Source organism: Drosophila innubila, chromosome X, assembly GCF_004354385.1.
Source record: "Drosophila innubila isolate TH190305 chromosome X, UK_Dinn_1.0, whole genome shotgun sequence".
Lineage (NCBI taxonomy): Eukaryota > Metazoa > Arthropoda > Insecta > Diptera > Drosophilidae > Drosophila > Drosophila innubila.
In genome coordinates this window covers 24,807,349-24,879,437 of record NC_047626.1, presented here as the reverse complement: position 1 = coordinate 24,879,437, position 72,089 = coordinate 24,807,349, and the positions used below count along the sequence as shown (strand labels likewise).

The window sequence follows — 72,089 nt, the reverse complement described above, 5'->3', positions numbered from 1 at the left end:
CTAGTTTAGCGGGAAAACGCTACTTCCCGCTAAAATTTAATTGACATGTCCTATATATTGCTGGAAAGGTAATTTTAATGACTTTTAGGCGTACCTTTACCTAAAGTACTCAGGTAACGGGTTTACAGGTGAAAAATGGTTTTTTAGCTTTAACTATTTTCTACTTTTTTTCAATATGTGTTAATACATAAAATTTCGCGGATTTTGGTATATGATACATAAATATTTCCTGTTAACTGAATATATACATTTTTCGATCAGTCGAAAATCAAGAAAATTTATTCTTTTTTTTGAGATATCTTAATCAATCTGACAGATAATGCATTTAAGTCAGACTTATACATCCTGGCCAAAATTGGTTCAAATCGGTCCACTACATCATATATTTAGTAAGAAAAAAAATTTTGTGTTTTTTGAGATATCTCAATATAACAGAATATGCATTAAAGTTGGTCTTATGCATCCCGACCAAACTGTATGCTAATCGGCTGACTATGTTATATAGCTGTCATTGGAACAATCAGTCGAAAATTTAATGCCTCATGCTTCGGCGTGCCGAAATGCTTCTTAATGCCTGGGGACAGGGTATCCTGTTTTGAAGTAATTGTAAATTGATTTTTAAATTTTGAGTAATCATATTAATATCCTTCTTTTGTCAGAAGCATATGAAATTCAAAAACTTCTGATGTCTTCCAAAATAAATCTCCTTACGAGGTAAAAGTCTTTTAATTAAAGTTATTTAATTTATATATTTTTGCACAAAATAATTCTTTGGGATATAGACAGTTTTAAGCGTAGTCTAGACTTAATTTAAATTGATATGCCTCTTGCCCTCAAATCATTTTAAAGCTTTCAACAAATTGGAAGACGAGCTTATTCGTAGTATACAATTTTGTCTGTTTCACAAAATGTAATTCAATTCAGCAGCCACTTCGAAAAGTCATGTGTACATATACTATATACTGTAAGAATGGACTTTACACATATGCCCATATCTATCGCGAACTCAGTCGTGTAAAGCATAATGAGTATGTCGCCTCAATTATAACTTCAAACATTTGCGTAGTCTAATAGACAAGCCCGTCATAGAGCTGGGCACATAATCGAAAGCAATTTACTTAACTTCTCTCGCTTTTTTTTTAGATAGAAAACGACCAAAAAAAAAAGAAAGAATTGGAAGCAGAAAGTACAAGAGCAAATAACAAGTTAACGTTTTAAGCAGCTTGGCAAGCCTATGGCCTATGGCCTATGACCTTGTCCTTGCCATTGGCAAAATGGAAATTGCTGTACGGCGACCTCATTACAATTTAATGCGCTTTGTTTCGACTCTCGCTCGCATTGCAGGCTTAGTTAAGATTTAAATGAAATTACTTAAATGACATGTTGAAACTCGCATACTCCTCTTCTGCCACAAAGCCTCTCTTTCGCCCTCCCTCTCTTCTCATCTTTCATCTGCCTTTACTTCATCCTTTCCCGTTTGCTCTCTTTTTAAACAGTTGCCCCTTAAAACTCTTTTGGTTAATTAAAATGCCATCCGAGCTGACATCCATCTGTATGCGAGCTCATAAACTGGATTAGGTTTCTGAATAAATGGCGATGTAAAAAAAAAGGATTCACTTTAAAGCGGCTTAACCCTTCGACTGGCCTTCAATCATGTGCAAATGAATTGATTGAATGTTTGTACTGAATTTTTTCCATTGCATTAAACTTTATGCTAAACACTTCACCAATCCGCTGAGTGTGTGTGTGAATTAGAGTCACGAGTCAATTAACCGTAGTTACTGGCCATCAATCAACGGTTGGCGTTCAATCATTTTCAGTGGAATTAATGGAGTGTGCACTCTCTTTCTCTCTATCAATAGCTGAAAGCTTTGTCCAGTCAAATAATTGACCAAAGTAATTTTGCTGAAAAATTCTTCATTTAAATTTTTCTAGATTGATTGACTGCGTATTAAATAATCGCACCTCAATCATTTGTTGTTTTTAAACATAATTTTTTGAATCGTTTCAAAACTTATATTCACCTGCTTGAATAAGTGAATATAAGTAAATATTTAATAATTAGTTATCAATTGTTTTCACCTTTAATCGACACTCAAAACTTCTGAATTTTTTTTATACGTCAATTTATCTCTTTTGAGATTTCCACTATAAAATTTTATGCTATAAATTCGTATTTGATAATCAGCTGATACTAAGCAATTTCTGAACTTAAGGGTTTTCATCATATTATTTTAGACTATAAAATAAAGTATTTGAATTCAGAAATGTATATATTTTTGTAGTGCAAATTGAATTTTAATCAATTCGCATAACCACTGAATATTGTTTTCTTATATGAATAACTCTTGCACAATTCTATCTTCATCTATAACAAAAAAAAAAGAATGAATTATACTAAGAATTGATTGATAATAATTACTGATTCCTTAACATAGAGTAATTTTAAACGATAACGTTCAATGTAAGGGTTAACTCTTATTTCGATATCAACCAAAGCAACCGATTTTTCATTGCAATTTAACTTGAATAGCTAATGATTCCCAATAGCGAAGTTCTACTCGTATTGTGATTCAAACGCAGTTGTCAGCTTAGCAGTTAACACAACCTTTTTACCAAAATAGGTGAGCACAATTAGCCATTCGACGGAGATTGAAATGCAGAGAGAACAGAGAGCGGGAAAAGGTAAAAGCTGTGTTGGCTTTTCCACAACTTCATTGAGAGTGTTTGGCCAAGTTCAGTGACAGGCTATAAGCTCGCGCATTTTATCTCTGGACTGCACTTTACTCCACTTTTAACAGCATCATGAAACTTAACAAAGTGGCAAAGCGACTTGGGCGCCACCTGCCCAGGACAGACAGACGAGTTCTACACCTCACTTCACCACAATTCTCTCGCTCCTCCCCCTCTAACTGTCTCTCTCTCCCTCTCTTTTTGTGTGTCTGTCTTCAGGGCAGTCGGAAAGGTAATTTATGCATGACATAAAGAACCGCTGCACTTGGCAGCCATTTTCAAATGTAATCAGGGCGTTGCCCTTTCCCCAATGCTCCCTGTTATCCCTCGTTCGCCATCCTAGATAGCTTCTAGCAAAATGCACTTGCAGGTCAAATGTTAAGCATTCATCACTGTGTGCATGTGTGTGTGTGTAGTGAAATAAATCGCAATTTATATTATAAGTGAAAGCTCATACAATTTCTGTTTCGATTTGTCCGAGTCTCTAGGTCCGATGAATCCATCAGATACTCATATGATATACAAATAATTGATATGATAAATCGCTTTATAGTAAGTCTCCAAGAGCTTAAGTCAGTGAAGTATTTCCTGAACTCGACGCAAGTCGACATTTGATATTCAAATAAATGGAGGTGCTTCTGTCTGAAAAATACCTTGAATTCTGTTTTTATGAATTAATCAAATTGATTCCGCTTGTCAGAACTTAAAATGAAATGGATAAAAGTGCTCTAGATAGTCTTGTAATCTGAACTGATTGAACTGATAAGATTTCCTTTTATATTACGAAGATGTTCGCTCCTTTCATTCTGTGATCACATCTTCTTTAACTTCTTAATTGATAATAAATATTTAATAATACATTTAATATACCCAACCCACGATACGGGACATAGAGATAATTAATAATACATTTAATATACCCAACCGACGATACCGGACATAAAGATAACAAGGGTAATTTAGATTTAATGAGCATTTGATTTGATTACAATGGATGCATTTCAATCTCAATCAATATTATTGTTCAAACTGTTGTCACGTGCTCAATTAAATAATATTATTATGAGCAATATTCCATTTAATGAGCTGCAAAACAAAAGAATAATTTACATTTTCCAATGGGCATTATAAAAGTCAAAATTAACTCGCTCTCGGACGAAAAATGTGTTAAATTGACAATTTTCTTCTGTCTCTCTCTCTCTCTCTCTCGCTGTTGCTGTGTGTATGATAGTGTATGTGGGTGTGTGTACTGACAGCAAATTAAGCAGTTTTAATTACAATCAGGCTGTACACAAAAGTGGCAGCAACAACAACGAGCGTCCAGTCCGACGAAGCCGCTTAATAAACGTGTGTTCAACTTGCAACAATAAGTGGCACGAGCCCCTGCAGAGTGTGACGCATTAACCATTGATCAATGTACTTAATTTACATGAAAGACTATGTACATATACGCAATATGTTGTAAAACACAGCATCAGTGTTGTCAGGCTCGGAAAGTCTCTGACTTTTACAGCTATCTTTACATTTATAGCAATTTTGAGTTTAAAATAAATTTTCTTCCAACCAGGGAATCAAACCGAAATAAATATAGGTTCCGATTTCAGTGCTTGTACATCCCGAAAAAAGTATTTCGGTAAAAGGTCGTATTTAAGTTTTTTCTTTTCAGTTCAGATGTCAGTACCGTATGTACCGTTACAAGAAATAAATTTTTAAAATACTGTTTTAGTTGAATTAAGATTCTATTTGAGATTTAAAATTAAAAACACAGCGGGACAACCTTTGCATAAGTTTGAATACAGAACCATTAAAGAGGCCAAACGATAATCTAAATGAAGCTCCGCTTGAAAATCAGTTGAGTTTTGAAAATACATTTTTTTTTATGTTTGTACTTGTACTACCATCTGTTTATAGTCACAGGGTATTTAATGGTCCATCACTTCTTTGTTTAGCTTAAAAGTACTTGATTCATACTAAGGGCATCTGTTAATCGAGCACACCCCGTTTAAAAGTGTTGCTTATATGCTTTTATAGGTTTATTTATTAAAATTCCGCTGCATATTTGCTTAAACTTTAATTTTAATTTCCGCTGAAATGCCGTACCGTCAACAAGTGGAAGTGGTCAATAGACCAAAGTTTCGTTAATTGCAAATTTAAAGCTCATAAGGGAAGCTGCCGCAGTTGCAGCTGCCGTTGCTGTTCCATAGTTGCATAGTGGAAAGTTTTCAATCAATTTATCATGAAATCAAAAACAAGGGGCTCCGCCCCCTGCTCGCTTCGCTAGCGGTGAGGTGCTGCTACAGTCGAGCACGCTCGACAGTAGGATACCCTGAGCCCAGGTACTCTTTTATTCCACATAGAAAACATCTACACGAGTAAAAGTCTAGTGATGAAACATATTCCAGCCCCAAATTTCGAAAAAAATCAATTGTCATAAAACAAAACTAAACTTTCTGGTAACACTGCCTTTTTCTGAAACACAAAACAAAATTTTCTGGCAACACTGGTTATTTTTGTCGCGCAAAACCTGTCTGCTACATAGGTGTGCTGATATGTCACTCTATTGCTGTTGTCATCTTTGAACTCTTTGTAATACGTATATATACACTTAATCGGTAATATCTTGCCGAAACGAATTTTTACAGATAAGTGTGATAAAGATAAAGATGTCATGTGTCAATTTTTCAAAAATCGATAAAATGGAAGCTAAAAAGCCTAATTTCACCTGTAAAGTGTTACCTGAGTACTTTAGAAAGAAAGGTACGCATAAAAGCCCTCAAACCCACCAATGATATATAGAACATATCTGTAGCTTCAATGGTTTGGAAACTGTTGAGGTTTCAATTTTAGCGGGATTTAGCGCTTTCCCGCTAAACTAGCAGTTTTTTCATAAAGTCGTTGAACAAACATTTCTAAATTTTTGAAGGAAAATAAATCCCTATCATTAGATCCAAGCCTTTTAAGCGCATTGATACAAACAGACAGGCAAACAAACTGACTATTCATCTCATTTTGAGAAGTCTACTAAAAATTTCAAATTTAATTACCTTTTGAACTAGTTGTCGGATTTGGGTGATCAAGCTATCAATCAACGCGTATTTTTATTTCAATATTTAAAAAAAAATTTAACCAATAGGCCCCAACGGCCCCATTCGCTGCGATCGTTTAAATTTTGACCCTCACACTTACACCCCTGTATCTACACTAAAGCTTTCGATCGGTATGTAGCAAATTTTCCATATTAACGCGAACTGCCGTCCGCAGTGATAAAAGTTGATTTTCAACCAATTGTTTCTGTGGTCAAATCTGGTCAGAATGTACAAAACCAACATAAACGCATATTCTATCCACTTTTTCATACCAAAACTTGATTTTCTACCGATCGGTCTTATGACAGCTATATGATATAGTTCACCGAATTAAACGAAGTTTGGTCAGGATGTACAAAACTAAGTTAAATGCATATTCTATCAGTTTGGTTAAGATATCTCAATAAACAAAAAAAAAATGATAAGTCGCATTGAAATTGCTCGTAATCGATGTAGACTCTACATGTCAAGAGTAGCCCCAAACTACAATTTTAGTCTGTCTAAATTCTGGCAGCACAAATTTTCCTCTCTCACTCTCTCTTACGAAACAAATTAGAGCCTGCCAGAGGCTGCTGCATTGCGCACGCAATTTAAAATAAAATGCAAAGTCTAGTTTTATGCGGTTTTACAAGCGGAAAATGTTAAGTATCGTCTTACAATGATAACAAGCGGAAACTTAATGAATATATGTGTAAGGTATCGAAAATATTAATAATTTTAAATTATTATTTTGCAGCTTTCAATGCTCGGCAACGATGCATAAGTAGTGCTGCAAATGATCGCTAGTCCTCTCATGCAATTTCATGCATAGCAATCAGATTCTGTCCGACTTTATTGAAAAATGTGACGTAATAACGAATATTGCCATGCAAAAATACATAATTATATATCAACACAATTATATTTTAATCTAATTGTATATTGGTATGTACATAAATTATACATCAACATTTTCATAAATGATAACGATTACTTTTTTGTTTATCGCTCGATTTTTAGTAGGTACCCAAAAAAATTGGTACTTTATTATGCTGGGTACCCAAAAAAAATGGGTACTAGTTCGTACTCTCTTTGTGCGCCTTCGTTGCGCGCGGCTTGCATATAAACGTATATAAGCTGTCTCGCTCGCACGCTCCATTTGCCATGCAGATGTAATTATTGAATTAAAACTAATTCCGAAATATCTTCTCTGTTTATGGGTCAATCGCTTTGAAATTTTCAGGGTCGATTAATAGGTTTACTTCTCAACTGATTGTTCAGTTAGGGAGAGCTACCTTACAAATTGCGCCTGTAAATCCTTTTCAGCGATTTGTGGGCGAAGGGGGCGTGGCATCCAAAATTTGAAACAAACTTGCTCTGCGTATTGTATCCAGCGTCTCTAGCTCTTAAACTGAAAAAAAAAATTTCTAAAATCAAGATATTTGTCTCAGAACTAAGATTTTTGATCTAAAAATTGCATCGAGAACATAAAATTCTTAAATTAATAGAACAAATTTTGATTTTAAAAACATTTTAAATAAAACCAATTATTATTTTAAGAATAAATGTTCTTAAAATTAAAATCAAAAAATTAAAATAAATTAAAATTTTAGTAGTTTATAAATGTTAATTTAATTTGTTACGAGTGGGATTCGAACTGCCGCCTACTGCTTCACAACTGATGCGGCCTCTCTAACCAGAGCGCCACGGTGCCACCATTCGATTGATACGGAATAGTACCTATTTATACTTTCTTAACAATTTAAGATTTTTATTCTTATATTAAGAGTTTAAGGTTTTTTAGATTAATAATCTTAGTTTTAGTAATTTGGTCTTAAAATAATCTTATTTTAAGAACAAAATATTTAAGATGAATGTTCTTGATTTTAGAAGTTGGTCTTTATTTTTAGTGTATTTTCAGACGGGCTCAATCGACTCGGCTGTTGATCCTGATCAAGAATATATATACTTTGTGGGGTCTGTCACGCCCCCTTCAGCCTGTTACATACGTTCTGCGAAATACATAATACCCTTTTGGGCTTAGGGTATAAAAATAGCAATTTATTGATTTTGTGCACACGAAAATGCATTTGCTTGGCAACCCTAAACCTACTTATAATCCTACCATACACAATTTCAAATTGACTTAAAAGTTTAACAAAGGCGAACATATTTGGAGCAGTTGAGTAAAGTGGAGAGCTGGGGACGATGTGCCAATTAGGAACTCATCCACGTTGGCCACATCAATTTAATGGGCTCAAAGCAATCCAAGAGCCATTCGCCAGCACCATTAAAAGCCAGTGAAAACACACATTAAAGCGATTGCATATAAAGTTGCCCAAATTATAGTCGAAATAGTGTGCTTGCAACCATCGGTGGCACATAGAAATAAAAGCATACACATTCAATTAAATAGGCATTTGTGTAGCGCATTTGCAATTAAATCCACATCAAATAAACACCCGCAAAATAAAACAAGAAACCAAAACGTTATTATGAACATCAAATTCCCTAGACAACATTAGCATCTAATATCCAGTAATCCTCAGTAATTTACAAACACTAAACAACAAAAATATGTTATTTTTTTGAAGTAGATAAAATTGTCATTCCATCGTTCAACTCTTAAACAAACTTAGTGCTAAGTTTTATAAGACAGTTTGTATTAAGGTACGTTTAAATCCAAACTCTAAGTTCACAGAACTTTGTTTTACTTCGTTTAAACAAAATCTCTTTTACATAGAAAAATTAAGGGGTATCAACCAAAAAAATGTAAATATTTTTAAAACAGATAAATGATATTTTACATAAAACTAAAAATGTTTACTAAGTTCTCTTAAATTGTAAACAGTATATTCATTTTAAAGGCTTCTTGATTTAATTAAGTCAACCACCAAAACAAATTTCTGGCAGCAAAATTATATGTAAACTACAGGGTATGTCAACTTTGAAAAACTTAAACATATATTTTACATTTAAAGCAACTGTACCAAACTTAATGAAATGAGCTTAAAAACTTTTATTAAGATGAGTACATAATAAACTTACTATACATAACGTATGTAACTGCAGTAGTTGAATGCGTCTACTTGACTAACGGATACCCTGTTAAAAGGTTACTTTTATTCTTCAGGATCAACCTTCAGTGGATTAAGCATTTTAAGCATTTATGATCATTTACAGGGTATAATGAGAAGTACAAAAAATTGCCATTAAAGTGTGAAAGTGTGAAAGGCATTTGGCATTTAAGAAATCATTTAAATGACAGCGCTAATTGCTTATAGACAATGATATAATGGCCCAAAGTATATGCGTCAATTGACCGCCAGAACAGATGGATTCCATTCCAAAACCATTTCAAAAAAAAAACTGACTTGAAGACTATTCGATCGTTAAGATAATAAACAATATATTGATGGGCCGCCAGCTGTGTTTATCTGCCTAAATTGATCGCGGCCCAATTGTTATATCCATTAGCTGTGACGAATCAGTGGCTAGAGGTAAATTTTCACTTCGCTTAAGAAATGGAAATATCAGAAGATAACTTCAAGTGCAACTGGTCAGCTAAGAAATATCCTAAACTTTCTTGTATTATATAGAAATATGCAAATTTTATTAAATTAAGGAGTACACGTCGTTTCTTAGATGCATTGACGAGAATTCAAGCTCTTAAGTTAAAAGTCGTGTTTTCTTCAGCTTTGTTCTTTTATAAGAGCATATTTTCTTTATAGTTAAATTTTATAAGAATAATAATGTAGGTGGACTCTTAGCGCTAACAATTAATAAAGCATGAATTAACGACAAAATATGCCAAGGGGAAATTGTAATATCAATCAACGGTAAAATTTTTATTTGTTTTGTTGCGTCATCGAAAAAGCCTTTAAACTCTGTCTTTCATCATCAAAAAACTAATTAACAGGCACAGAAAACACTTTAAATCGGACTTAATAGTTTACTAATTACTAAAAAATTGATGTAACGCAATGTCTTGTAATATAACTTGTCAAACTAAGGCTAATTAAAATTAAATGGGAAGAGATTTTTAAATTCAAAAACATGGAAAACTAACTTACATAATTTAAAATGATATTAAAAAAATTTTTATGCAAAAAGTCTTGCCCATTTCGCTGAGTTTTGCGTTTTTCAATCCCATCTCAAAACCAGCTACCATTTTTACGAATGTTACGTAACGGGGCTGTGGAAATGCCCATATCCCAAAAAATATATTTGCGAAATTTTAAAATTGCTAGATTTTTAATAGTTTTTACAACAGTTCCAGTTCTTCCAATTAATTGCTCAAATTGGATTTTACATTTTATAAATAGTTGAAGAAAAAATTGTATCTGCCAGTATTCTAATTAGTTACTAATATTACAAAATCTTTAATATAAGAAAGACTTTTAAAATTTTTCTTACAATTTTTCAACGTAATATACGCTGTAATTGAAGCTCTGAATCTGCCAAAATATGAAGTCATTTGGGGTAAATAAAGCTCTTTGTTTCCAGCTCTTTGTTTCGAGCTCTTTGCTCCAATTAACTAATGCTGAGAAGCTTTGCGAATAATTTTGACCAAACATTTATACAGCTAGACACGTTTGAACCGCATTGGAATACGGAATTCAATTTGAATGCTTACAAGTTGGAACTAACAAAAGCAACAGCAGCAACAGAACTTCATCCTCTTGGCAGTTGGCCACAAAATTGTGTGCACTGCACATGCTAAAAATGCAATTCGCCGGCATTTCAACAGCTTCTGGTTGTTTAAGTACGAGTATGCAATGAACAAGTTTGCGAAATTGTAACGAAAGCGATAAACTGTTGAATTTCTCGTACTCTACGCAGTGGAAGTTTTCCATGGTAACGTGTACATTGCTCATTGCCCATTCAATGTGCTAACTTAATTTAGTTTACAGTCGACAGCATTGGCCACATCTCAGCCCCTGTTTTTAAACAGAAGAAGCGCCGAGTACCTTCGCTCTTCTCCTTCCATTACCCGTTCTAGATTCCTTTCAACTCGGAGTGCAGCCGCACCTTTCATTTGCTTCTGGTTCTGGTTATGGTTCTGGTTCTGGTTCTGGTTTTGGTGCTGGTTTTGATTGTGCTTCTGCTTCTTAGCCATGTTTTGCTCCATTTCTTTCAGCTGCCCCTTGCTGTGCACACACATCCTTTACCGCCAAAGGTATGTAGCACAAAAAGTTGCCACACAGTGCTTACTCTGGGGCAGGGGCAAAATGGGAAGCCAGCTGCAAATTTGTCGTAAATATTAAAATTTTTCATACGTTTATGCAAATTTACTTTTGACAACTTTACTTCCTGTCGCCGTTGCCGTTGCCGGTGTCCTCATTGTCCTACGTCTGAGTCTCAGTACCGCTTCTCTCTTTTCTGTTCTCCGTTTCACTGCTCCATCTCCAGCTTCATCTTCATCTTTAGAATCGTCTCCGTTTCCATTTCCAGCTCCGCCGTCGGCTTCCGTAATGAGGCTGTCCTTGCAGGTACCTCGACTGGTTTCTACGTTGTTTAAACACTTAACCAAATGTGTGTTCCGAGAGTGGATGTGTGTGTGTGTGTGTGTGTGCATGTCTTTTGGTATGAGAGCCGTGGCGCTTTATATAAGAATTTATTAAGTTGAAATTACATTACAAATAATTTTCATATTATTGTAATGCACGCAGACAGATATTTACACACAAACCATACACACACACACACAGACACACATGCACGCGCACACATGTAGCTACATATGTAACTAGACATTCTCCTATACAAATACATTGTAGGCGTGTCACAGAGGCGTTTAGTAATAGCCGTGTAATATTTATGTAAATATGTAACTGTTGCCTCTTCCACAACTCCATGTCCTTCTTCGTCCTGTGTGTCTCCATCATTCCGAGTATCTGACTGCTGTCAGTCAAAGTCTCTCTTTGGCACTTGCTTATTTATTCATTTGCATGAAATGTTTTTATAAAGATTTTGATTTCATTTATGCCATCAGCAAAAATAAAGCATGAAAAACAGCAAAAATTTAAGAAATAAACGAATCAAATGCGATTACTCCAGTCGGTAGTGTGTAATAAGTAGATACCCTGTAAGGTAGCAGCATAAAAAAGGATAGTCCTAGGGAATCTTGTCAAATTAAAATTAAATAATCTAATTGCAATATTACATAAGAATACGATAGTATTTAAATTGCTCAAGAATGTGAGAGAAACGGACGGAGGTGGAAAAAATTGGCTAGCATCTTAGACCAAGTTTAAGTAACTTGGCTATTGACAAATAAATATATGTTCTGTTTCTTTTTATCAGTTCGCTAGCTCAAAAGGGATTTACAATTTGCATTTTATTGCAGCTTGTCAGTTTTGGCTTTAATTACTCGCACGACAATGCACTTTTTACGCTGAGCACATATTAATTTGCAGTTTTAAGCAGCGGCGGTTTAAAGCCAAATATTTATTGGCCCTTTGGAATGCATATTAAATTCAACAAGGAAAATTGAATTTTTCCCTTTTGCCAATTCCTGTGTAATGCAATAATCAACAAGATGGAAAAATGTTGAAAAAGAAATACTCTTTAATTAATTACCATATATCTACCTTAATGGATCGACCAACATCTCATAGTTTGCAAAATTCTTCAACCAATGTTGGAAAAAATTATGAAAAATCAAAGGACTTTGTCTAAACTTAATCGTCAAGTATTTCAGATCTGTAAAAAAATATAAACAGGGCTATTGTAGTGAAAATTTAAATGTACGTTTTTTTTGGTCAAAAATTTATTTTTAGATAACCAAAACAGAAACAGAAATTAGGACTGAAATTCCGTCAACCTAGTAAATTAACATTTATATATATTCATATGTATATCGGATTGAAAACGCTTATGATATTCATCATACCCCTTCTGCATCCGAAAAAACACATAAAACGGAAAATCTGTTGCTGTTGTAGTTGTTGCTGGTTGCCGGTTGCATTTAAAATGTGCAGCATGATGCAATGGGGCAGAAAGTAAATGCAACACCAAAGCCAATGTTTACGTCCACGCCCACATTTTCCGGCCGCCGACGATTGGGTTTACATACAGTGTGCCCACATTGCGCATACGCAGCGTTACCCCTACAAGTTGCACTGCTTGTTGTTGCCCTTATTATTGTTGTTGTTGCTGTTGCTTTGTGTTTGTTTTCGGTTGCTGACACTGTTAAGGCAGCCGGACAAGTGTTGCATACTAAATGCGGCACGAAATCTGTGGGTAACATTCAGGAAGCAGCTGTCAGTCCATTTCGATTCACAGAGACACTCGTGGCACCATTGTCATAACAGGACTTGGTTTGGCATTTATCACACGAACCATTCCCTATTAACCACCTTACTATTGGCCACCCCCTTCCCTCCATATCTCTTCTTGCCTGGCAAAATAAACATTATTGCCACTTTTTGTCCAATTGTCATCGACAAAATTCTGTGGCACGACTCACGCTGTTGCTGTTGCAAGCTGAAATTTTTGTGGCTGTTTTTATTATGAATTCACAGAAAGTCATAGCTCTTAAGTCAGACAAATTATTCGGAAATGGTTTTCATTGAACAAAATATTGCATACTTTTGGGCTGCAATGAAAATTTTTCACAATAAGCTGAAAAAATAGATTAATTAAATGTTATTAATTGGTATGAGTAATTATATCACACATTAAGCAATGTTTAATTGATCTATCTGTACTCATATTCTTAGATTGGATGTGAACCAGGTGCTTTGAGATATTAATGTTATACACTTAGTTTAATTCTATAGAAATTTTTATATTATTGTTATATTTTATCTTCTAAAAAAACCACTTTACGGGGTAAAAGTGTGCCGAACAATATTCCATTTAATATATAAATTGAAAACAAAATACATAGATTACAAAAATAAATTACATTCGACACTCCGAAATTTTTTTAAGGAAATTAATAAACACTTGAATGCAGAATGAATTTAAACAAAATTTTAAAAAACTGTCCTAGAATACAAAGGCGAAATTTTTTTTAAGGATATTAGTACAAACTTGAATTCAGAATGAAATAAGAGACAAAACCATAATCAAAATGACATTCCGCTTGAAAATCGGTTCAGTCTTGACAAAGTTATACAAAGTTTAAAAAAACTGTCCTAGAAAACTGTCCTGAAAAACTGTCCTAGAAAACTGTCCTGGATACAGAGGCGGATTTTTTTTTTTTAGAAATTAATATAAACTTGAATGCAGAAAAAATTCAGAGGCAAAACCATAATCAAAATGACATTCCGCTTGAAAATCGTTTCAGTCTTGACAAAGTTATACCAAATTTTAATAAGCTGTCCTAGAAAACTGTCTTGGAAAACTGTCCTGGATACAGGGGCGAAATTTTTGTTAAGGAAATTAATAAAAACTTGAATGCAGAATGAATAAACGAGATTTATTCCCGATCTTTGAAAGCAGTTAATTTAATATGTTAGTTTATTATCTTAACTTAATAAAAATCAAATTTTATAGAGTATTTATTCTTCTTAACGATACAAATAAACTAGACTATTTTATTGAAATAAAAATTTTCGAATATTTTCTATAATTAACAGCGATGCTTTCGCACTGCTTTTACTGTCATTGGCATAATAACAATGTTTGGATTGCAACCATTTTGTTTTGTAATCTTTTTGCGAACATTTACTCTCCAGGTTGATCATCAATCATTGGGAATGGGTTCTGGCAGAGGCTTTGTTTTCTCCTCATCTCTTCTGTCTGTCACATACGCGAAGATAAGCACTTTGACTTTCCGTAGGGGATGAGAAAGGGGAGGGCAGCTTATGCATTGGCTTCGCCTGCCACAAAATTACTTGCACGCACGCAAGGGGACTCAACATCCCTTTGGCAGTCTGACAAAATTATTAAAAATAAAAGAGAGAAAGAAGAAAAGAAAATTATGGGGCGAGTTGAGAATTGTAAACATATATTGAATTTTAAGCTGTTGACGATAAAGGCGGATGGATTTGAGCCACCGCCCGTTGACTAACACGCCAAATCAGGCACCCAACACTACCTCCTCTTCTGGCCTGCTCTACCCTGCTTTTTCCGCTCCCTACCAATTTGATTGTCTGCCAGCGACACGCTCCTTTGCCATTAGCTCTTCACCTTGCCTGCTATTCTCACTTTTCGGCACTTCCAAAGTTTGCCAGTGCGTGTGCCAACATGTGCCAAAATTATTTCCGCTCAAAAATCCACTTCCTGCCACACTTTTGAGGCACACTCGTTCTTTCGACTCGACTTTGTCCGTTGCTTTCGCTTGACTCAATTTTTTATTTTTTGTTTTAAGAAAATTGAAAAAGTGCTCTTAGAGTAAATCACAGAATGCCAGATTGTATACAGATTTGAGCACAGTTGATGCCTGCTGATGACAATGAAGAGACCTAAAACATAAAACACTCAGCAACAACAACTAAAAACAACAATGACGGAAAAAGGGCAACAAATGCGACTGTTCCTGTCATATTGTCACTTGAATTAAATAAAGTTGTTGCTTTGAAATATGGCAAGCTCCCTCAAATGGTCTCTGTGTGTGTTTATACATATTTATATATATATATATTTGTGTGTGTATGTGTGCACACCTGTTGACTGGCTCAAAAGTAAAGTAACAAAAGCAACATCCGCAGTTAACCCAAAGGACGTACACCTGGCTAGGGCGAGTATACTTCCCAATGACTCTTAACCCCGCAACCTGACTCCATAAACTTAAATAAACGTCAACCCGGTCTTAACACTTCCCCTCTTCTCCCCGCTCTCCCATTTTACATCTCATGTTAATTAGTTGAAAATGAAAACAAAAAGATTGCAGCTTAGTTTATTTATATCTGCTCCATCAGCCTTTATGTGTGTGTGTGTTTCTAGTTTATTATTAAACAACACTTAGGGCATAGGCCATCTACCCCTTGGCAGCAGTCTTCAATGGTTCCCATTGGTCTTCTTTCATTAGGGGTAAAAACTGTTCCCACATGCCGCAACTGTACCCAGAATTCACTCTCTTAAACGCTCTCTTAACTCTGTATATGCTTGGGGAACGTTTTATTAAAGGATAATGCGCTACGACAATTTTCTGGGCATTTCCGCCAAAAGGTTCATCTTAACCAAAAACTTTAAGGGCCGTTTTTTTAATGCCTAGTTAAGGGTTTTGATAACTATAGTACTTAATGTCAAATTTTAAAATATATCTTTAATAAAATTTAAGGAGACATTAAAAAACCGGCTCTAAACTAATCAAAAATATTTATTGCAGATATTATGTATTTCCCAAAAAAAATTGTATGTTACTAAATTGAACAATCTATGAATATTAATAAATTAACATAATGACAAAACTGACTGCCCATTTGCACAAATTTAGCTATTCTAAATTGTTGATTGGTTTCATTTAGATTAACTTCAAAGAAATATATATTGCATACAATTTCACAATATATATTTTGCTGCGTAAATATAAATATAATTTTTTATTGCTAAAAACAAGTTAAAATAATTATATTAAAGACATGAAATACGTATTTATTTACATAGATCACTCTCCAATATCGTATAAAATTAAAGTAAAAGAAAATATGATAAATCAAGCTATCCGGATTTCACTTTCTATTTTATAGGATTTCATAAAAGGTATTCTATCACGTTACATTTAGGCTAAATATTCAAAAACTATCTTTTTTTTCATTTTATCAGACTTAAATTCACCAACTCAAAGTAAATTCAATTCACAAAATATTTCCAGAACTAAATTAGAACAGGCTAACAGGCCGGATTATTATTATTTCGGGAACAGCACTGCACTGCACTATGGGCGATTTTTTGGTTTAGCGACATAAAGTCCAAGATTTCATGGATAGCATAATCAAAAAATGGCTTAATTTATTAAAAGTATATACTTCAGTTAGATTAAAAATATTTGTTTTCGTTTTTTCGGTGCAAAGTCAGCTGATTTTTCATAAGACGTGCTTGAGAAATGTGGCGCCCAATGTTTGGTAACTTTTAAGAGCTAATAAATACGCAATTTTATTAAAAGTAAAAAAGTTTGACTTTGATAAATATTCTTGAGGTATTTCAAAAATATATCTGCTGTCATAAGTATATTTATATGTGTTGTGTTGTTGTTGTCCACTGTTATTGTTAGTATATTTTTTATCAACAATCTAACCAAGGAAGTTGTGTTTTTTTGGACTTTGTTTAATATATTTAATATTTGTACAAAATTTCAAGTGCGTAGCTTAATTTTTAGAGTTTTCTCCAACAAGTCGAATTTTTTGGCCAGAGCCGAGTGTGTAGGGGGTCCAATTTCCAAAAAGAATTTTTTTTTAAATTTCATTTTAGTCTAACTAACGTACACTAAAAATTTCAAGTCTCTAGCTTCATACTTAGAGTTTATACCGCCTTAATCGAAAAACCGCCCATAGTGCACTGGGTGTTCCTATTGGCACTAATTATAGTGCAGCTTACAAACTACAAATTAAAGTAAAAAATTAATTAAAAATGCCCATTGCTAAGGTTAAAAAAATAGGCTATGAAATAGATATCTACAATTTTGATCAAGTTGAGCTAAAAAGTCGATATAGTCTCTTTATACTGCTTTTTTTTGTCAAAAAACTAACATATACAATACACAAATTAGGGGCTTTCTCGTGTCGACTTGCTCGCTTATTTGAAACCCTATTATTACCCCTCACTGGGAACAGATGCAATGTCACAAGTGTTCCAAAGTTGTAGGAGCAGTTTTGGTAGACAAAACTACCCGCTTACAGTCGAACTCTTTAGCTCTTTAGTTGTGGACATTTACATTATGTGCAATACAGGTAATACTACCTACCCGCACATTTATATTATCTTATCGATCATGTTTGATTTTGGTATTTTGGGAAAACCAGAAAATCAAAAAACCCACAGTCTAACAAAGAAAATTGAAGGTGCCACATAAAAGACGTTTACATTTACCATCTACTATATCTATATTACCATACCATCTTAACCGTCGATTATAACACTGACTAATTCCAAAATCTAATTATTTTTACATATAATTCGAATTTAAATATTAATTAAAATTATTGAAATACATTAACGATAAAATAATGCTACTATGTTGGGTATGTTAATACTGTCATCCAATTTTTTTGCAAGTATATTGTCTATAAGAATATGTAGGATTTTTATTTTGACATTGAGTATAGGGTAAATATTATTTATACTAAGTTTAGCATTTACTTGCTTATTTCTGATAAGATTGCACCATATACTATAGAGTATTTAAAATTCTGTCAACAAAACAAAGTGTTACTCCTTTTCACCCTCTCTTTCTTTCACTCTGTGTCTCTTGAATGTTACTTATCAAATGTTATGGGCGCGTAACACTTCAATTGAATTAGGAAGCGATGCGTAATTGAATTAGTTTTTTAATACCCTATACTCTCTGCAGCAGTCAAAAGGGTATGCTTAACTTAAGGTGGTGCCTGTGCCTGCAGAAACGGGCAATATTTAAATCCGACTTTGTCCAGCAGTTGGATAGCGACATCGAACAGAGCTTTAAATGTATAGCTTGGTATAGCCCAAGTCGAGCATACCCTACCATAGATTCTACAACAATAGGCGCTTTAATTGCACGCCTGTTAGATAATTGTAATTAAATAACTTGGCATTTTTATTGCGCAAAATTAATGTGAATTAGGTTTAAAAATCTCCGCACGCTCCGAATACCACCTCAATGTAATCGGAATCCATTGCTTAATGCAAAGGATATACTGGACTAGTAATTCATTGTTTTTATATTTTTTTTATATAACTTCTAAATTACTGAAAACTTAATTGGCAATGGATTTACTTTACTTTACTTCTCCTATACTTCTTATCCATCCCCCCTCCACCCAGTTTCAAATAAGATTTTCCATTAATATTTGTACTTTATTATTTTACATTTATTTTCAAAAAGTTCTTGATATTATAGTTCACACATGAATTTAGTATTTTTAATTATGATATATGTTTTTTGTTTATAGAGGGTATATAATACTTTTTTTTTTTTTGATTTGTTAATATTTTTGGTAACAGATTGAAGATATATATTTTTTGATATATGCAATTGATCGATATCTTTGGGATGTATCTAAATGTTTTAAACATCAAAGTTGTGTCGTCTATGATGGTGTCCATGATGGGATCCATGATGAGGCTCATGTCCGTGATGCTTGTGCTTGTGGTGATCCTTGCCTTTGCTCTTACCCTTTTCCTTGCCCTTGCCGTGCTTGTCGTGCTTGCTCTCCTTTTCAGAATGAGAGTGGGAGCGAGCACAGCTCACCGGACGATCAGTGGATTTGTCGCCCTTGCAGTGGGAGCGAGAAAGGGAACGACTGCGTCGACCACCGAAATCAGGACGTGATGGTGGACCAAACGGCGGTGGTAGCGGAGGGCCGGCAAATGGACCAAAATGAGGCCCATGGTGTGGCCAGTGATGGGGTCCACTAGGTGGACCACAAGGTGGACCACGAGGTGGACCATGATGTGGCCAGTGATGTGGCCAGTGATGTGGCCACTGATGATGACCACGATGGTGTCCGCGATGCGGTCCATGACGACGTCCCATTTCCGACTCGCTTTCCGAGCTAGAGCTGGAACTGGAACTAGTACCGGAGCTGGAACTGGAACTAGAACTGGAACTGGAACTGGAGCGCTTCACTCGACGGTCATGCTGATGACCCTTGTGGCCATGTCCGTGTCCGTGTCCGCCTCCGTGCTTGTGTCCTCGACTGTGATGTCCACGATCTCCGGCGCAGGAAATAGAACGGGACTTAGACCTCGATCGGTTTGTCGGAAATGCCGTGCTCGTCTCCATGGCCCACGGCAGGCCGCCGAACCGAAAAAACTGCGAGTTTTCCCACATTGGCCACGACATGTGATGCGGTCCAAAATGATGAGGACCAAAGTGATGAGGACCAAAGTGATGTGGGCCAAAGTGATGGGGACCAAAATGATGGGGACCAAAGTGATGAGGTCCATGTCCATGACCATGACCATGACCATGACCGTGACGATGTCCAGGTCCATGACCATGACCATGACCATGACAGTGTCTACGCCAGGGACCATGCGGGTGACTGCGCGAACGGGATCTGGAACGATCCCTGCGACCATGATGACCACGTCGTCCAGCCCACTTGCCACCGCAGCCAAACAAATGACCATAGTTGTGCTCCGAGCCGGAACTGGAACTGCTCGATGAGCCGGATGAGGAGCTCGATGAGCTAGATGAACTAGAAGTGGAGCTGACGCTATTGGAGCGAGAGCGTCCAGATTTCTCGTTCGAATCCAGCTGCTCCTGGGGCTGTTGCTCCTTTTGCTGCTTCTGCAGCTTCTTGGACAACTTTTTGGCTTTCTTATCCTGCTTCCGTTGGATCTTCTTCTGCTTCTTTGCCTGCTTGTCTCCAGCTCTCCTGATCCTGGCCTGCTCCTTGGCCAGCTGCTCCATGGCCTGCTGCAGCATACGCTGAGCCTTAAACGCCTTCTTCATGGCTTTCTTGATGAGCTTGCCGGTCTTGGGCGGGATTTCTTGCGAGGACTGCGGCTGCTCCTCCGCCTCCGCGAACTCAATATCGCAGTCAAGCACCTCCACTTGCTCGTCCTGCGGCGGTTCCCCAACTCGCTTCGATGTCTCAGCCATGTTCAGTAATTTTCCAATTGTAAAAACAATAACAAATATTCAATATGCAATTGCGTGTTAGAATTTTAATTTGTTGTGTTTTTCTCTTGTTGCACTCAAAGCTTCAAGCTTTCAACTGATGATGTACGCTTGCCGGCCGGCAACTTTTATACTCGCCAGTGAACGTTTGCAATCGTTTGACGCCGACAGCGACATCGACGTCAGTGCCAATTACTGAGAGCGCAAGAGCGAGAGAGAGAGAGAGAGAGAGAGAGAGCTGAGATAAAGCTCAACTAGAACGACGCCATATGATAAAAAATATAAATAGCCCATGTCATGGTGTGCGTGGTGTATGAACCCGTTCCATAATATATATATACGTATGTACATAAACAAACGTTTATAAATATGTAAGAGAATACATTATATATACGTGTACATATTTGTTTTCGCATTCTGGTGAAATATGCAACTTCCCTTAGACAGAAGGTCACAACAAATGACGCAGCGATCAGAAATCAGTTTTCTTTGTGATGAAATTCATTTAGAACACGAGCTAAGAATTTCCCAAACCAAAATAATTATTACACTAGTTAATATAAGAAACTAAAAAAGAGTTGTCAAAGAAAGAAGAGAGCGATCTTAAGGCTTGAAGCCAAGATCACATCATAGCATATATATATTTTATTCATTATAATCTCCTGATCAACTTAATACTCCACAATCCGATCTGTTGAATTGTTCCTGCATTGTTGATCTGGAGCATACATACATATATGGCATACAGTTTGCTGATCAACATAACGCTCCACAGTGCTATTTAAGGCACTGTTCATGCATAAGTCGAAAAACCAAACAAATTTTAAAAACAATATTTTTGGTTAGGTGTCCTAGTTTTTAGGTTAAGTTAAAAGAAGAAGTTGTTTCACACTATTTCTTATTAACAATAAATTCAGTCCATAAATTTCAATTCCCAAAATAATTTCAAAAGGATCAAATCTTCCAACCATTAATAATTTCATATTAAGGCACAATAATCACATCATTCTCTTGTCCATTTTTGTTGTTTTACTTATTTAGCATATTGATCTTGCAGATCAGTTCATTGTAGTCATTTACACAAATTTTATTATGTTATTATTTAACTTTATTTATATATTTCATGGTCAATCCAAATTTTGATCCTGTATATCACATTTCTAGGAATACGCACATATACTTCAAGTTTCAGATCATCTAAATCTTTCAGTATATACATATTTTTAATTCTATAGTCACAGCTTAAACATTTTATTTTCTAAATAATTTTTATTTATGCACAGAAAAACTATACATAAATGTTTTTCAACATCAGAGCTAGTTTTGCTTACTACAAGTATTTCATAAGGACAAATCACACTTTAATCCAATACATCAGCTAAGATTTTATTTTCATATAGTTTTCTTGGTAACCAGTTCAATTTATAAGGGCAATTTACACTTTGATCCTTAAAGATCACAGTTTCAGGAGGAATTTCGTTTTATCATAACCATATAATATCTGATTTCATTTATGCTTTCAGAACTTTAAAAAAAAAATCACAGTTTCTTCAAGAGAAATCGTCATCTTAAGCCCACGGTAGCTCAGTAACTAAATACTTTGGACACTGTCGGTATCTCAGAAGACTGAGCAGTTTTTATCTGATTGCTCGGCTGATAGTATATGGACTTGTATATAGGCACTTATATATGTATGTATATGTCAGATCATTTCATAACCGGTTGGCTGAGTCACAATTGCATATTATGGGGTCATGGGGTTAGGTTTAGACACAAAAAACACATAGATCATATAATACTAATATGTATTCTATATAGAGTACTTTATATAGAGTACTTTTTGTTATGCAACCACTGCGCACTTGTGTTCCCTTTCAACACATCAACGAACAAACGAACAAAATGAAGATTGAAATGAAAACGTTTACAACTGTAGGAGCAGCGTTCCAAAAACGTTTGAATCGTTTCAACTGGCGTCGCTTTATGAAAAAGCCCCAAAAGCCCCATAGGCTCACGCCGTCAAAACGTTCAGCCACAAGAGAGCAAGAACAAGAGCTACAAAGAGAGTGAGTGAGTGAGTAAGTGAATAACTGAGCGGGAATGTAAGCAACAACGGGAGAGAGCAAAAGCACGAAATGTCAGCAGCGATAACGTTTAAGAGAGATGTGCTGCAAAAGTTTTGCAGCCCCTTTTTTTTTAATATCGAGGGATAATCTGATTTTGTTCAAAAAGTAGCTAGTAATGATTACAAAAATCGCTAATTTGTTTTAATTAGAAATTACTTAGTATATTATTTAAAATATAATAAAAAATGATTTTTTCGACGCGTAATTATAACACTTTCTGGATTCCGAAATCATTTTTAAATAATTGCTTGAATTGTGTAATTGAAACAACAATTTTTTTAAGTCCATGTTGAATATACAGTCATTTAAAAACTATAAAACCATTAAATGTACACGTAATATTCTATTAACAATTTATGGCAATGTAAGAGCATTTAAATTTCTTCAATGCATTAAATTTCAAGCTGAACCAGGCTGAAAAGTAGTTCAATCTCCCTAATACTCTATTTGTTTTCCCGTAATATACATACATATTTTCTATATTGGTTATCTTTATACTGAATTTCTTCGAAATAAAAGATTTTAACAATGTTGTGTAGGTATATAAAACATGTACATTTATTCATGATAAGTACATATGTATGAAAATAGTAGAGTATATAGATAGAGTAAGTTTATATGCCACATATAACCTTCAGATTGGGCAGATTTTGGGTGTTGCGACAATAGCGTTGCCAGCCGTTCCAATGTCGAAATCCCTCCTCGGCTTGAATTCGCTTGGCACAGACGGCTGCCTCCCTCAGATTCTCTTCGAGCAGATCTAAAAATAAAAACCGATAGCAATTGAAGTGATGCTTAAAGGCTTAAAATTCTTAAAGTGTGCACACCTTGACAGCTGACGTTGCAAACGCCGCCACGTCGACCGTCCTGGCAATGGCGACTGCTAATCTGAAAGAGTCCATAGCGTGATCCATTCGATGTGGTGCTTATCTTGCTGGTATCTAATTCGCTCTCATGCTCCAGCAGGCATATCCCTATAATAGTTAAATGTTTATTGAACTTTCTCTCATTCTGCTGTTACTCACAATTGGATAGCAGACTGCGCTCAAAGCTGTGCTGCTCCAGCAGCTTTCGAGCCAATTCACAGCGCATATACCGCTTGCCCAGCACTAATGTTGACGTGCTCACCCATAATCCCAAGTAGAACAGTGCAATCGCTGCCGTTTTCATCTTGCGACTGTCCGGCAACTGCTCCAGCTTGAACTTGAACTGAAAACGGAAATCTCAACAATCTCTGCTGCTACTGCTACTGCTAACTGATAAGCTGCATTTGCGTTGTTTAATTTATGCCTCGATTGAGTAATAGATCTTGTTGATGGCACCCGGTTTAATCACAACCTGCTGCAAACCCAAAGCAACCGCATTCTTCGAAGGCGTTTGATTGATTCCAAAAGGTCAAAGCTCAAAGCTTCTGGATTCTAATTGGAATACCAAATGAAACTGTTTTAATATTGAACGCTTTTTAGGATTTGTAAATATGTACATATTATTTAGTTCCACAAAACAAGCGAACGAACAGTTTCACAGATTTGAGTATAACATGCCTGTATACGAAAAACATTTTTCCTTTTTGTTACAAAACAAACTCCCTTTTCACTCCGAAACTCTTATTTGCTGATTTAGAGCAGGGTCCAAAAGTATGCTTCACATTTTGAGGCATCAAAAACTGAGCTGAAAATTTATGGAGCATACTTTTCCAAAAGTGAGAACATATCTGGTTTTTGTTTTTTATTGCTTTATATTTATAATTTAATCAAATTGTATAACCTAAGTCATAAGATAAATACATATATGTATGTATATATATATTTTCTATATATATATATTTGTGTTTTGTTGTATATTTAGATGCATGTATAAATCTCGTTGCAATAAACTCCATTAACTATTTTAGAAATGTTTACATTGTAGTTACTGTAAAAATATTTATCATGCATTTATAACTGTTTCATTAAATATCTAGCTTTATAAATGTATTTATATATTGTATATATTTATTGAAATACAATTAAATATATTGGCAGAAGCGAGCAATTGGTTGTTGTTGTGGTTATTGTAATATTTCTATATGTATCGTAGAACAGAATCACGTTGGAAACTTTATACAATGTAGGATAAGAAACACGTATGGTTATCGCCTAATGTCTATGTTCTTCTTCGTCTACCCCCTTCATCTCTATTCCATCATATTTTTGCTTAAGTAACATAATTATCTCTTCTTTATTTTTTCATCTTTGAGGCAATGTTGTTCATATTTCGTATTTGTTTGGACCACAGACTAAATATTTATATGCAACTAACTTAAAACTATTAAAATTTACAAAAATCTGAAAGCTTCCATGCTTTAATTATCGTATCTCATGCTCTTTCCTTTTTGTTGTATCTCTTTTAACATAGTTAATTGCCACATTTTGCAAATTAATCATAAAATAAATATTATAATTTATTTATAGTTTAATTATGTTTTTTTTTTTTTTACTTGTATTAAAGGTTTGTTGAATCAAAAACAATTTGCTTACGTAGGAAAAACAAATTTCAATTTCTCATAAATAACCAAAAATACAATTATAATAATAATAAAAAAAAAAAGTTTAAAACAAAAAGTAAACTCTTGTCATTCATTAACTATACAATTTAGCTGCAAAATGTAATCTGTATGTGTATGTGTGTGTGTGTCGACCCGCTGCCCTGCTTTGCAAATGGGTGTGTGTGTGTGTGTATGAGGCTGTGTGTGTTTTGTCCCTGCCCTGGCCTTGTTTATGTGTGTTTTTCTTCTTTAACCTATTCAAATGCATTTCTGCTTGTTTGTTGATTCATTCTGTCTTCCTCTATCTATCTATCTATCTCTCTTTCTTTGCTTTTTCTATTCTGTCTTCGTTCCTCAGATCTGTGTTAGTATTCAGTCCATCATCTTCGTTGTCGATTACGCCGTTGCGTTCAAATGCAAATTCAAAAATAACAAACCAAATATAAAATTAAAAAAAAAAAGAGTTAATAACAAACTTAAAAAAGGTCCTACTAAAATGTGTGTAAAATGGATTTAAGAAAAAATTTAAAGCAATCTATTAAGAGCTTGATGGAAAGCGATGATGGCTGCCAGTGTGACCAGATGCTGGTCTAATAGATGCGCTCGTAGAATAGCAGATAGGCCTGCGCCTTGAGCGCCGCCTCCTCGCTGACCTCCTGGACACGTGAATCAGACACATAATACCATTTACCGGGCGGTGCCTGAACATTTGCCGCCTCATCCTGTTCAACACCATTGGCAGTTGCTCCTGTTGCAGCTGCATCTTGATATGCAGCTTCGTCATCGCCAATGCCATTGGGTAGATCAGTAGCTGAGGTCTCCCCCGAGGTGGATGTGTTGCTGCTCGAGTTGGTAAAATCATCACTGTCATCCATGGCATTCATGCGCATCTCGCGTGCCTTTTCCTTGGCCAACAGCTGCTCGAGCTCATCGTCCTGATCGAGTTCGGCTTTACTGCCATGCGGCAGAAATTTCCAACGTTTATCGTCGGCCGTCAGCTTGGGACGCACCTTAACATAGGCGGTATAGTGTCCACCATACAGTCCGCCTGAATGCTCCACAACGCCATATAAGGCATAGAGCAGTTTCTTCTGTTTGCGATCAATGTTGGGCAAATTCTTTACCTTGGAACCACAGAAGGCGGCAATGTTTAGCATTGTGGAGTAGCTAACCGGTCGCGTCAGCTTGCGGAAGATGCCTCTTGGTTCCAGCTGGAATCTCTTTAGATGCAGTATGAGAACAGCTGGGGGACTTGAGATCAACAGTTGCTTTGTTGCATTCGTGTTCACCGTCTTAGCCTGGGGATCGTTGCCATTGATGCGACGTGTACAGCTCTCACAACCGACCTTGTTCTGTCCCGTCATCAGCTCCACAGCCGTGAAATTATTGAGGCACGACTGCACTGAGCATTCGTTCGCCTCGCATTGATACCGTGGCGCAATTGTGGTGCTCCAATCGGAACAACTTTGGGTTCGCACACGCTTCGATCTTGCCACACCCTGTGCCGGTTGATCGTTCAACTTCATCTGTCCCACCTGCTGTTTCAATTGCTCGATTTGCTCCATTTGCAGTTGTCCCGTCGAGATTTGGCGTACTAATGATGCACCCTTTTCGCTCAGTCCAGCATTGACCAAAACAGCGGATGTGCTGCCCTCTGCTTCCTCTTTGTTGTCAGCTGCATTGTTATTGTTGATGTTGTTGTTGATTGCGCTTGTTGTTGCCGTTGTTGTTGTTGAGGTCGAGTTGGTTGTGCTGGCGTTGTTAGTACTTGTTGTAGTCGTGGGAGCCGGACTGGTTGCTATGCCCGAGTCTGTAAATTGAAATAAAATATATCTTATAATTATAATTATAAAAGCACACTCGATGGTTCGCTAATTATCATGCTAGAACAGCGATTAATATGTAACGAAATATGTAAAACTTTAAAGGAGACGTGGCTGACTTTCATATATTTTATGTTTTTGATAAAGAGTCTGTTTTGATGTAATCAAGTCTCTCAGCTTTGAAGCAATCTTGATGAAGTGCAGCATAAGTAGCGCTAGAAAACTCTTGATATAAATATTCAAAAGTATTTAAAAAAAAAAAACCACTGATGATCTTCAAGATAGTTGAACATGCAAGTTTATAATACAACCCTCTCACTCACCATTCTCGTCTTCCTCCAGCGAATCCTTGTCCATATTTACAGGTGTATCGTCGCGTTTCTCGCCCAGCGGCTGTGCATTGCCATTGGTGTCAGTATAGAATTTGGTAACGGCAGCACCAGCTGCTGTGTCCTCAACCAGATTGTCCTCAACATCGGCATCCGAATGCTCCGATGTGGTGCCACTGCATGAATCCACACGCGGTCCCTCGCCCCACGCCTCGCCCGATCGTGTCTTCTCCGGATCGGTATCAGCAGATGGCGACTGTAATTGTCCATCGCCACTGCCTGATCCTGGTTGTTGCTCCACATCGGCATCACCGTCGCCGCCAGCTCCTCCAGCACTGGCGCCTGCCTCATCATTGATGTTCAGCTTGAGCGAGAGTTTTTGAGCCTGCTTGGTGCGTTGATGCTTTGCGGCACGTTTGGCCTTACGTTCGCGTTCCTTATCCTTTTTCACCTGCGCCTTGGAGGGGCCCAACGGATCCTGCCCGTCTGCATGCAGATAGAATGCCGGCTTCGAGAACGGCACCTCCATTTCGCCATTGGTGAACTTAGCATTAATGGTTGGGATATTGCTGCTGTTGCTGCTGGCGGCAGACGGCGAGTTCTCAGGACTCGCTTTGCGGCGCTGTGGAGGCTGAGGTTTCTCGACTGCCACCGGCAGCGACATGTCCAGAAAGTATTCATGCCTCGACGAGATATTGTAGCAGTCCTGACAGGTTAATGTCGACACGAGAAAACCACGAAATACTTGCTCCGGCCGTAGAATGCGATCGGCAGCCTGATTGCCGTACATTTTGCACTTTTGACGCAGTTCCTCCGACACACTGTTGATATCCTGATGCTTGTATCCCAGATTTTCCAATATGACACGCTGATATCGCTTCAAGTCCTCGGACCGTACGCTCTCCAGCAGCTGACGCAGCAGTTCGTGGGAATCGTGTTGATCGCCACCCGTAAACTGTGGACACTTGGTGCACAGCTTGTCAAAAAGTTTGCTGGGCTTAAAGACTCCTCCGCCACTTTGCAATTCCTCCAGCGCATTGGCCAGTGCCGAGGTGAGATTGCCCCACGAGGAGAGTGAGCCCTTAATCACGGGCAGCTCAATGTCGCCCGTATCCTTAAAGCTAAAGGTGCCGCCAGGCAACACAAACCTAAAATAACATGAAATGGCAATGAGAGATTAAAAGTACAACTATTTTATAGACTTGGCTAGCTAATATTTATGTAAATGCAAAAGCTAAAATATTTTATGAAATGCTATAAGCTATAATTCTGTATATTTTAACACAGGATTAGACTTCTTTTCGGGACTGTCTGATAATTTCAATATACTTCAGCTCAAAAATAAATAATACAAAATTTTGTCCGTTGGAAAAAATGGACAGTTGGCAGAAATTTTAAAATTCAGTTCGTTAAGACTAATTTTGGATATTAAATGCATTTAAAAGCGTTAAAAATTACAATTTATCCGAAAAATATAATAATTATGTTGTTATCAATGAACTATTGTTCTTGCTGGCATAGAATAAGATATAAGAAGCATTTTAGTTTTAACTGAAACTTAAGTTTTCGAATTTCACGCTTAACAATAAATAATTAAAAACTTTAAATTTTTTAAAGCATGTTTGATAATAATTGTTAGCTTCTTTTTTAGATCAACTTAGCTATTTGAACGCTTCAAATTGTGGCAACAATGAATTGACTTACTGTTCGCCTGGTTCGCCAAGTTCCTTGAGAACGTCAAGTAGAAACGGTGTCTGGGCCAGACACTGCATGACGGCATTGAAGAAACATGTATTACCCAAATTGGTAAGGCCACGGACGCGCGGTAAACGCTCCAGTTCGTTGCTGGATGGAGTTATAGGAGTTTCGGACACTGTCCTCGTTAGATTAACAACTCTTCTGTTGTCCATCACCCGCTTGGCCATGCCCGGCACAGCGGCCGCTGTTGGTGCAGGCGGTGGCGGTGGCAACGGTATTGCCGCATTTCCACCATTGGCAGTTGTTTGCTGTGTCAGTTGGCTAAGCTGTTCCACCGTCGACTTGATTTTGTACTCAATGTTATTAATCGTTGGCGGTTGCGATTCCGCTGGCGGCTTCTGTGCCAGCCGCTTAACCAGCTCCACACACTCGAGCAGATTCTTCCGTGAATTGGAGCTCACCTCACTGGCGCAATCGTAGCACCAGATTTTAAAGGATCGTGTATTCAAGACCAGGGCATGTGAGTCCGAGTGTGGCGTCTGCAAGATGCAAAGGTGACAGAGATGAGCAAAAGTGACAGGGCTTCAATTCGTTGCCACTCACCTGATGATGTTGCAAGGCATGTTTTTTGCGTTCGCGTCCACAGAGCTGTGTGCCACACTTGAGGCACAGCCAGAGTGCATTATCATATTCACAGTCAGTTGAACCTCCGCCAGCTGCATCGTTGGATGCATTCAATTTCTGGCACTGCACACACTCATACAGCAAACCCGTCGACTTCAGATGACGACGCAATCGTGACGTGTCCACAGCTTTTTTGATGTGCTGACATACAGCAGCTCCATTTGCCGTGCCATGTCCATTCATGAGCTCCTCCTCGCCAGAATCTGTTGAGCTGTCGCCCTCATGTGCGTCCGTCTGACGCTTCTTTACCATGGCGCCGCTGTAGCTGTTGCTAATCCTCAACTGACCCAGCGGCTGTCTGGTCGACCCCAAAGCACGCACTGCAAATGGATACAAAATATATGTAATTAATATTATTATTATCAATTTATAAATCTTTTTTGACTTAGTTTAGTTTTGATTCTTATTATTTATTCTTGTTGTTGTTATTGCCTACTCGCTTTGCATTTGAACACTTCTCGGAGCTCCGCAATTCTCAACAATTCTCAGTGATTTCCCATGAATTACTCTAGTTTCCTTTGCCTTTGTCTACGACGCTGGCGATGACTGATTACTGTTTTTGATATGGAATTTTTCAATATAGATCGAAATGTTGATTTGAGAACGACAATCAAATCGCCGACTTTGTTTTTCACTTGATATACTCTACAATTAATAGGTGGAGTATATACGCACTTATCAAACTGTAACTGCAGCTGCCCTTACAGAAATTTGTTTCATTGGAAGGGTCTTTAATCTTCGGTAGAACAATTTAATATTTTTGGGTTGGGTTGGGTATAATAATCCTCTGATCCTTTAAAGTATAAAAAATAGGTACCTTAATATAAAATTAATAATTATATAAAAGACGCTTTATTAAGAAATTTCAGAAATTAAAAATACCTATTTTAGGTATTTATTAACAAATTTCACTTCATCTTTTATAGGATTTTGTAAAATGTATTTTCTGGCGTTGCATTTATGCTAAGTACTTAAAAATTATATTTTTTAAACTTATCAGACTTAAATTCACCAACTCAAGAGGAATTTAATAAGCAAATTATGTCAAAAATTAAATGAAATGAAATCTTGCCGATAGTAAAAACCAGAACAGCCCGAATATAGTTATCCAATTTGAACCAAATTTTCTCAGCATGTAAAAAACCAACCCAGATGGATATTCTGGCGATTTGATTCAAATTCAAAAATTCATAGTAGATTTCGGCTCGAACAAATTGACCCGCCCTAATGTATATTATAGATCAGTATCAATAGTCGAATCCTTTTAAAACTGTCCATCTGTATGATCATTGATCAGGTCAATCTCTGAGATGTCAAGAGCATTTTGAATTATAGAAGAACTCAAGCTGTCAGTAAGTATTGTTAAACTATCGAAAACTAACTGGGAAGTTATTAAAAAATCGATCAGCCTCGGGAATTATAAGTGAACACTTGTAAGTTGTTATTGTTCTTATTAATGTGAGTGTGTGTGTGCAAATAAGTGCTAGGATATCCAAGGGCCTAGACACAGGGTACCGCGTAGTCGTGCAGCGTTCTTGCTTTTGTTTGTGTCGTTGTTGTTGTAGCAGCCCTCTGTTACCTGCGGCTTAACAGGGGCGGGGGCGGCAGACTTTCAATTTTGGGGTCAAATCTTTGCAACACGTTCATTGGCACGCAGCGACGTGAAATTTGAACATCGTTGTTGCGTTTGAGGTTAAGTTTAAGTTCATGTGCTGCCATATTGGGTATATTAGCAGCATTGTTGTTGTTGTTCTTGTTGTTGCTGTGTGTGAATTATCTTTGTGTTTGTGTTGTCTATCCACTGTAACAGTATGTGTGTGTGTGTGCGAGCCACGCAACAATGCAGCTGCCCCCAATGGAGAAACACATTGAAGTCATGGGGGACACTCAACCCAATTTTTGACAATATATACAAACACACACGCACACACATACACTTGCTGGCACTCACTCCAGACACAGACACAAACACAAACACAGACAGGACTGGCATTTAGTATGTTTCTGATATTTAGTCCGGTGTTACTGCTAAAGAATATTGCACACTCATTGTCGGCGTTGAGTTGGTTTTTGTTGAATTACCTTGATTTAGCTAATGCAATATGCGTAGCACATTAACTATTTTAGCGCGTATATAGATTTGCGCCAAACCACTTCGTACACACTAGTTAAACAACAAAAAAAAACGTGAGCTTAGGTTGCGTTCGCATGCACAGTTAATATGATAAAAAAACACATCGAGACTGCGATAGGTCGATTATTTTTTGTCGTCGTCATGCAACAATGTGATATCGATATCTTTTAAAGCATGCAAAGCACACATCGATATTTTATTCGATGTGGGGGTCGGTCAATTGCAGGTACTTATCGATAGATTGCATCACTGCTTTTATTGGCGCGCATTTGAAAATAATGCGTTAAGAGATGAGTTGAATTTTCTTTAATCGTTTTATATTTAACAGACAATTACTGTTGCTTGCAATAGTATAAATAAGTCCAGTGTGTTTTAAGTTAATAAATGTCATAATTGTTGTTTCTATATATATTTTTTAGTGTATGCAAACATTAACTTTGCTTTGAGATCAAATGCGAACACCAAGTCCAGAGGCAAGCAACTTAATTCAACAACACAATGTGAAAAGAAAACAGCAAGAAGATAAAAAAGAAACATGAAAATAAAAAGCCTATCATAAAGGAAACTTCCAGACATAAACTCCCTATAATTACCAACACCCTGAATGTTGTAAATGCATCAAAATTGTACCGCCCTTCGGGGCAATATTTCATGCGGCCGCAGTGACTACAACCTAAAAGGGAGACAGACGGAAAGAGATGGAGAATACGAAAGAGAGGGAGATGGAAAGGAGTAGCAAGAAATAAAAACGTGCATTCAATTTTGAGTTGGGTTTCGTTTGTTGATGCTGTGTGGATCGGACTCACTTTGTTGCTATCCCTTTTACCTTCCTGTCTGTCCCGCGTCTGTTCAATTCACCTGAATTGAGTCGTCATCATTATTATCGTCATGATCATCATTCAGGTTATAGTGATTGGCAGTTTTAGTTTTTCATTCGATGAAAATTCTTCTCGAGATTTTTGTGTCCTCGCGCTCCTAATTACCCATTAACGCTCTGTACATATACTCCACTGTCCCTGTCCCCGTGTCTTTTATGTCGCCCACCTGTGCCACATGCAGCAGCAGCAACAAAAGTAACTGCAGCAGCTCAAATTAAATGCCAGAAAACACAGGAACTGTGCACATTAAAGTCTCATAATGCATAATAACATCAAAGATAATTTCGCATAAAAAGTTCAAGAAAATGTTGCCCGCATTGGACACAGCAAGTCATGCCTGTACATAGAGAGACAGAGAGACAGAGAGAGAGAGAGAGAGAGAGAGAGAGAGAGAGAGAGAGAGAGAGAGAGAGAGAGAGAGAGAGAGACAAAGACAAAGACAGAGAATAAGAGATGTTCAATGCCTGGTCCAATCCCAATCCCAGTTCCCATCCCTTCACGCTTCCCAGTACAAATTTGCTGTAATGAATATTTCGCAGAAGACGTAAATCGATTCCTGTACGACGGCTGCCATTCCTCTTTACTCTTTTGCTCTGCATTCTTCTACAATCGCCGCTTTTTACCTTTTGCTCTCCCTCTCCAACTCTCTCGTTCTCTGTCTTTTGGTCTCATCCTCAGCCGAATCATCATCTTCATTATGTGCATGCAAAGCACAGTTTAGTATTCCATTTTCTTTTTATTCTCTGTATTGTTACGTGTATTTCTCTGTCCCACACTGTGAGTATCTGTGGTGTCCCCGTCTCCTCCTTTTTCTCCTGCTCCTCCTGCTCCTGCTCTTTAGCAGATGCTGAAGCTACCTGTAGGCTCGGCTTAAACCCATGCGCCCTGGGCCTACAGCTTTATTACTGTTTGTTTGGGGGCTGCTCTGATATTTTCATTATGCCAAAAACAAATCATTGCGGTCACTCATTGTGCCATCTATAAAGGCTATCAGTCAAGTAGAGGATAGCTGCTCTTCGATAATTCTCCCAGATTGCAATTGATTTCGAAATAAGCTTAAGTGAAAGTTTTCCCCCTTTTTTTGCTTTCTCTATCTCTTTCTTTCTTTGATTTTTAAAAACTTTAACATATAATATTTGAAAAAAAAAAACTAGTTGGAAAGGCTATAGTCAAGACCCCGATTATGGGAATACCCGTTACATAAATTTGGGAACTTGTGTTGCTCTAAACATACGTCGTTCTATTTAACCGATCTTGTTGTAATTTACTTATAAAACAAGTGGGCGGCTACAGTCGGGCACGCTCGACAGTAGAATACCCTGTGCCCAGGTACTCTGTATTAAAAGTTGATTTTTGACCGATTGTTCCTATGGCAGCTATATAGGAATATAAGAAACCGATTTGTACCAAATTTGGTCAGGATAAATAACACCAACTTAAAAGCATATTCTATTAGTTTGGTTACGATATCTCGTAAAATCATACTAAGACTTAATAATGGACCGATCGGTCCTATGACAGCTATATGATATAGTGGTCCGATTTGAACCAACTTTGGTCAGGATATATAAAACCAAGTTAAATACATATTGTATCAGTTTGGTTGAGTTATCTCATAAAACCAAAAAGTTTTTCGTACTAAAACGTGATTTTCGACCAAAATTTATGTGTCATATACTGTTTGGAAACTGTTGAGGTTTCAATTTTAGCGGAATTTAGCGTTTTCCCGCTAAACTAGCGGTTTTTTTCAAAAAGTCGTAGAACAAACATTTCTAAATTTTTGAAGGGAAATAAATCCCCATCATTAGATCCAAGCTTTTTTAAGCGCTTTGATACATTTTGAGAAGTCCACTAAAAAATTCAAATTTAATTATCCTTTGAACTAGTTGTCGGATTTGGATGATCGAGGTATCAAACGACGCGTATTTTTAATTTAATTAAAAAAAAACATATTATACCCTTTTTTGCCCATAATCAATTTGCTCAGGGCATAATAATAGATAACGTTAACTACCAAAAAAAAGGTATATCTTGAAAACTGAAGATGTGTAAAACATACTTGATCTGCTCCAATGCCATTGGATTCTGTGTGTCACATTTGTTTGCCCTAGCTCCTGAGATCTGATTAGTAGCATAAAAAAGTTTAATGGAATATATCATTCTCTTTCAACTCTCTTACAATCTTCCTTTTTTTCTCTCTCCGAAACTTTTAAAATAAGAAATCTGGAATCCAATTAGTCAGTTTGTTATAACCCCCATCAATTCTTTTATGACAATGACAGTGAGAGGAGACTTTTCAGGCTTAAGCTTCAGTTGATTGCCTGATTAACTAGGCTCTTTTATAGCTCTTTTTAGATCCCCCTCTCAAATCTTCGCCTCCTCCTCCAACGTCCTGCAATCGTTGACTGTGTAATTAACCGGCCAAATTGGGGGCTTACGGTCTTGGTGTGTGACTCATTAGCATTCTTCAGTTTTATGACTTAAGCACTTACAACAAGGCAGGTAACAGCGCAGTCCATTTATCTAGAACTCTCTAACTTTCATTTCTTAAGTCAAAATACATTATTCAATAATTCAATATATAGAATTGTTTTTTTTTTTGGTTATATATATTTACTTAATAGTTAAGTATTTTGTATTATTAGCCTTATCTTAAAAGATTAAGCACTCAAACTCTCTATAAGATCAAACATTATATGGCTTCAGTAATACCACTTGGCCACATTCAAATGCCCTTCATTGTAACTTTCTGTGTTATTGGCAAGGAAATATCACTTGATTAATCCCACAATTAAAACTCATTTTCAATTGGTGAACGGGTCTGATGTGCTTGCCATACAATATGTAACAAGCAAAGGTAACTTTATTTATGCATATAAAATGATCATTAAATACAAGGGACCCCTACTATCAATATCATATCCTAAACGGAAAATTTCTTACAAAATTAATTAAATTTTAAAAAAGAATAATAATTGAATAAGAATAAAGAATAAGAATTGGTACAGTTTTGACAAAATTATAGAAGTTGAAAGTTGGTCAAACCTTTGACCTAGCAACTTTACAAGTCAAAATGTTTGTCCAATTTGGCATGAGTTTTTACAAAAATTATGTATTTTGACAAAACAGCTTTAATTAAAAAAAAAAAGAGAAATGTCTCACAACCAAATTTAAACAGTCGTACTGCCGTTTATTATACCGAACTTGTTTTGATTAAGTTCTATGATAAATACTACAAAAGTTCTACGATTTGCGAGGGTATACAAATAAACAAAAAATACATATTGGGTGTGATACATTTACTCATATGCTAATATGATTGAAACCTATTACTGATTATCTAATAGTCACATTTGGTTCAACCATAGGGTATATAAGTTTGTGGTCCTGCTTAACTGGAGTAAGTATAGAGTATCTCAGGTGCGTTGCTCATCTGTGCTTATAGCTCTGCTTGCCGCTTGACTTTTAGCGTTGCTGTTGTTCTTGGCAAAATTGCGCAATAAATTAAGTTGAATATGCAACATCGTATGCCCTGCTGTGGCGCCCCAAGGATTGCGTGTATTTAAATCATATTCCATTTACAGCTTCTGTTGGCCCACAGTCGACGACATGCAACCGCACGAGATGAATGCAGTTACAGATACATCTACAGATACAAGTATACGTCTATATAAATTATTTATCAAGACTGCATACCAGTTCTGAACCGAATCCTAAAAATTCCCTTCCACTGGAACTCGAACCACAAGCAAAATTATTTTTTAAGAAATTGGTTCGATTTGGAAAAATATATTTACTATTTGGAAATATATATTTACTTAATTGACTTTTTTTTTTGGAGGTCATCCTGAGGTAGCGCATCGATGATCTATTTTGAGAAATCGGTCAACAATCTCAAAGAATCCGACATAACTGTAATTTAACACCAAAAGAAAATTATTTAAAAAAATAATAATTATATGTATAGTAAGTACATTGTATATGTCTTATTTTGTCTATTAATAAAACAGTGATAATTTTTAATTAAAACAATATCTTAATTGAAACTATTAACAAAGTTAGCATTATTTTATTTAATAATTTTATAGGCTATAAAACAAGGAAAAAAGGGAAACGATTGAGATCAAATATTTTATTGTATGTAAAATTTAACTAAGATTCGAACCAAAAATATTTCTAGATTTTTTAGTTTTCAGCCTTGATTTATTTAGTTACGATTAAAGATATGGATCAAGGTATATGATAGACACAGATACATTTATAGTTTTAGATAAACATATGTACAGTTGCGTATACATATGTATATAGCTTTAGATACATTTGTAATCTTTTATTACTCTTTCAATTGTGTGGCACCCACAATGTGGCAGCAATGACATGGCTGCAACATCAGGTTGACTGGCATTTATGAGCCACAATTCCTGGAAATGATGTAGCAAAATAAGATTTGAGCAGTGTGTGTTGCAAGTTGCGGGCTCTCAGCTTCAACTTGATGCCACACATGACACGCCAAGTTGGATTTGCTCTTAATGCCCCTTCAAATGAATTTAAATTGGGCGCTGGGTACAATTTCAATAAATTAGTGAAGCCGATTTCCTACCTGTACCTGGGCGGCGGCACAAAGAGTAACAAAAGTAACAGCGCTTAGCGCTTATCATCCTGTGTTGCAAGAATCGTATGTGGCAGTTGCCGCCGCCCGTTGTTATCATTTAATGAACGCCGCCCCAGCTTCGAGCTCCAACTGCAGCTTAATCTTGCCAGCTGCCCCTTTTTCTTATTTTGGTGCCACACGTGCGTTTTATCTTAAGTAAATGGCAGACGGCAATTGTGGCCCTGCCACAACTTGTGGCAAGTCTTTGGCCTCTGCTCGGTGCTCGCTGCTCGCTGCTTGCTGCAATGTTAATATAGCGATAATCATGGCTCCATCTACTAATTAATTGACTCTTTGTGTTCTCCTTTTTTGCCTTCTGATTCGTTACCTGCCACAGGGCAGATCACAGAGGGTGTGGCAAGGGGTGTCAGGGGGACAAGGCGATCCTCCTCTCTCTCTCTCTCTCTCTCTGTTGCAGTCGCGACTTTGCGGCGCTTTCATTTCATTAAAAAGCCTGTTTCAATTTTCTGCATTTTACTGCCTGATGCACTTTGGCATCTCGAGGTAAGGCGAGCCACTCAGTCATGAAGATGTTGCTGTTGTTGTTGCTGTTGCTGTTGTTGCTGTTGTGGCTGTTGCCTGTTTTGCCTACACATATTTGCACTTTGGTTGCCGATGCGAGCAAAACAAACTCACACATGGAACGACCCTCGGCATCCTTCTTTTAATGCGTTCAATTCATGTGTGTAGATAATTTTGACATTTAGTTTCTTATCTGAAGTTTATTTCTTTTGAAAATGCAAATCCCTTTGCACCACTTCGCTCTTCACTCTTCCTACCACTGCCCCTACACCTTCCCCTCCCCATTCTCTATCGCATAGCGCCCCCAGCGATCGACAGTCTTTCCCGTCTTCAGTCTACCCTTTGGGCTTGTGCGGTGGGTCGCTAAATTAGCACCTACATTGGGCAATCCCACAGAATAATAACAATAGCAACAACAACTACAACAAGTACAACAACAACAGCTTCATCAACAACAACAACATTTGAAACGCTGGCAACTTTATTAGCACCCCAATGTCTTTGATCTTTTGCCGCTGCCGCCTCTGATGATGAGCTGCCTGTATACCCTGTACGCAAAGTACATCATCTTTGTCAAGCATAACAGAGTGCAACAAAAAACTTGTTTTTTTTTGAGTTGGTTATCTAGATCTGAACAGATTGCAATAAATATTTAAGAAAAACATAAAATAAAAACTTAAAAGCCTAATTCCAATTTTGTAATTGCAAAAATATTCTTAGTTAAATTACTGATATTAACTTACCAAAAAACAACAGAATAATTTGTATAGAACTAAAATTAAATATCCGAATATTTATTTTTTTTAATGATTTTAAGTAAGCTTTCGTCACAAGCGTGGACTACCGTCCTCGTCAATGAATTTAGGATATGACAACATTAAAATAAAAAAAAAAAAAAGCCTAATATAAAAACCTTAAGTTAAAAGAATAAAAATCTGTACTTGAATCAAGTATTTCGTACTTGTTTTTGGAAAAATCCGGGTTGGGACTAATTTTATCCAGTAATCCTGGATTTTTTTTGTGAATGGTTTTGTGTGATTTCTTGCTCAACAAAAAATTCTATTTCGTATTTTTAAATATTGTTTTTGAAAATGAGATTAAAACAGATCGATCAAAATAGGAAAGTGATACTAGAGTGGTCCTGTCACAAGAGGATACTACACTTCAAGCAATTCTTCAACCTTTTTAAAATAAATATATACAACAGAAAGTGTATCTCCCATTCGTTGCATAAATAAGTACCAAATCCCATCGATTCTTTTCAGTTTCTCGATTTCGCACGCAGGATATGGCAAATTATATTTGGCGCGCCCTCATCTGAGGCAAAACCTTAACATACTGTAGACTCTAGACAAATGTCCATGCAAAGACATGCGATTATTTTTTGTACGAGTATTTCATTTTTATTTCTTATTTTATTTTGTGGTTTTCTTTTGCTTGTCATACGTCTTTTTATTCGCTTTTTGTGCTAAATTTTTATTATTTAACTGGCTTTATTGTCTGCCATTTCATTTCGAGCTGAGTGGCCTTTGTTGTTGTTGTTGTCGTTTGGCATATCCTGTGATATCCTGGCAAGCGCCAGGCTCCGTTACCTGCCTCAACTGGCTGCCTGTCGGTATCAATTTCAATTGGTTCTATTATGCGATACGGCCAATTGAGAACTTCAAGCGGAACTTGTATTCCCCTCCAAACAAACAACGAACTCAAAAATCCTCGAGAAACACAAACGAATCGAATTGTAAGTTGTTTTTTTGCATCTGCTGTATGAAAGTTATACTTATATTATATATCGTGGAATAGAGCTGTGGGCCTAATTTGTATAAAACTCACTAAGCCAATGATTTTCTAACTAAAATTATATATAAATTTCGTTAAGACAATCTATACATTTTCTAATAACTTTTTTTAGTTTATTATCGTTCCTTTATAATAGACGAATCAGAAATGAAAAATTGAAAATCAATATTTAAATATATCAATATTTATAAAAAGCAGAAAATTACTTACTGAAGTACTACTAACTTGAGTACAATTCTAGGGATTATCTTTAGGATATGCTTAAGTCAGAGACTACTAGACTCCTCAGAATGTTTTTAAGAGTATCTAGACTGATTAATCTCAGACACTGCTAACATAATAATGATTATAATAGGGCTGTGAGATTGAGTATGTCGTTTCTCGTTCTGAAACACAGCTCAATTTTATGTCAAAAATGTAATTAAAAAACTAATTGAAACTATTTTGTAGTATAACTTATTAAGTTATATTTACCTTTAAGATTCTGTTTGAAGAAAACTAGGTAAAGCAAAGTTTGTGCCGCAATTTTTCAGTCAGAATGCTTCTTCAGTAGCAAAATTATGCGGCAGACGCTTGTGTAACTAAAGTAGCAGCCCAGTGCAGAGATATGTTAGCACAGTGTTGCACAAAAGTAATGACGCAGTTTCTGTATTAAATATTTTATAATACATTAATATATTCTTACGAATTTTAGTTGTCTAAGCCAGATGTAATCGATTTAAGATTTTACAAATTCTGATTCTAGAAATTTAAGACTTTTGCCAAATAAAATCGAGCCATATCTAAAATGGTTTCCTCTAAACTTAAAGTATATTTCAGTTGTTTTTTTGAATCCAGTTCACCTAGAACGTGTATTTTACAGTTTAGACATCTGCCATATTTAATATCGATTATACACATGAGTTGTTCTTATTAAATCGCCATCTCATTTTAATTCTTATACTATGTTAAGTGTCCTAGCAACAATTGATTAGAAATTCTTTTCTAGTTTAAAAAGCTAGAAATCTATACATTAAGAAGAGACTGATTATTCGCTTTTTTTATTTGTTTTTTTTTTTGTCAGCTGTGCACATATCTCTGTGCGGTACTGTTGGCACTGTTGCCATACTAGATCATCATGTCGCCAGACACATTTGGCATACAACACAGTTGTTTTCAACGTGTGGCAACCACCGACAACGACGTTTCTTTTCTTTGTGATTCTTGCGCTGTTCTAATCCCACTTCCCCCCAAATCTCCATCTCTGAAGTAGTCGCAAGTACTCAAATGTAACTTTAGATGCCGCAATGTCCATTGTTGTGAAGTTGTTGCTTCTTTGACTTGACAATGCGGTAATTCACACGCTTTGAGTCCGTCTGCCTCCTTGAAAGTCGAGTCCAGTCGAGGGTCTTTGGCCACTGTTTGAAATGATTCTTGCATTGTAATTATCGTATTAATTCTATGGCTTCAGCCAGGTTGCTACTCTTTAAGCACCGCCTCTCAGGTCCCTGCTCAGGGTCTCCCCCATGTGGAACATATTAAATTACAAGCGGGCGCCAGTTTGGGGCGAAACAAACAAGCAACTGACCGTCCCATTGTCTGTTCTGGCCAAGGTAAACATTGACAGAGCCGGAATCAGTTAAATCGATACGATGGGATGCCGTTGCCAGTTACCAGTTACCAGTTGCCAGTTGGTTGATCGACGAGAGTAAAGAGCAAACATCGTGACTTGCAGCGGTCGGTAAAACATCAAGCATACTAAAATAAAGTACTCAAAACGTATTTAAAAGCACTAAACACAAGTACCAGAGATTAATAAGCGCTTTTGAACTCAGCCGACCAGAAAACTAGTTAATGGCACACAACAACAACTCTGTCCAAGCGAAAAATAAAAAATCCAAAAGAACAGTTATCTTTCAACTGTCGAAGATAAAATACTCTTTTATAAAATCTTGATCATCATCTTATAGCATGCAACTCCATTGAATTTTGCTTCAGCGCACAAGTGACAAAGCAAAATATAGAGCTCGCAATTGCAAAGGGCTTTTAAAATAAAAAATATATAAGTAATATTTTTCAATATAAATTAATCAATTTGCTGACAGCCTATTTTAAGATATTAAAATAAGCCGTGGGATTTTCTATTAGCTAATCGAGTATTTCTATGAAAAGTTCAAGATTTTCAATTTGTCTAATTATATTAAGAATATGTTATACCAATGCTAGGAAACACACATCACAGAAAATAAACCTCTACACGAGGTAAAAGTCTAATGACGAAAGCATATTTTAGCCCCAAAATTTCTGATATCAAATTTTGTGACGAACGAAATGAAGTTTAATGTATATAAAAATTTTAAATAAAAATATAAAGTATTTAAAAAAAAAAAATTATATTCTGCAATGTGCGCAAAAAGGGTGAGCTTCTTTGTACATAATAATTCATTTTTGCGCAGTGCCGAATGACAATTTTTTGTTTAAAATAATTTTTATTTTTATTTTATATTTATTTCGATCGGTATTTAGCTCGATCTGATCGGACAGTCAAAGCAAATTTTCCATATTAGCTGTATATATTGCTAGTCGCCTTTCGCACCCTTCGTACTGCTTTCGTCACTAGCGCGAACTGCCGTCCGCAGGGATATTTTAAATATAACATATTTTAAGCCTTAACTAAGTTCGAAACTTGTGAATAATAATAATAATATGATAAATATAATATTTCAAATGAAGACAGTAAAAAGACGTGTGACTTATAAATTGGTACAGTGTACAGTGAATTTGTAAAGTGACACAAATAATTTCATTAAAAAAAAGGCTGGAAAACTGAAATCACTTCTATTTTCTAAATTAATACAAATATGTTTGGCATCGTTGTAACAGATGTTACAGATTTGCCAAGTAACTGGAAATACCCTTTGTTAGGATATATCAAAAAAGATAAGCAAGAGAACTGCAATCGGCAAACGGCAAACGACAAGCGACAAACGCGGCGCCGGCTAAAGAAAGGGACTGCTTCATCCATGGATTGTCAACATCAGCAGCTTTATGGAATAGAGCCTGAGAGCGGGACCACGACTCAGATTTGGAATGGCGTTGGTATTGGAACTATGGCTAGGCCTAGAGGAAACGGCGTGGAAAATGCTGGTGGAAAACAGCATGCGAAATGGCAATTGGAAAAGCGCAAATAAGCAAACAAATCAAGAGGCAAACTATCCAAAGCCGCACAACTTGAGAAAAGCAAACGACAAACACAAATAAAACACACCGAGAGACGTTGATGAAGATGGAGACGAGCATAAAGATGGAAATGGAGATGGTGACGGTGCACCGCGGTGTCGCAGATGTTAAGTTGCAAACGGACGACCCTGTTGACAGCAGCGAGCAAACATTGTTGCAGTGCCCACTTGAGATTGAAATGTAGACCGAGGGGTTGAGGAGGGAGGGAGGGAGGGAGGGCAACGCCTGCGGTCGGTCAGGAGAGAGGCAGAGTCAACCTGCAGTTGTGTTTAGCATCTGGTGACAGTGCGGACTCTTTGAAGATTCATACGCTGATTTAATAGCCGCCAATGCGTCGCACTCGCAGTCACAGTCACAGATCGCAGATCACAGTTCATATTTCAAAAGATAACTGTGAAAACTAACAATTACTTTTACTATAATATATAAACCGATTTTACAGTTGTACATTTATAGCTCTCAATTAAAAACCAATTCTTGAATAAAGCAATTACTTAAAAAACTATCCATAACGGAAGGCAGTTCTACAAAGTGTTTACGCTTGAAAAACCCATCATTTTCGATAAACTTGTAACAATTTTGTGTACAATAAAGATAACTGATTAAATACATATTAATAAATCGTTTATTTTTTTTTTAAATCAATCCAAATACATATTCAAGTTAAAATGAGCGATACCTAAAAATCGCTTCAATATCGATAAAATCAGAAAAGTTACAACAAAATTACATTTCCAACAAGTTTCAAGTAATCATCATTCCAAATAGATATTTCTCCTACAAACCGTTTTAATTTTGACAATTTTCGTTAAAGTTGTTAGAGCAAAGAGATCAAAAGTTAATAGATAGTATAAATTTGAGCTTATAGATAATTTTCCGAAGAAATAAATAAAGCCACGTCAGGAGAATTCAGTTTTTTAAGTTGCTCATTAAAATTACTTTAATATAAACAAAGTTAGAAAAATTGAACAGTGAGTATTATTACGTACATATATGATAACATTAAAGTTAGATGTGAAAATCTATTAAGAGAAAATTCCCAATATGTATTTCGGCAAGATATCGCTTTGGTTTTAAAAAAACTAAATGTTCTAAGGTCTAACAAAATCAAAGATTTTATAGGAAAAACGAAACATTTTCTTAAATGGTAACAATTATATTTTTTATAGCTATGAACAGAAAATACGGTTAAGTATTAGAAATAAATTAAACAAAAATAAATTCCAATTAACTCAGTTCTTTTTTTTTAACATTTCAATTGTATATACCCCATATACCCTACGAATTTGAAGAGAAAAAATAAGTATTTGAAGTGCTCGTAATCTAAAGCGTTATTGTTGTAGAGCTGATGGAACCAAATTGTATGATTTGACCTGAGGCTGAAACTCTTCGCTGAAGACAATGCAAAGTAATGCTCAAAATTGAGAAGCCTGGCTAGATGTACATAGGTGCTGGCTGAGTCCAGTAGAGGCACTCAAGAAAAACACTACAAAACAAAGAGGCAAGAGTGAGAGAGAAAGACAAAAAGGGAGTAGGAATGGGAATGGCAGAAAGAGAAAGGGAGAGAGGGGAATGTGACGAGCCTATTGTGTAAACAAAAGATTAAGTCGGGGAGGGCAAGTGTAAGTGCTTGCATTAGCTATTATAGGGTAGCCACAACTGCCGCTGCCGCTGACGCTGCCGTTGCCCCCTCCCCACACGTTCGGTCCAGATACATAGAGATCTCTTTGATGATATTTTTACGTACGCCCCGAACGTAGTTCAAACAACTGGCAGATTTCGAAAATCAACAAACAAACAATGAAACTGCGAGTACATTCATTCCATACCCATGAGTGTTGTTGTCTCTGGGAATGGGAATGAGAATGGAACTGAGAATCATGGATGGATGGAGGATGATTAGTGTCCGGGTGGTAGATGGCAGGGGCAGGGGGGCTTACATGGGTATTGGGTATTAGACTTGATGACAATTGAAAGATCACTGAAAGTGGTTTCGGGCTCAAAGCTGAATTCAATCGAGCTCAGCACTCGGAAGTGTGCCTCGTTTTGCGGCCAATTGAGCGTACACTCTTTGTACTTGCCACAGAAACAGGTGTTGCATGCAACATGGCATCGATTGCATTTACCAATTTCTATGCAACACTTTGGCATTGGCAGTGGCATTGATCTTGTCTCCCCAAAATATATACCTCCCACCCCCTCTGCTCTAAACTTCTTGCCACCAATGATTGCCAGCCATGTGCAACGCCTCCTTTTGAGTTGCAGCGATAAAAATCTCGCTACGCTTCGCCCAACTCCGTTTGATGCGCCGTTTCATGGCGCAAAATTTGCTGCAATTCGTTTTGATTTGCGATTTTCTGCATTCCCTCTCATCTACCTATTTGTGGGGCAAAGAGCGCGCGAGAGAGACAGAGAGAGTGCCACAAGGGGGCAAGAACAGAAAAAAAATCTTATCTCGCTGCCGGAAATCAAAGTGCACATCAAAGATTGCCGACACCGTTGTTGTTGTTGTTGTCGTTGTCGATGTTGTTGTTGTTGTTGCCACTGCAAGCGGTCGCGGTGCTCAATTGTAAGTGCCCCCGTTGCCCGCCGCGCCCACGCGACCATCGACATTGCAGACCGCCCTGTTCCCGCCACCTTACACTCAGAGAAAAATGCTCTGCATTTTTAATATTTACACTAATGATGTAAATTTAACCTATCGAGTTTAAAATCGAAATGTAAAAATCGAGATAAGAAAAGAAAAGAATCAATAAGTCGATCAATTGGCAAAGAATACATCAAGTTTTTCTAAAACACATTTTTCAAAAGTCTCAAAGCAAAAGTATGGAAAAAATTGACAGTGATGAAAAAAATATAATTTTCAAATTATGATGCAGAATCAACTAATGAAACAATGATAAAATTAATATTCTGCAAGGAAATCGGTTAAGATGGACAGAGTTACATTCCGCAGGGAAATCGGTTAAGATTTGGCAAAGTTATGACAGTTTGAAGTTTAAAAAAAAAGTGTGAAGGAGAAAGTATTGAAAGAGTGGACAGTGATTTAAAACTTGAAAAATTTTTATTTATATACAAATTTTTGAATGTTTCAATGATAGACTTTGATAAAAATTATGTAAACCAAACAAGTAAGTATGAAACGTTCGTGATCCTGATAAGTAGAGTCTCAATTTTTAAGTGTCTATAACAGCTTGTCACTCTATACAAGCTTAATGCTTAAACCTACTGAGATTTAAATATAAAATGAGCAAAATATATCTTAAATATTTTTATAAAAAATATTAATAGACTATACAAATTGTTGATTTTATAATTTAAGTGTCATATGATTCAATTAAATAGAGCTATATTTATCTTTACTATTGGGTTTTTCTCTGGGTGTACGCTGCAAGGGGGCCACCTTTCAGTTTTGTTTGATGTCGTTGTCGTTCTTGTGGTCGCTGATCGTTGTGTGCGCGATCAAATTTCCCATTCCCCCCAAGCCGCAAGGAGCGATTGGCTACACACACACACACAGTTACACAAACACACACTGGCCAATGATTGTCGATGATCGAGTGAAGAGGCGCTTGATTGCTACGCTGTGCTGGCTATTCACCTGCCACTGTTGCAAGTTGGCAGTTGCAACCCTGCAGGTTGGTCAGCTTGCTCCCCACAAAAAATAAAGAAAAGATCTATGGCCCGCTGATCAGAGATCGGCAAGATAAGCGTAATTGAGGCATGGCCACATAAAAATCTCTTAAATCAGTATTATTATTAGTATTAGCTGCAGTAATAATACCACATTAATAGCTATTAGCATATTTATTGCATAAATTGTTGAGTTCTCTGTTGATACTCAGTTCATACTTCAAGTTTGCTTGATCAACTCATTAACATGTCACTGTTAGATGCAATGTTAGCATTATGTTTTGTCTTAATTATTGATATTAACATAATACTGCACTGTAATTTTAAACAAAGATATATCGAGCTTTATTTGCATAAATAGCGTAAGCGCCAAAAATCAAATTATACAGGATAGTTTTTTTTTTTGAATTATTATGTGTCTTGTTTCATGTGCCGTCTGTCGCTTACGTTATAATTGAAAGGAGAATTTCTCAGTAAATATATAAAATTAAAATTTAATATTTTTGGTGCAGATGCGGTTGGTAGTTATGAACACATTTGCATAAAAAAAAAATTTCGGAAAAATGGCGCTTACGTTATTTATGCAAATAGGGCTCGATATGTACGTTCACAATGCAGCACACGCTTACAGCTCATCTATGCTCTCTGCGATCTCTCCTTTCCGTTTGCATACTCCCAGCCTGTGCCAGTGCTGCGCGAAAATACAGGGTTAAAATAGCTAATTTGGTCAGAAAAGTAATCTGAAGCTAGAAATTGCGACAATCGAAAGAATCTTTTCGAATCTTTGTCGAATAAATTTAAAAAACAAACTAGCTCGAAAGGCGATAGTCCAGATCCCGACCATAGAATACCAGTTATTTATTGCAATATATATAAAAGCAGCTTATAGAAATTACTATCTAATAAAAACTACTGCATACTTTTGGGTTGGATATTAATGCCGTTCTACTTGTCCGATCTTGCTGCGATAATAGATAGATAACGTAAATAACCATATTATCTTAAGCCGAATTATCTTAAAAACTGTATTCGACCAAGACTTTAAAAAGATCTAGGGGTCAGTTAAGCTTATATCTCCAGCATTTCTCAATTTTAAAATCTCTTCCTTAAATTTTGGTGCATACGCAACATTTTCCCAATTTACATAATAAATTTGACCGTAACGCAATATTATTGCTTCAATATTTTCAGTAATTAGTAATTTTATTATTTTCATAGACACATTATAGCTATTCTCATGTTTAAATACTTTCAATATAGTTACAAAACAGCTATGACTCGCTGTAAAATAGCTGTTATGACAACAGAATGGGGCTGTTCTTCGTTTAACAGATTCTGTTAAGTGTCGCTCTGCGCTACGCTGCTCTCTCTTACTCTCTCTCGCTGCTGAGCGCTCTTGCTCTGCAACAGCGCAGAGTTAAAGTTCGTTCGTGCAGTTTGTTCAGTCCATGAAAATACTTCGTTGAATGTGGACGTGTTGCAGTCGCAGTTGAAAGATCAAAGATTTTAACGAAAGCATTAAACAAGCGACAATTTATTTCGTAAATATTTAGTAATAATAAAAGTCGCGTGTGCTGTGCATGAGTTTTGTTTGAGTATTTATTACAATTACAATTTTTTTCACGTGCTCTTTTTGTGTGCAGTGAAAACACTACGAAAAAAATATAAATATAAATAAATAATAAATAAAAAATAACATTTCGCGAGTGAGAACATTAAGAATGAGAATGAGGCTAATCTGACCCTGACCCTGATCCCCGATATTGACACCGATCCTGATCTTGATCCTGGTCCATTGTGCCTTAACCAGTGACAACGAACTTTTAGTGCGTTACATTGTTCGAGATGCATGCAACAGTTGCAGTTGCAAGTCGCGTGCTGCTGCTGCTCGCCAGCCTTGTGCTGCAGTGCAACGATAGAGCCGAAGCGGCCAACAGCGTTGGCAGTAGTGGCAGCGTTGCCAACTCAAATGGATTACAATGCCAACGGATTGCAGTATCCGCCTGCCAGGGACTTGGCTACAATATGACCGCATTGCCCAATCTAGCCGGTCACACCAATCAGCTGGAGGCTGAGCTGCAGGTAAGAGAAGAACCATTCACACCTGTCTGTCTGTCTCCAAAAACTAAACAAAACCAAAAACCGATTGCCGCGTGACGATAAGCGCGACTTTTGTGTGGCCATAAAAACAATTCTCGACGCTTACGTGCGAAAACCAAAATTGTTAAAAAGTCACAAGCCATTGCGAAAGCCAACCGACTGAGACGGAGACTAAGACGGAGACGGAGATGTTGACGGATCTGTAACTGTGGATATGGACATGGCTGAAACTGAAGCCTAAACCTGAAGCTTAAACTCAAACACAAACTCAAACTGAAGTTGAAGTTTGAAGTTGTGTCAGTGTCAGTTGCTCTGACGTTGACGATAACTGGCGGCAGCTCATCAAAGCGCCTCCACTTTTTAGTTGTTGTCGTTTTTTATATTTTTAAATTTTTGTAGCTTTTCATTTTTTCTTTTTCACACTTTTGTTTTTTTTTTTGTTTTGCGATGTACATGAGATAAGGCAACAATGAATTGAATTTGAAATGCGCCAACAAATGAAGCTGGTCAAAAGTCATCTTCTTTTCTGCTCCCTCCGCTGACCATGCTAATTGGAGTGTCATCAGCTAATGAGAACATATTTGGCATAGATTTAGGGCAAATCACAGGTAGATACAGGTACAAATATGTTATAGATTTCCGTTTATAATAAAAAAAACGATGTACTTTACACGATGAAATTACGAATTGTAACTATATAAAACACAAAATTTATTCTCTCAACAAATCATGTTCGTTAAAACTTCATTTAGTCGTTAATATTAATATTTCGTAAGTAGATGAGAAATTAGTTTCAATCGAGGGTTGCACGAAGAAGTGACTATAAGAACTACAACTTTATTTACAATCCTCTTTTAAATACTATTCCTATTGTCTGCTCTGAGAATGCTTATTGCAATTCTTGTAGTAAAGAATTGATTACTTTAAGATCTCTTTAACTTTTAATGTAAATTAAATTTGAGGCTAACACGACGAATATACTAACATACATTTAGACTTTTGTTATCTCATGTTTAATGGATCATGTTTTAAATATCCAACTAAAATATATTTTGATATAAATGTTCACCTAGACTTTGAGGAAATGGGTCTTATTGTCTTTGTTTAATTACTTTAAAATACTTTTCCATAAAATTAAGGTTGCAATTAATAATATCTCTCAGGTAAAATTTAAATGGATTAAAAAGATCAACGTTTGCGCAAATAAAATTATTTAGATTTCTAATATTAATAGACCTGACCTAACAGAACTGACCTTTTGGGTTTAAATTGTAAAATGAATCTAAGGGAAATGACACCTGTCATGATAAACTGATAGACTATATTAATCAACCTGCTGTGAGTTCCCTAAAATTAATCCTAAAGGACTTTGCGGCTCCTGAATACTGTCAGTTCTAGTCGTCTTCCCGCTGTGTTGCTGCTGATCTTGTTGTTGTTCTTTTTCTTCTTCTCTCCTGTACGCATATCTAGACAAGAATGCAAACAAGTCAAGATACACACACACACACAAACACACACATATAGAGAGCAGAGAGTTATCAGTCAAAAGACTTTGGAGAAGCGACAGCCGCAAACATTTAATTGCTTTTCAATGTAAAACTCTGCCCGCTATCAGTAAAACTGCGACGTCAACGCTGACAGCGCTGTCGGCGTCGCTGCCGCCTTTGCATGTTCCAGATAAAATGATAAATAAAAGGAGGCAGTAGAAAACTACAAAGAAAAAAGGCGAACAGCGGAAGAAAACAATAACAGACATTTTTAACTGTAACTAAAAAAAAAATAAGAGAATTTTTTATATTTTGGCCGCGAGTGCATTTGAGGTCAGCAGCTAGAGACTAGAGGCAGCGTCATTCTTGGCCATAATTTACCATGAAAACAGTCGGCAGACGATAGACGAAAGAACGAAATGTGCGTGCCTAACGAAGAAGAAGAAGAAGAAGTAGTAGAAACAGTAAGAGATGATGTCGGATAATGGTGATGGTAATGGGCAGAACGTTTAGTGTAAATCTAGGCGGCATCAGAGAAGAAAGAAAAGGCAAAAAAACGATGGAATTGGAGAGAAAGAAAAAAGAATGGAAATGGAAATGAAAGAAGTGAGAAATGTGTGTGACGCGTAGACAAACGTTACGTTGCCAGGGGTCGCCGGTCATGGTCGGAGCCTTTTCTTTGGCCCAAAGTCCATTAACACCTTTTCTTTTTTTTTTTTTTTTGCCGACTTTGGTACGGTTTCGGGTCTCTTTTGAGCATATCTTGCATTTCATGGTGTGTCCCCCTTGCCACTGCCACTGCCCCCGTGCCGCTTGCCTCTCGCCTCTTGCCGATTTGGGCAATGGCCAATGGTCAATGATGCTGCAACCTTAAGTGCAGCCGTCGACTGAGCCGAGATCTGCTGAACTGAGACGCGATGAGAGGTGGGGGCATTCGGCAGGGGCCATTTGCAGCTGCGAGATTTCGAGTTCGAGTACCAAAAAAAGAAGAAAAAGAAACGCATAAAACCGTGCACTATGCTTCTAAGCGATGCTCGTTGCATTCAACTTTATCTACTCTTTTTCCGTATACCCTATAGAAATAAAATGACATAGCATCTTTGAGTAAACTGATAAAAAAAAATGCAAAATTAAGTTTTTTGTTTCAAAACTACAAAATAATAAAAAACAAATAAATAAAATTAAGTTGAATAGTTTTGGTTTTAAAAAGCGTTGTTGAGTAACTATCGTACTTTGTATTTGTGTATGCCTTCAGTTTCTTTATCGAGTAGTATGACTGTAGTATATAATTATGATATAATATATTTATTATATAATTTTATTGATCTAACTTAAGGTAAATAAAAATAGATATGTATGCATTCTCAAAATCTAAAAATTAAAAATTAACTCTGAAATTCAGTCTGCACTTTTTCTACGAATTTCCCAGGAATCGAGGCAGAAGCAAAAAACTGATACTGTTACGTAGTGGATCTTCTTAAAACAAAATGAATTATGAAGTTAGTCTAGGGTATTTATAAGTTGAGCTATTCACTTGGTATCAGATCATACTTACCTGTGCTCTGTTGTTCTTGGTGTAGTTATTGTTGCTTTTTGGGGGCGTCTGGATCGCGATGCCTCCTACTTTGCTCTCTTCTTATCGCTTGGAGGAGGCTGCGCCTGGCGCTGCAGTAAATGTTCATTCTTCTACCCTAAATGGATGTATGTCTTTGTCTTTGTCTCGGTGTGAGTCTCTGTCTGTGTGTGCATACGCGTGTGTGTGCGTGTGTGTTGTTTAGACGAAAGTCGAACATGTTTCAAGTGGGCAATAAAAACGAAAGCAGCAAACGAATAAAATTAAATCGGAAGCACGTAAAACAGATCAAAGAGTTTCAAAATGAACACGATTGAAACAACCGCAGCAACAACAACATCAAAAGGCCAACTAAAAGCCACAACAACAAAAGCAACAACAATCATCATCAAAAGCTTTGTAGCCTCTGCAGCAAATGCATTTCCATATGCAAACCAATTTCAAATCTTGTTTTCCGATCTCCCAAGGCTAGAGATCGGACACGAAGAGGAAGCGAATGAAATAGAGGGACAGAGAGAGATGTGAAGAGAGTGGGACAGTGTATAGTTATACAATAAATGTTTTATTCTAATTGATTCTTGTCTTCTTTGATTCCATTTCCCACCCAAGGGGTTAAATTTTCCGAATTTATAAGATTATCATAAGAATCCATTAATTTTGAGTATAAAGTTGAATAAAAGATGATAACAACACTTTGCTAACAGTTTTCCTCCTTTGGGTGTGATATTTTTAAATATTTCACATCACTACAACTGCTTTGGATAAAGTTTCCGTCATACTTAGAATTAACAGATGTAAACCCTCTGAAAATGAAAGTAATTTAATTGTTTACTTCCACTCATCCCCCGGTTCCCCCTCAGCCAAACAGTACGCCCTTCATTACCACTTGGGGCATGGAATACTTCAGCAAGTGTCCAACTTTTTCAATTCAATTTCCAGCGTTTTCATTGATGTTTATCTATGAGAGGGTAACGTCAACGGGTACACCACGGTGTGAAGGGGCGAGCGAAGGGGGGATTGAGGAGAAGCGACATTGCATTGCAGTGCACATTGAATTAATTTGCTTGTAATTGTCCGTTGACGAGCACTTTGTCGGCACTTGGTCGTAACGCCCACTGTGCAAACACCGTGATAGAGGGAGATAGATGGAGATAGATGGAGGGAGAGAGACGAGAGGGCAGCAAAAAGACTGATAGAGACTGCTGAGAGGAGTGGGGCTTTCAGTCTCGAACTGAGCATGCTTTAACTGAAAGTTGCTTTATTTAATGTTTGATGTGACTTGTTTATGCCCTATCCGTGTCCCTGTCCTTACTTCAGTCCCTCTGCCTCTTGCCCTTCCCCTTCCCCGTCCCCGTCCCCATCGTCTTTCTTGTCCCCTGTCACTTTCTGTGCTGTTTCTGCTAGATTTTATTTGTCTATTATCATTTCACGTGGCGACGAGAAAAACCTCCCAGTCCGCGGCAAAGGGGTGGGGCAGGGTGTAGGGGACAGGCGGGTGTACTTGCCGTTAGCTTCCCTCGTTGTCATGTTTGTCATATCACCTCCGATAAAGAAATAGAGAAAAAACAACATACACAAGTATTTGTAGTGAAATGCGGCCCATTCGACATGCCTACTAGAGATGGGAAAATTGTCGTGTTTTGTCGCACAACAGAATTGGAATCCCTTGTTATGGTGGTTATGCCTAGAAGTTTTCATATTAACCTGAAATAAAATTATAAAGCGCAAAGTATAAAAAAAAATATGACATTTATATACAGGTGTGTTCTACAATTTTATATCAGCAATTGTTGGTGTCCCGTAAAAAAGAAAACATTGCTTTCAATTTTGAAACATTTGACAAAATTAAATATTTATTAAATTGATCTAAAATATCTTTGAAATTGATTTAAGATACAAAACAAATTGTTCGAAAAGATTAAATTTAAGAAGCACCACCGAACGGTTGTTTGCAAAAACATTTCTATCGCAAATCTCTAGAGATTTCTGGAACACACCTGATATTCATTTTTTTTACAAATCGAAGCTTGCTTAAAAAAATATATTTTCGATTCTAGTTGGAGTGATAAATAATTTTAGAGGTTTCCTGATGTCTTTAATCGCAACTCTTTTAAGATAATAAGAAAGTCCATTAACTTATCAACATAAATATATCGAAAGTATCGTGTGACATTGATAAAAAGAACACAGCCGAATCGTTGCCATCTTTAATACGATAGTTTGACGTCGCCGTCACACTCGTGGTTCGGTTTGGAGTCGACGTCGGATTTGTGCGTTAAATATGACAGATGAGTGCTCAAACAAAGAAGAGCCCCTACTTCCCGCTCACCCCCCCCTTTACTGTTCAGTCCCCTCGTCGTTCAAAGCCGTTGCGCTTTTTAGCGTTTATGTAAAGTAATTGTAAATATTTGAGCTGCGTTTTGGGCATTGTTTAGACAACGTATTAGCCACTGACGCAGCCAAGATCTGTAAGCCAAATTGTCCCCCTCTTTCTTTCTTCGCTCTTCCTCTTGAATTCCCTGCCGTGGTTTCCCCTCATGATCCACACGCACACACACAAACACATCACAAAAGGCCGCCAAAGTTTGCACCATAAAGACGACGACGACGATGGTGACAATAAAATTGTTTGATTTTGAAAATCAGAACCCATTAAGCAGATTGCTCGAAGAGCGATGAAGCGAAGGAGGGAAAAAATTTGATAAACAAAAAAATAAAACAACAACAAGTCAAGTCGGAGAACTTGTGGTCCCCTCCAGAGCCCCTTTTTGTGTACCTCTTAAAGAGTGTGCTCCATAAATGTTTATGGCAACCGAGCCTGTCTCTTATCGTTCCAAAGAACCAAACCCAAGCCTGTATATCAAATATATATTGTTCGTATAAAGTAATATTGCTGAGCTATATTCTATAGCTCTTATTTTAGGTACTTGTACATATATTTATATCTAACCACGATTTGATTAAAACGAAATAAACGCAAATAGATAATTTTCAACGTTTTACAATATTTGATTTGAGCGTCGCCCCAAAAAGTAGACGCAATCCACAGATTATGGAATCGCACTTCATATCGAACCATAACCCATAAGCAAACCCAAACCCAGTCAACAATTCTATTGTCTGATTAAAACGATCGACAGACATCAAAGTCCACAAAGAATAAATATTGGGCAAATGGGAAAGATATAAATTAACATTATTATTGCAACAAATGAAAATGCAGTATGATTGTTATTTATTTTAATCTAATTAGTCATAATACTAAGGAAAATTTTTATGAAACCGAACCATTTTAGAATATTAAACACAATAATTTTTATTTAAAATATTGAATAAGCAATACAAAAATTCGTAGTTATGAATTTTCGTCTAAAAAATGCGTTTTAAGGAAAAAAAAACAATTTAAGAATCTTACTTTAAAAAACATATATTTTTGTATTTTTAATCTTATTTTTTTAAGTTGTCTTATTTTAAAAATAAAATACCGTATTGAAGATTCGGTTGAAGATTCCGTATCGGATTCATTTTTAATGTAATTTCATTACGATATATTTATCGAAAGTGTTTGAACGAAGCTCAGAAATATTTTCACTATTTTGTTTATAAACTTTGATAAAAACTAAATGTGTTGGCATTGTTTCAGTTTCATATGAGTTTTCATATGTAGAAGACAAAAAGATATACATAAAACAAAAAATTACATATAGTTTTTCAGCTGTTGCTTTTTTTTGTTGGTTGGCAAAGAAAAAGTCATCCAGAGTTAATCCGTGTCGGCGATTTGATAACAGCTTGCTTATCAGACAGCGCCAAGTGTCCGTTGTTGTTGTTTTCTATTTAGCAGAAGCTACCAGGTTCCGTGCATACATGTATGTACAGACATAGATATGCGTGTGTATGTATAGTTGTAGTTTTATAGTAATTATGTGAGCAACGTTCGTAGCAACAAAATGTACAAAATAAAAGCCAAGTCAAAAAGAATGTCAGGGCGGCATTTGAGCTGACTTAGTAAGATAATGTCAAATGTTTGAGTGCTGCCGACCAACGACAATAACAACAACAGCAATAAGAGCTACAACAATGAAAGAGACAACAACAACACTAACAAGGGCTATGGCATAATGCATTACTTACATATAGACAAATGACTTTGAAGTCTGGCGCAGGCAGTCCAAATGCCACTATGTGTGTGTGTGTGCGTTTATATATATATACAATGTTTAACTATGGATCGTTTGTCATTCAATGGGCCGGCATAACTCTGAACAGCGACGGGATATAATGATGAAGCACAGGCCAACGTTGACGAAAAGATTTGACAAAAGGTTGTTCTGGTCCAAGATTGCCAATGTCGGAGCGTATCCCAATGTCAGGTCCCAGTTCCAGTTCCCTGTGCAGGCAACAACAATTAGTTGACTCTTTTCCTCTCTCTCCCTGTCTCTTCTTCTTTCCGGGCTACGACCCAAGGCAGAAAGCACGCAAAAAATGCAGCAACGTTTTTCAAATGCCGCGTGAGTGAAAAAGCTTGGCTGGAATGTGGAGAGTAACGATGCCGCAATGCAGTGAGCTAAAAAAAAAAGCGAGGCAATCCTTAACTGAATGATCGACTAGCAGTTACTCTATGTAGATCTTGTTGTAGCCAAGGAGTAAAATAAAATCCTTGACGATAATTATTCCATATGACAGTCGTTAAATATAAAAGAAAAATACTCGACTAGAACATAACATGTAAAGTAGTTTTTATAACCTATGGCATTTGCAAGCTCTTAGGTATTCAAGTTTTGACCAGCAGATACTCTGTAAAATAATTTAGTTAAATGTTAGTTTTAATGACAGAAAACTTTTACAGTTTTTAAGCATATAGTCAAAATTTGACACTTTAGGCATGATTGCCTAGCAGATACCCTGTATCTGATATTGTCAGGCACACTTACATATACATTCGATAAGATGAAATATATACATACATACATACATATGTATTTCGTTGGCTTACAGGGCAAAAAACGAAATGAATCAGAAAAACAACAACAATGCAGACTGGGACAACAACAAAGTATAACAACAACAAAAACGAGAGCAACAACAACAACAAGAAAAGCAAGAGCCGCTTCAGCAGGTTTGTGTCTTAAGTCTTTTGTTTTGCGGCAGCAGGATGCTGAATGCTGAATGCCGAAAGCCAAGCGAAGATGATATTGTGTGTGAAGAGGTGTGTGTGTAGAGGTGTGTGTGTGTATATAAGTGTTTACTGGTGTGTATGTGTGTGTATATGTTGTTGCTGTTGTTGTTATTGCGCGTAATTACATGGCAATTAAGTTAATTGAACTGCGCGCCTGCGCTCGCGTGAATTGCTTTGGCAAAAGATAAACCCAGTCGCAACGCCCGCCAAATGTGGAGAAGAGGCAAAAGGTGGAGGAGGAAGATAAGAGGGACAAACGAAACAGCTGCAACTCTTCTCTCTCCCTCTGTACCTCTCTACTTTTGACATAATTTCATGTAAGCTGCTAATCCTTTGCTGGCAACCTGACAAAATTGTCAGCAATGCGAACAGACTAAGCGGACAGACACAATTTCGGTTGCAGTTGCAGTTGCAAGTCGATACACAAGTGCCACAAGTGCGCTGCCACGCAAGGGATGCCAGAACTGAACTAAAGTGAACTGAAAATTGAATACATTAAGTGCATAAAGAGCCCGCGACCATCGTCCATACAATGGATGCTTCAATTGCAACTGTAGCATGCGCTAAGCGCAATTGCTTTCATGTCTTTCCAATGCAACTGTGGCTCCAACTTCAGTTTCAGCTTCAGCTTCAGCTCCAGCTCCAGCTGTGGTTGCTTTCAGCTGTCCGGATGTCTGGCAACCGCTTGGCAGATTTCTGCCAAAGATTAGCCGTTGCTGTCGCTGACTGTTTGTCTAACTGAGAGAGAGCCAAAGCCGAGCGGAGTCTGTTTTGCAATTGTAGCTCAAGTTGTAGCTGGTGCGGTCACAGCATCAGTTCATTTGATTAGAAACGATTTTTCAACTACTTGTGATAATTTATATCTAAATTAAATTTTTATATTTTATTTATTGATCATACTTTGAATACTGTGCCAATTTGTAGACCTATGTATTTCAGTACATTTTACAAGACTGAAAATAATTAAAAGGTGTTTATTTCAATAAATACTGTACCCATTATTAAACTACCAATGATCAACTGCAATGCTTAACATCTAACATATTTCATTGCGTTTTCCAACACTCATTAGCTTTTGGTTATTTGAGCTAGTTTCTAACTAAAAATATTATTTTTCCAATTATTTAGCGATCAGAAATAAAATTTACAGCGGTAACAACCAACTTAAGCTTATTAATTGACATTATAAAATATAAAGAAATAAATTTCCTTTTTAATTAGAAAAGGGATTTTACAACACTGCCAATCATTTAAGGGCACAAATGTTTAAAAAGAGCCAATTTCACTAAAAAAAGAGACAACTTCATGAAAACTAAGTCATTTTTATAAATAAGCCAAATTATTTGCATAAAATTTTTTAAAAACTTTTATTTGAAAAACTTTATTTAATAAAAAATATTTAAGTTGCGAGTATTTTTGAGAAAGTAACAGAATACCTTCTATTTAGTCCAAAGTGTTCATTATAATAAATTTTTATTGTTGCGAGCAAAAAAATTTAGTGTTAAATTACATACAACCAAGAAACTCTTCTTGAAATTCAAAAAGAGCCAATTCTAATAAACAGTGCCATTGCGCCAACAGGAAAATAAAGAGCCAGTTTTTGTTGAAAAATGCCAAGTGTAGCAACCGTGTTTAAGAGCAAGATGAATTTTTGCAACTAAAATTTATCACAAAATGTATTGCAAAATAATTAGTTGTTCTAAACATGCATTTAGAATGAAGTGCTTCTAATCCGCTGGCCAGTGACTGTAGTGGCATGCAGAGGATGGTGCTGACTTGCAGCTAGCGCTTCCTGCAGTAGCTGCAACGTCTCTTACCATCTGCCAACTGCTTGCCACATGCGGCTTTGGCTTTGTTGCATTCCACCGATGGCCGATCGCTGTTCGGTTTTTGCCTTTGGGTTTTTGCCTTTGAATGACAATCGTCGCCAGTCAAAATGTCAATTAATTGTGAGAAGAGATTCATATGTCAGACGTGTAGAGCTGAGAGTCGTCGACAGCCTCACGAGTTGCAACTGCCACAGCAATTGCAACTGCAACTCGTCGACGTATCTATAGCTGCAGTTGTATTCGTATCTGTATCTTTATCTCTGCATCTTTACTCGTTGCTTAGTCTGAGCTTATCGGCTCAGGCTCTAATTAGAAATACAAAAAAGGCTGCGGCAGATTGATCAGTTTATGGATACGCTATGATCTCATTGGCAGCTTTTGTTTTCTCTTGAGAAGACGACAACGGCGGCGGCATCGATTTATCATCGCATCGTTGTTGCCCGTTTGCCGATTGCCGCAGCATCTTAATTATGCAAATTATCACAGCGCTTAGCAAACCACCCAAAAAACAAAAAAAGCAAACTGAAAATAAACAGAAAAAGAAGCAAAGTCAAATTTAAAAAAAAAAAACCTTTGTTGCAGCTGACCAACTGAGAGATACTCTGCATTCAAGCCCTTAGATACGTTTATGCATACAGTGATAAAGAAAGTCCCAAATTAAATTCTAAAAATTCTTGAAAATAAAGAAATTATCTTGTTAGTTATACCAAATTTATTTCGTTTAAATTATCTTATTAAAAACAGAATACTGGATACTGAATTTTTAAATATCTTTAAAGTTTGTTAGACGATGGATTTAATCGGACATTTGTTTCATATAAATCCTACATATTCGCTTTTTCTGTTTATGGGAGACAGTTGGCAATATTAAGTCGCCTGTTAACATTCTCTTTGGGATCTGCTACGGCTTCTTCTGCCTGTTATTGATATACCCTCGTCACAGGGTATAATAAATAAATAAATGACGGCGTCGCTTTTTGACCTGTTGCCCGAAAACAGTTTCAGCTGTGCCGGGCATTCATACTCGTCTACGTATTCATATTCGGTATTCGGTATTCGCATTCGCAGCTGGAGCTAATTGCAAGCGCTTTCAAAGCAAATTAAATCAATTGGCGCACTTCAAAGCCGCCGACGCGACGTTGGCCCCAAAGCGGCACCCAAAGCACTGACTACAAACCCCTGACTTTTGCCGCTGCCCCTCCTGCCAAGTGCCTGACTGCTATCAAATGCTTTTGGACGTTGCCGAGCGGCCAACTAAATCAAATAAAGCGCAAATCAAATAATGCACTGCCAACAGCAACAACCACAACAACTGTGAGACTAACAGCAACAACAGCAATAAAAAAATAAATAAAAAAAAACAACAACGATACTGACAGCTAAGATAAAACGCTGCCGTCCTTCTCATCGTGAACATCGTGAGCGACGCTTTTGTCGGCTGACCAAACTTGACTTTGACTCGACTCAGCCAAGATTTAGTATCTGAACTAAGCTCACTTACTCTCTCTCTCTCTCTATCTATCTCTCTCTCCCTCTCTCTGTTTGTGTGTGTAACTTTATAGCTTGCGGTACTTTTTCACAAAGCATTTTCCAACACTTGTCACTCTGTCAGGTACCGGGCGCAACTTTAAGATGCATCTGACAGATACTAAAACAAATAAAAACACTTGAACAGAAAATAATGAAAGATACTCCGCACACGCAGCCAACAGATCCATTCATAGTTTGAATAGTCTGAATAGCATCGCCTGTCATGACTTATTCTCTTCCTCCCTGTCCTTCTTTCTATCCGTCTTCTTTCTCTTCTTTGGAGTCTTTTGAATGGTGTGTTTAAATCGCAGCTGGAAATCCGAGTGCTGAAAGCTCTTGAGTGTCAAATTAGTTTTAGATCAGGCGGCATTTTGATTATTATCTTTCTGATTGACTTAATTGAGTTTCATATCTACATATCAAATAAGTGCAAAAGGGACTATCTAACCTATGTATATAAATTATAAAAATATAAAAATGTATGCTAATTATACTTTTATTCCTTTTCCATAGTTTTAAATGGGTTTTAAATGAAAAAAGATGCATCCAATACTTTTTCACCTTGATAGTTTATATTTTTGAAAATTGCTCTCTTTATATAAATTTAATTTTTTTATTTATGTAAAGCTGACTAAAACCAGTCGACGAAACCGAAATCTAAAAAGAAAATAATTAAATAATGTAAAGTAATAATTAGATTAAATAACATATGTAAAAATCCGTTTAATAATGGAGTTTATTTATTTTTATTTATTACCTCTTTTACCTCTTACCTCTATAAATTTAAAATAATGACTGAAAATATAACAAAGTTAAATACAGTTACGATAAGTTACTGTACGTCTGGGGAACTCAAAAATGTATAAATACAAACTATAGCTCCTTAGTTCTTAGGTCAATTAATTAGTCAGTCAGTCCTAAAGTGAATACCCGCTATTTCCTCTTTTATTTGCACCACTTTCCATTAGCCATTTGTATAGACAAATTCCAGGTCTTTATGAATGCATTTTATAAGCTCAATCGGTTGAGTTGAAAGCAAGTCTGCAGACATTTTTGCTTATGGTTGAGGCATGAAGTGAACATAATTTTGGAGTCTTATGTATTTCGCAGAGATGGCTGGGACAACTGCCACATGTTGCAGGTTCTCATTAGAGTGCATAAAGTAATCTCATAACAAATTGCATGGACAAGGCCCAGGGCTAGTTTCTCGCACAAACGAAGCACCAAAAGCCAGTTACCAGCTTACAGACAAGAACCAGAAAAGTCAGAGAAGAAGCTGAAGAAGGAGAGCATAGAGAAGAGGTAGGAGAAACAGTGGCAGAGTATATTTGGGAAGAAGGGGAATCTGTAGGGGAGTGTAGTTCCAGTTGCCTGGCGCTTATGCCTATAATTTGTATACGCTGCATAAGAGATAGAGAGAAACAGAGAAAGAGAGAGAGAGAGAGAGAGAGAGATGCTTTTGGGGCAGGTAGAAATAATCGAGGCAGGCCGTGTTGCAGTCGGAACGAAGGCGACGACGAAGCGTAGAAAAATTATAAATTAATCCATTACTTAAGAGCAGATTATGCAGATGTCTGAGCGCATTAAATGTCGCCGGCGAGCGGCGAGTATCGTGGTTTGTGGCATTAAGCGTTAATGAATGAACATGCCGCCAACTGGGGCAGGGGCGAGTCATCGCGACTTGTAGATACATTTGTATCTGCGTCTATGTCTGTGTCTATGTCTGTGTGTTGCTCATGTAATGCCTTTCGAATATTCAAAGTCAAAGTGCCGCAACAACGGCAACAACAACAACAACAACACCAGCAACAACATGTGGCAACATTAATGCGCCTTTTGCTTTGCTTTCATTTCATTTCATTTCATTTTATTTCATTTCGTTTTAGTTTTTATTTGATTTCGTTGCGGCCAAAAAAATCATTAATCAAAATCGAAAAATCATTAAGTTTGAGGTGTCAACCGTGTTGTTGTTGTTCAAGTTGTTGTTGTTGTTGTTGTAGCTGTTCTCTGGCTTGTAATTGAATTGTGAACACGATCGGGCAACATGGCAACTCAGCGACAAGCCAAAAACATTATCAAGCTAAAAAAAATTAAATGTATTCGTTTTTTTTTTTTTTGGTTTTGCTCGAGACGTCAAAATAAAATGTGTGAAACAGGCTGAAGGAATCGCCCCAAGGAAAACAATAAAAATAAAAACACAACTCAAGAAATAAACCAAAAACTTCAAATCCAAAACCGAAACCGAAACGAAACTTGAAAGAAAACGCGATTGAGACAATGCGTTGCGGAGCTGCGGACTTGCCTAGAGACGTTCACAAAAATGAGGCAAAAGCAAAAATAAAAAACAAAACAAAAAAAAAAAAAACACTACATTTTGCTGAAACAAATTAAGCATATCTTTTTCATTTTACACAGACTCTAACACACCGCGATGACACAAAAGTTAATTTCATGATCGATTTTTTAAAATCACACCAAAATTTAAAGCTTTTTTTCATGAGCTTTGTACGGACGACAAAAGTTTCGTATTCGGTTTGAATATACTTTTTAAGGGAACTTGAAACTTAAGAGCTGCAGAATCAAAGGGAAATGTTAATTCTGTTTAATTCTAGAGATTAATAATTTAGTATATGCTTTTATGCTTTTTTTTTAAGTTTATATATAACAAACTATCTATTGATGCTCCTGGAATAAATATACAACATTTTAAAGATGGGATCTATTAAGTTTTTTTTTTTTTATTTTGCATTCTATGTGATTAATGTATTAATTTTAAAACTGTAAATAAAATCGTGTTAATGTGTTTAAATAATTTATGTGAGATTTTTTGAGCTCATTTGTGTATAAATTAATCAATGTTGAGTTATTTACGCATTTTATTCCAAAATAGCTTGTCCTTATCATTTACAAAATGAGATTTAAATTTACTATAAAAACATGAACCTTTAAAATCGACTTTGCAAATCGATTTTTGTTTAAATCACCATAGTTTTGACAATTTTCCAACATTTTATGAATTTGCCTTGCTCTAAGTTTGCTTGTAGGCAAAACGAATTTGTTGTTTGTTGTCGGGTGGACGTCGGAGTCGCGACGCGTCGGTGCGGCATAGCGAATTACGGCCTCTTTTTTTTTTTTAGCCGCAACTGCGTGGCCAAAAAATGCTCGAAGCGTTGCAGATTGCATTCGACGCGGAGACGCGAAACGACGTGAAATGAGAATGCGATTCGAACTCGAAGTCAAACTCAAACTATGGCTGGCGGCAGAGACTGTGTCTGTGGCAACTTGACTGTGGCATACATACATACATACATACATACATAGTTATAGCCAAGTTGCCCTTTTGCATTTGCAGCTAAGCAAAAGCACAAAGCGGCATTAATAACACATTTTAGACACTCTTGACCAAGCGTGTTTGCTTGTGCCCCAAAACATAGCACAGAACAGCTTTCAACTTTGTCTGTTTCTTCTTCTTCCCCTCTTTCACACTCTGTCGCTCTTTCTATCTCTTGCTTTGCACATGCAGTTGGGCTGTCTATTAGACTGATTGGCTTTCAGTTTTTTTTTTAACCTGGCTTATGACTATGATGATGATTATGATGACGAGGCCCTGACACTTGTTGCCATTGTTGTAGCTCTCGCTGCAGCATCATTAAATTATTATTGCCTTGGGCTATCTTTCATGTACTACTCCATAGACACACTAAGACAAGAGAGAGAATACTATTCGAAATGGGGAGAGAAAGGGAAAGACACTTGGGTTGTTTCGATCGCAGTGTGCAGGCGGCTCCGTCAAAGGCAACGCAAAGCGAATCACTTAAAGCATGCTCAACTATGGAATACCCTGTTAAAAGTTAATAGCTGCAAAAGATTAAATGATTGGCCATATGCATACATAATTTCATTAAATACGACTACTTAGATATTGTTCATTATTGATCTACATATATTAAATATATTTTTACATAGCTTTCAAAAGTATTGCTTAATTCATTTTGAAATTTGTATATTGTGTAGATAAGAAATTAAACAATCAGTATGTTATATTTCATAAAATTAGAGCCTGTCATTGCATTGGAATCATTACTCGAAAACTATATAAACTCTCGTGCTTACTTTTCTAGATGGGTATACCTTAACAAAGTAAGACTTGCTATATGCTGTTGACTCATATGAGAAATGAGAAACAAGGGGTTAAGGGTAAAGTGTATACAAATTGAAAATTGCGTGTCTAATGCGCCGTTCGAGATGGCCGACGGCGTTTTGTGGCTCTTCTGTGTGGCTTTTGACTGCCCTAATGTGCCTTAATTATACGTACAACAACACTAAGAACAACAACAACTATCAGACGGTTACTGTTAGTCAACAACAACAAAGCCACTGGATACAAGAAATACACTGAACTCAAGCTCAAACTTGATCTGCAAGCTGGAATTGGAGTCGAAGTGGAAGTGGAAGTCGATCTCGATGTTGAAGTTGGAATTGGAGTTGAAGTTGGAGTTGAAGTTGGAGTTGGGATCTGGGACCTGAGACCAGGGACCGCATGTCAACCCATCAAATGCATGTCAAAGTGCCGCTCTGGGAGTCACAATGCGAACCGCAGTTCGAATCTTTTCTCGACTTGGCTTTTGGCTCTTTCCTGAGAAAACGTCTCACTAATTTGATGCAGGGGCTGCTCCTTTGCTGCTCTTCTCTTCTCTTCTCTTATTTATTTTTTTTTTTATTGTAGTTTTAGTTGCTTAAACCCTTTTGCGCCGTCTAGTCAAAAAAAAAAATATATATATATACATGAAAGGCAAAAAACAACAAAAATTCCGCAAACTCATAAATGTTTATACCTCATTCAAGACTCCAAGGTTCGTCATAGTCATCATTTGACGGACATGTGTGGGGACGACCGTTTGCCTTTATTATAATGTATCATTTTTTTGTATACTTCTCTCTGTCATTTCTTAGTCATTTTTCTTTGTGCAAACACTGCGGAAAATGCATTTAGTTGCCATTTGAAGCAATTAGATTGTATTGCGCGTGTAATTAGCTCGATAATTGCACTCGACACTTGCGCCTGGGAATGCGATCTGAGAAATACGAGCAATGCGTTATCGACTTCCAACTCTGGCAGTCTTCTCATGTGTGAAATCTGTCGCCGATTTTAACGGCATTAACGAGCTGAAATCAAACTGAAGTTGATCAAATCGACGAGACAATTTAATTATGTCAGTTACAGACTCCACATAACATGCTCTGTTAGATAACATATGCTTAACAGCTGCATCCAATTTTAGTAACAGCTTAATTTAATTTATATAATTTTTTAGACTACCAATAATAGTTAATAATAGTTATATTTTTCTAATGGTTTTCCATTTTAAAAAAGTTTAAGAAACAGTAACGTTTTGAAAAATTTATTTGAAAATTATAACTTTCTTGTTATGTTTGTACTTTTGAAAAAACTAAGCTGAAATAGAAATATAAATTGAAATAAATTTTTAAATTGCGCAAAAAGAATCTAAAAAAAAAAAAAAAAAATAGAAAAATGAACATTAACTTTGCAGTTGAGAAAAAATGTAACTCAAAGCGATCTAAGTTTGTCTTAATTTTCAAACCATTTGAAAATAAGTGTTGCCATTTCCAGCAGTTCAACATACTACTTAACACGTACAGAGCAAAATTTCTTAGATGCTAGGGTATTTAATGCGTCGGCATCCTCAAGGTACAGAGATACGAAATCAAAGTGTGAGCACATGATGTGTGCGTTACGAGTATGAATTGTTGTTGCAGTTGCCAATTTCGATAGTGTAAACAATTAGCAATAATTGTTGTTAATTGTTGTAGTTGTTGTTGTTGTTTTTGTTTTTGTTGCTGTTAGTATTGACCAGTCTGTCGGCAAAAGAACAAAGCGAGAGATAAACTCAGAAAGCGCCGACTACGTTTGACTACATTTTTATTGCATTTTTATTAGATAAAATTATAGACATCAATGCGAACGAGCAACAACAACTAGCAACAACAATAACAATAACAATTAACAAAGCTGGCAAGTCAGGTGCTAGGTGTGAATGGGAACGCTCTGTCAATTTGATTGTTTAAACTTTAAAACAGTTGTGTGAATGTGTTTGAGCTTTTTTATTGTGTTAGTTTTGTTTTTTCGCTTTTTCCGTTTTTCCAGTCAGCGATTTGTTTTTGTTCCATTTTTCGTTTCTGTTTGCACACAAAATATTTGCCGTGTTTTTGCCTCGTTTTTCTTCAATTTGTGTAGTTCTGCTTATCGAACAGCGCATTTCGATCTAATTATTTGTCGGTATTCTTTCATCTTTGCCCCTCCCCTCCATTCCCCATTTGCATTCCTGGCAGACCGAACACTCTAATAGATAGAATACACAACTGTTAATTGATAAAAGGCAAAATCAGCGATTCCTCCCAACGATATCATGTCCGTACCCGTATCTCTGTAGATAAACCAAAGCCCAACCCAAGTCCAACTTGACTTCAGGTATTGACAAGTTCAGGGCAAACATTTAAAAAATTTGCATTGCTCATCGATCGAAAATAAAAAAGAATAAAAAGACTGTTCTTGCAATCTTCTAGATAGAGATACATTTTGGCAAGAGAGTGAGATTAAGAGATAGACATAGTGCTGTCTTAATTGCCACTTATTGGAAATGAAGATAAACTCACATTATTGCAAATGTGAAATTCCGTATACCCTGTGCCAACTGATCAACGGGTATGCTGTGGGTATGACTGTGTATATAACAGACAAACAGACATCAACAGTTACGATAATTTTAATAGCCATAAAACTATGTACCCACTTAGAGTTTCTTTTGTCAATATTTAAAATTCAAAATTATAATATGTTGAGAAAATCAACTTATTTTTCGGCTTTTAATATTTTCTACTTTTATTATAATAAGTTCTGAGCACAATAAAGGGTAAAATAGTAATGAGATAAATGACCTTTTATAAAAGTTGATTTTCGACCAATTGTTCCTATGGGAGCTTATGATATATGGAACCGATTTCAACCAAATCTGGTCAGAATGTACAAAACCAACATAAATGCATATTCTATCAGTTTGGTTAGGATGTCTTAAAAAACAAAAAACTTTTTTATACTAAAACTGGATTTTCTACCGATCGGTCCTATGACAGCTATATGATATAGTGGACCGATTTAAACGAACATCGGTCAGGATAGACAAAGCCAAGTTAAATGCATATTCTATAAGTTTGGTTGAGATATCTCAAAAAACAAAAAACTTTTTCATACAAAGACCTTATTTTCGATGTATCGTTCCTATCGCAGCTAAATGATATAGGGGTCCGATTTGAACCAAATTTGGTCTGGATGTATAATACCAGCCCAGGTGCATATTCTATTAGTTTAGTTCTGATATCTCAACAAATAAAAAATTTTTCATACTAAAACTTTATTTTCGATGTATCGTTTCTATGGCAGCTATATGATATAGTGGTCCGATCCAAAAATAAAAACAAACTTGATTTGCCCATGGTATCCAGGAACCTACATACTAAGTTTGAAGTCTCAAGCTCTTGTGGTCTCTAAAATCGACGCGTTCAAACAGACAGAAGCACAGACGGACAAACAGACAGACAGACAGACAGACAGACAGACAGACAGACAGACAGACAGACAGACAGACGAACAGACAGACAGACGGACATGGCTCAATCGACTCGGCTGTTGATCCTGATCAAGAATATATATACTTTAGGAGGTCTGCGACGCCCCCTTCTGAATGTTACATACATTCGGCCAAACACATTATACCATTTTTTGCCCACTTTCAACGGGCTCAGGGTATAAAAAAATGTAGTTAGATTTACTAAAAAATTCGAAATTTCTTTACATTATTATTAGAAAATTTAAATGCAATTGAGAATAAAAACATTATATATTTTTAAGTTGTATATTAAAAATTTAGAATATTTATTACCCTCTGAGATCTCTCTCTCGCTCTATCTCTTTTTCTCTCTCCCTCGCATTCTGCGTGTCTTTTTGCATTATAAAGTATACTAACCTAATTAATACCCTATCTTCTGTCTCTTGCAGATTGCCAAGCTGGTGCCGCTGATCGAATCCGGCTGCTCGAAGCGAGCACGTTTCCTACTCTGCTCGGCGCTGTTTCCGCTCTGCAGTCCGGATGTGCCACGACCGGTGACCGCCTGCAAGTCGCTCTGCGAGACCGTGAAGGGGGAATGTGAGGCGAATGCGACGCCGGAGCTGATGCAGCTATGGCCGCAGTTTCTCAGCTGCGATTCGTTGCCACAGCCGGAGAATCACGAACTCTGCATGCAAATACCGCAGGAGACGGCGGCCAGCGAGGGAGCACAGACGGCAGCCGAGGGAGCAGCGACATCCACAGGAGCTGCAGCTGGAGCTGGAGCAGGAGGAGGGGCAGGGGCAGGTGGAGGAGTAGGAGCAGCAAGTGTTGCCGCAGAGCCACCACAGCAGCAGCAAATGTATTGGTCCTGGATGGCCTGGAAGATGTCCTCGCAGCTGGGCAAATCGCAGGCGAGCCATAGTCAGCCACGTGTTGATGGCATCATCCACTGTCCGCAGAACTTCAGTGGCAATCCGCTGAACGGCGAGGAGTGTCTGCCCCAATGTCAACGCGACGCGTTCCACACGACGCAACAGAAGAAACTAACGGAGAGTCTCATCCTGGGACTGTCCGCCGTCTGTTTTGTCCTCACGCTCTTCGCACTTGTCACTTTCTGGGCGGAGCCCACGCGATTTGGTTACCCGGAGCGACCGGTGCTCTTCCTCTGCCTGTGCTACAATCTGTTTAGTGTCTGTTACCTGGAACGCATCGTGTTCCATCAGTCACGTAGCCTGGCCCTGTTGCAGGAACCGGGACGTGGAGGAGGACGCACGCCATGTGCCTTGACGCCGCCCTGTTTGGCCTCGTATATCAGCACCTCGTATCTGAGTCTGTGCGCCGCCAGCTGGTGGTTAATCTTCGCCCTCTGCTTCTATCTGTCCTCGCACAAGAAGTGGTCAAGCGAGGCGCTGGAGAAGCGCTCCGGATTGTTCCATGTCCTGGCCTGGGTGCCGCCATTGGCGCCTCCCATTGCCGCCCTGCTCCTGGAGCGTGTGCGTCCCAGTGAGCTGACGGGCATGTGCACGGCACCGGGATTTGTCGAGCTGCCGGCATTGGCATTGCTCCTGCTGGGGCTCTATTTCACGTTGCGTGCCTCACGATCGCTGCACAGCTTGCAACAGCAGCTGCAACCGACGGTGGCACATCAACGATTCGCCCAGATTCGCAAGCGTTTCGTCATCTTCTCGCTGCTGTTCTTTGTGCCCACGGCAGCTGGTGTTGTTGCCGCACTCTGTGAACGCTTCGTAGATGCCGTGCCCAGTTGCAGCACGCCGGAGGATTGCCCGCAGCCGGATCAGCTGAGTGCCTGGCCAGCATTGGTGCGCATCTTCTTTCAACTCGTCGGCGGCACCTTGACCGGCATGTGGGTTTGGTCCCGCAAAACCTGCGAAAGCTATCGCAGTCGCCTCGTCGCCGGCTCGCCAACGTCATCCCTGATGACGCAACACAAGTCAGCAGCCGCATCACTGCCCAAGAAGCATCTCTATGCCAGTGGCAAGTCCATGCTTGTCCCTGCACCATCGGCATCCTCGCAGGCGCCTCTTTATGCCGGCATCAGTTTCCACAATGTGCCCGTCTATAACCCCAATCAGTCCAGGGTATAGATCGATCCAGCATATCGTGTATTCATACATATCCATATATTATGTGTGGCCTTTTTATGCTTTAAGCTTGGATCTAAAATAATAGCTCCCTAAGTAGGACCCTAAATGAAATGTGTTAATAGCTTTAAATACAATTTTAAGTAATTTTTTAAGTACACCTACAATGTATATAGTTTTTTTTATTATTATTATTTCTATTTTTATAATTATTATTATTATTAGTATTAATTGAATTGAAAACAAAATAAATTGTGTTAAATTATAAATACTCATGATCGTTTTTTTCTTTGCTGAACTTGGGACAGCAATAAGTTTCAGAAAAATGTCAAATCTTTGATAAAGAATCTTTAGTAGAGAATATGGAAATGCATTATATAGGCTGATAATATTTTCAGTTTTATCAGACAATCTGAAGTAATAATGAACATATAGGGAATATCCGTTCGAAAATTTCCGAGTTATTAAAATGTCATTTTAGTTATGTTTTTCATAATTAATAAATTATGAAATAAAATATTCAAAATATAATTCATTCAGTTTTATAACATTGAAAAAATACCGTAATTTTCTTTAAAAAATTTATAATTTTATTAAATCTTCAAAATTATTTTGGTTATTTGAAATCATTGCTTGCATAGTTTTAGGAATACCAACTTTTGGATTGCATTTAGAGATTTGTATAGCACACATAAATATTTTTATGCGCAATATAGCTTCGTAGTCAAATTAGTCTTCGTGGACATTTCGAAACATTATATAAGTTGAAAATATTACGGAGACTAGCCTTCTTGCTCAACCAGCATACATGATCCTTAAAATAGAGTGGGTCATTTTAATTTTTTGCGACAAAACGGTTGTCAAAATCGTATATTAAATAAAATGTAAGTAGGTTTTTTTATTTTGTTCTCATATTATAGGTTAATTTTGTAATATTGATGTTGACTTACAGCCATTTGATCCGCATATACAAAGTGTAAATTTTACATTATATCACGAATAAATATTTAAAAAAGATCGTGCAAAATCAGGAATCTTGGCCTTCAATTTTTAAAACAGTTTTTATTCTAGGTAGTTACCGTCTAGCTAAGTTCTTCTACTCATTTGAAAATGTATCTACTTGCTTATCAAGCAAGATCTAAATAATAGTTTCAGTGTTATAATGAGAGCATAACATTAATTCACTTGAAGACATACTTAAAGATATCTGCTGTATGTGTAATTAGAATCTCCCAGCAGTTCGGGAAAGGAACTTGAACTTGAAATTGTCTGCACTTGAGGCAGAGATTGGCAAAAAAGAGTTAATTGTTGCTACTGTTTTTTGTTTTGCTTTTATTTGTCGAGGGGAGTTGGGCAATTAGAAAAATGCTTAATGATAGCTCTTAAGTTGATTACAACAATTTTGTTGTCGCCTGGCATCTGGACGAGGTTCAAGTTGTCGCCGATTTGTTTTTATTGCAGCTGATGTTGAGCCACCCTGTGAGTGTCACACACACCAAGCACACAACACAACACCGGCAGCAGAAGCAGCAACAACAACAACACCAACTGCAACTGCAACAACAGTGCGCAATTAATTTGATTGAAGCTGCCACACGGCGTGCCTTTGCAACGTTTCTATCTTACAAATTGCCACGCTGCCGGTGCAGGCAGCAACAACAACAACAACAAGAGCCGCCACTGTGCAGCAAGCGTGCAATTAACTCTTGTGCGCCAAGATCAAAGCGATTAAAGCCGCTGCCTCAAATAAAACTGAACTGAGCCCCGGGGCTGTGGCCCGAGCCCCTTTGGCAAAAAAGAACCCAGACGCCGACCAGATACCACCAGAGACCAGAGAAAGAGTCTGAAGAAAGAGAGAGACTCTGAAGACTACAGAAAACCGAAACTGAAACCCAGTAAACTCAAAGCCAAGCCAAACATTGAAGCTTTATCGTCATCATCATTCTGTCTGGTTGTTGTTTTTACTTGCTGCTTGGCTAAACAACAACAGAACGTGCCCAAAAGCCAAACACACTGCAAATAGACAATGGCAAAAGGGGGCGAGATACATTCATACATACATGCACACATTTGTATGCAGTTGCCCGTTGCTGTGGCCAAAATGATTGTTGGCCATTTACAAGTGTTAAATG

At 37.0% G+C, this 72,089-nt stretch overlaps 5 protein-coding genes across 6 annotated transcripts; 1 reads left to right on the top strand and 4 right to left on the bottom strand.

Annotated features, from left to right (window-relative positions):
• Positions 1-10,731: 10,731 nt before the first annotated feature.
• On the bottom strand, positions 10,732-14,494 carry LOC117788735. The gene is made up of 4 exons (XM_034627579.1): positions 14,479-14,494; positions 11,094-11,306; positions 11,013-11,041; positions 10,732-10,872 (listed from the first exon to the last, which is right to left on the bottom strand). The coding sequence occupies exons 1-4, from the start codon at positions 14,492-14,494 to the stop codon at positions 10,732-10,734; spliced, it is 399 nt and encodes a 132-aa protein (XP_034483470.1).
• A 4,410-nt stretch (positions 14,495-18,904) lies between these two features.
• Positions 18,905-20,625, bottom strand: LOC117793605 (histidine-rich glycoprotein). The gene has a single exon (XM_034633977.1). It carries the CDS (start codon positions 20,494-20,496, stop codon positions 18,955-18,957), a length of 1,542 nt encoding a protein of 513 aa, XP_034489868.1. The 5' UTR covers positions 20,497-20,625; the 3' UTR covers positions 18,905-18,954.
• A 2,546-nt stretch (positions 20,626-23,171) lies between these two features.
• Positions 23,172-23,846, bottom strand: LOC117793615 (lysozyme). The gene is made up of 3 exons (XM_034633986.1): positions 23,666-23,846; positions 23,468-23,614; positions 23,172-23,400 (listed from the first exon to the last, which is right to left on the bottom strand). The coding sequence occupies exons 1-3, from the start codon at positions 23,808-23,810 to the stop codon at positions 23,255-23,257; spliced, it is 438 nt and encodes a 145-aa protein (XP_034489877.1). The 5' UTR covers positions 23,811-23,846; the 3' UTR covers positions 23,172-23,254.
• A 1,578-nt stretch (positions 23,847-25,424) lies between these two features.
• On the bottom strand, positions 25,425-31,910 carry LOC117793593 (ubiquitin carboxyl-terminal hydrolase 16). 2 transcript variants are annotated; one of them, XM_034633964.1, is made up of 5 exons: positions 31,784-31,910; positions 29,621-30,021; positions 29,024-29,556; positions 27,314-28,467; positions 25,425-26,977 (listed from the first exon to the last, which is right to left on the bottom strand). In XM_034633964.1, exons 2-5 carry the CDS (start codon positions 29,951-29,953, stop codon positions 25,758-25,760), a joined length of 3,240 nt encoding a protein of 1,079 aa, XP_034489855.1. In that variant the 5' UTR covers positions 29,954-30,021; positions 31,784-31,910; the 3' UTR covers positions 25,425-25,757. The 2 variants fall into 2 exon arrangements, with proteins under 2 accessions (XP_034489855.1, XP_034489846.1); XM_034633955.1 differs by lacking the exon at positions 31,784-31,910 and adding an exon at positions 30,138-30,257.
• Positions 31,911-47,985: 16,075 nt separating this feature from the next.
• Positions 47,986-70,117, top strand: LOC117793309 (frizzled-3). Its single transcript, XM_034633596.1, has 2 exons — positions 47,986-48,617; positions 68,305-70,117. Exons 1-2 carry the CDS (start codon positions 48,381-48,383, stop codon positions 69,958-69,960), a joined length of 1,893 nt encoding a protein of 630 aa, XP_034489487.1. The 5' UTR covers positions 47,986-48,380; the 3' UTR covers positions 69,961-70,117.
• The last annotated feature ends 1,972 nt before the right edge of the window (positions 70,118-72,089 follow it).

Excerpts from the sequence above, each read along its gene's own strand:
- LOC117793615 (XM_034633986.1), bottom strand. The coding sequence starts at position 23,810 with ATGAAAACGGCAGCGATTGCACTGTTCTACTTGGGATTATGGGTGAGC. Across the intron at positions 23,615-23,665 it reads GCGCAGTCTGCTATCCAATT|GGATATGCCTGCTGGAGCAT; the intron begins GTGAGTAACAGC and ends TAACTATTATAG. Across the intron at positions 23,401-23,467 it reads TTGCAACGTCAGCTGTCAAG|ATCTGCTCGAAGAGAATCTG; the intron begins GTGTGCACACTT and ends TTTTATTTTTAG.
- LOC117788735 (XM_034627579.1), bottom strand. Across the intron at positions 11,042-11,093 it reads AGGAAGTAAAGTTGTCAAAA|CTGGCTTCCCATTTTGCCCC; the intron begins GTAAATTTGCAT and ends ACAAATTTGCAG. Across the intron at positions 10,873-11,012 it reads CATTTTGCCCCTGCCCCAGA|AACCAGAACCAGAACCATAA; the intron begins GTAAGCACTGTG and ends CACCAAAACCAG.
- LOC117793309 (XM_034633596.1), top strand. The coding sequence starts at position 48,381 with ATGCATGCAACAGTTGCAGTTGCAAGTCGCGTGCTGCTGCTGCTCGCC. Across the intron at positions 48,618-68,304 it reads AGCTGGAGGCTGAGCTGCAG|ATTGCCAAGCTGGTGCCGCT; the intron begins GTAAGAGAAGAA and ends TGTCTCTTGCAG.
- LOC117793593 (XM_034633955.1), bottom strand. Across the intron at positions 28,468-29,023 it reads CTTGGCGAACCAGGCGAACA|GTTTGTGTTGCCTGGCGGCA; the intron begins GTAAGTCAATTC and ends ATGTTATTTTAG. Across the intron at positions 26,978-27,313 it reads GCTGGAGGAAGACGAGAATG|ACTCGGGCATAGCAACCAGT; the intron begins GTGAGTGAGAGG and ends TTCAATTTACAG.
- LOC117793605 (XM_034633977.1), bottom strand. The coding sequence starts at position 20,496 with ATGGCTGAGACATCGAAGCGAGTTGGGGAACCGCCGCAGGACGAGCAA.